The sequence below is a fragment of the Schistocerca piceifrons genome, chromosome 7 (assembly GCF_021461385.2).
Source record: "Schistocerca piceifrons isolate TAMUIC-IGC-003096 chromosome 7, iqSchPice1.1, whole genome shotgun sequence".
In the NCBI taxonomy this organism is placed as follows: domain Eukaryota; kingdom Metazoa; phylum Arthropoda; class Insecta; order Orthoptera; family Acrididae; genus Schistocerca; species Schistocerca piceifrons.
In genome coordinates, this window is record NC_060144.1 from 46,794,305 (window position 1) to 46,866,393 (window position 72,089).

Consider the following 72,089-nt stretch of genomic DNA (forward strand, 5'->3'; position numbering starts at 1 on the left):
TTCAGATGATACAGCTCCATTGCCATTTGCAGAAACCGAAGAGTACCAGAACATAAATAAGCATGTTGAAAATCAGTGAAAATTTAATGAACGCGTCAAAAGGGAATTTGAGGCATTACGAAAGCAAATCAAACAAATTGAAGGCGAAATCGTAGAAAAAGACAGCAGAAGAAATTTAGAATCACAGATAGCAGAGGGGTTTGAAGAAAATAATTTGTTTCATTTACGAGATGCAACAAGAGAGCGCCAGGCGCGCGAACTTGATAATAATCGACATTGGGACTGGGACAGACGCGGTAGGTCTTTGTCGCCACGAGGAGAAAACTTTGACTATAAACACTTTTTAACTGTTCGGAAATTTAAGGTCTTTCGCAATTCTAAGAACGACATACATCCATGTTCATGGTTAGATCAATTTATGTACGCACTTCCACCAAATTGGCCACTAAGTCACAAACTGTAATTTATGTGTGGATATTTAGAAAATGAACCGGCGACGCGCATGCGTGCACTTATTAGAGATTGTAATAATCTAAATGATTTTTATCATGCATTTCTATCGGCATATTGGTCCGAAAACACGCAAGACAGAGTCAAACATAGTCTTATTATGCAACGTAATTTTAAACAGTCTGAGTTCCGCACGCCAGCAGAATACTTTGAAGACATGATTCGAAAGAATCAATTCCTGTCCAACCCCTATAGCCCGACTGAATTAATTCGCATTTGTTTAACTAAGCTGCCACAATCCATAAGACAAATTGCTTTAGCCGGAAGATGTAAAGACGACATTGAGACTTTTAAGACGTTGCTACAAGAACTTGAGTATGACAACGACGACAGGACTTCTTGCAATTTTTTCAGTAACAGTAATTAAATAGATTTTCAGAGAAAAAGGATAATGATCGGAACGGATGTTATATGGGTAATTTTGAGAATGACAGACGAAACAGACAGGACAATAGATACCAGCCTTATGACAATAACAGACGTTCTAACAGAAATTACACAGACAATTATAATAACGGTAATTCCTACCGGAATGATCAATCATACGGAAACAGTAATCGGTATCATCAAGACAGAAATTATTCATACAATAATAGAAATTCTTACTACAGAAATAACCAGGGTAGTAGATCTAACAGTAATTTCAGAAGTGACAGTCGAAATTACACAAGAGGTAGTTATGCAGACAGACAGGAAAATAGAAATTTTAATAACAGACACAACCAAGAATTTGCATCCAACAGACAGGAAGGACCTAATTGGCATCCTCCACGTGACAAAACTTCAGAGAGACAAGTGCAAATCGTAGAAATTGATCCGCAAAATGACGCGAATAATCAAAGACGTGACGCAGGCATTCGACAATGACTTGTAGTTTCGGCTTCTGGCAGCAATATAGACGGTTCAGAAAGTAATGACACTACGACTTTACACTACGTACGCCTGGAAGACATGAGAGACATTTTGCTAGACGAAAAGGAAAATAATGTAGACGCATTTTTACATCCTGTTATTGAAGTATGTGTGGGTAAGAATAAGTTCACTGCAGTTTTAGATTCTGGGAGCCCATTGAATGTCATTAGTGAATCAGTTTTTCGTATATGTGTAAGAACTATTGCTTGTCCTGTGTTACCTGTTTCTAACACTACAATTCGAGGAGCTATTTCTGGAAAAGGTGTGGAAGTCAAACAACAGACCAACTTAAATTTCATTTCTCAAGGATACGAATTTTCTGCTAATTTTATTATTGTTCCATTACTCAGTACACAAATTATATTAGGTATGGAGTTTCTTAACACACATAAGGCAATTCTGAACTTTAAAGAAGGAAGTGTGAATTTGACTGTTGCCGGAATGCCGAAATGTTTGAAATTTTTCGAGTGTTTAACAAGATCTGAATCAGATACAAAATGTTTAAGGTTTATTACTTCTGATGTTTTCGCTGAGTATTATGACGACAATGTGTTCATTCATGACAATGACAATATATACAGAGACGCGATGGATGATATAATTAATAGCGAAGAATTAATTAATGAAAAGGTTAAGAAAGCTGAAGTGCCAGATGACGTTGCAAGAGAAGAACTGCACCAAATTTTGACTTCACATGCTACAGTATTTAGTCATCCCACAGGAACTATACAAGGCTTACAATATTTATTTAAAGTAAAAGAACACACACCATTTCGGGGGAAAACGTACGCTATTCCTTTGGCTTACAGAGACAAGGTTAAGAGTGAACTTCAATACATGTTAGATCAAGGCATTATTGAGCCAGCAGTCAGTCCTTATACCAGCCCGTTACACGTCGTTCTTAAAAAGGATGGATCAATTCGTTTGGTTCTGGATTCCAGACAGATAAATAATATCATCGTTCCTGAAACTGACCGTCCACAAAATTTAGATGAACTTCTTCAACATTTCCATGGAATTAAAGTTTTATCCACGATTGATATGCGCGCAAGTTTTTGGCAAATAGAACTCCACCCTGATTGTAGAAAATACATTGCCTTTTTAGCCTTTGGTAACTGTTACCAGTTTCGGAAATTACCGTTTGGACTTACTGTATCTTCAGCAGCATTCATTCGTAGTTTAAACGAAATTTTACCTGTTTATCTTCGTGACAATATTACTTCATATGTTGACGATATTCTTATTGCTAAACGTTCTTGGAATGAGCACAACAAAATTTTGGATTCATTATTACGTATTTTTGCAAGAGTTGGCATTACAGTGAATTTGGAAAAATCTGAATTTGGTCGTTCTCAGGTGAAATTTCTTGGTCATATTATTTCTACAGAAGGTATTCTTCCTGATCCAGAGAAACTAGATGCTATTCGTAATTATGCTGTTCCTACTACAAAACGTGATGTTCGTAGTTTCCTTGGTGTATATAATTTTCTTAGACGCTTTGTTAGATTGGACGATTTGGCCACACCTCGTTTATGTGAACTATCTGGAAAGACTTCTAATTGGTGTTGGTATGAAGAAGCTCAATCAGAATTTGAACAACTTCGTGATGCTTTATTTGCTGCTCCACTTCTTTCACATCCGGATTTATCTAAAGATTTTTGTTTGGCGACGGACTCATCATACAAAGGCCTAGGTGCACACTTATTTCAAGATAAGAAAACGGCGTTGTAGTACAGAAAACTATTGCATTTGGAAGTCGTGTTCTCACTAAATCAGAAAAGAATTATTCGATTACGGAACTTGAAGCCTTGGCTGTTGTATGGGCTTTCACAAATTTCGCATATTTTTGTTTGGCAGACATACTAAGGTTTACACCGATCATCGAGCTCTGGAATTTCTTATGTCAACAAAATTAACACATGGAAGATTGTCACGATGGGCGCTGTATCTACAGGAATTTGATTTTAGTATTGTTTACATACAGGGTTCTTCAAATATTATTGCTGATGCTTTATCACGTGCACCTATAGGTTTGAAACAAAGTGCTGAAGAGGACTGCAAAGAAAACAATTACTGTTTGATGTATATTCAAGGTGTTGCGTTTGAGAATTTTATTTCGTCTTCGCTCCAGGACATCGCTAAGGAGCAAAATAAGGATCCAATCTGGAAGGACATTAAGGAGAAGTAGAGGAGAAAGGAAAGCGTAGCGATTAGACAGTGTTATTTAGTTCGCAATGATATTCTTTTTAAACGAAAATCGGTCGACAACTCTGTTTGGTTGTTAGTTTGTATTCCTGATGAGTGGGTTAATAAATTGATTTGGTACACACATTTCAGTTACGCACGCTTTGGTCCCAGAAAATGCTTGCATAAATTACGAGAAAATTGCTACTTCAGTAATATGGAAAAACGTATTCGATCTGTTCTTGCCAAATGCAAATTATGTCAAAAGGCTAAGCCGCCAACTATTTCTCACAGAGCACCGTTGTTTCCTATCATTCCACCGAAATTAAAGGAGATGGCTGCAGTCGATTTGTTCGGTCCAGTGGTTCGTTCTACTAATGGTTTTGCATACATTTTGGTAGCAGTGGAATTGACATCAAAATATGTGTGTTTTACACCTTTACGCAAAGCAACAGCTCGTTCAGTATCTAACGCTTTCATCAAACATTTTCTTAAAGAAGTGGGTCATGTTGATAAGGTTATATCAGATAATGGACCACAGTTTTGCTCTAAAATTTGGCTTCGTACTCTACGGCGTCGTAAAATTAAACCAATTTTCATTTCACTTTTTCACCCTCAATCTAACGCTTCAGAGAGATAGATGAAGGAAATCAATAAATTGTGTCGACTTTATTGTTATCAGAATCACAGAACTTGGGGATCAGTATCTTCATATTTTTCAAAACATTCTGAATGAACTCCCTAATGATTCAACTTCTTTACCGCCTATATTGATATTAAAAAATAAAGCACCGACAAATCGCACTTCTGAAATCGTTCCTTTTCCGCCTACACGGAAACTGCGGCATTCTGAAGTTGTGAACCTGGCTCTGCAAAATATTGCGTCTGCGGCTGCTAGAAGAGAGAAATCAGCTAAACGTCCTGGTCGTTTAAAAACCTTGTCAGTTGGTCAAAAGGTGTTAATTAAATCTCACCGTTTGTCTCACAAAGGAAAGGGCTTGTGTCGCAAATTTTTTTTGCTTTAAACGGTCCATATAGAGTTCGCAGAATTATTCATGATAACACTGTCGAAGTAGAATCTCTTAAATCTCGGCGCTCTAAGGGAATACATCATATATCGAACGTTAAAATTTTTGTCCCCCCCCATGAACCATGGACCTTGCCGTTGGTGGGGAGGCTTGCGTGCCTCAGCGATACAAATAGCCGTACCGTAGCTGAAACCACAACGGAGGGGTATCTGTTGAGAGGCCAGACAAACGTGTGGTTCCTGAAGAGGGGCAGCAGCCTTTTCAGTAGTTGCAAGGGCAACAGTCTGGATGATTGACTGATCTGGCCTTGTAACAATAACCAAAACGGCCTTGCTGTGCTGGTACTGCGAACGGCTGAAAGCAAGGGGAAACTACAGCCATAATTTTTCCCGAGGGCATGCAGCTTTACTGTATGATTACATGATGATGGCGTCCTCTTGGGTAAAATATTCCGGAGGTAAAATAGTCCCCCATTCGGACCTCCGGGTGGGGACTACTCAAGAGGATGTCGTTATCAGGAGAAAGAAAACTGGCGTTCTACGGATCGGAGCGTGGAATGTCAGATCCCTTAATCGGGCAGGTAGGCTAGAAAATTTAAAAAGGGAAATTTATAGGTTGAAGTTAGATATAGTGGGAATTAGTGAAGTTCGGTGGCAGGAGGAACAAGACTTCTGGTCAGGTGACTACAGGGTTATAAACACAAAATCAAATAGGGGTAATGCAGGACTAGGTTTAATAATGAATAGGAAAATAGGAATGCGGGTAAGCTACTACAAACAGCATAGTGAACGCATTATTGTGGCCAAGTTAAATACGAAGCCCACACCTACTACAGTAGTACAAGTTTATATGCCAACTAGCTCTGCAGAAGACGAAGAAATTGAAGAAATGTATGATGAAATAAAAGAAATTATTCAGATTGTGAAGGGAGACGAAAATTTAATAGTCATGGGTGACTGGAATTCGAGTGTAGGAAAAGGGAGAGAAGGAAACATAGTAGGTGAATATGGATTGGGGGACAGAAATGAAAGAGGAAGCCGCCTGGTAGAATTTTGCACAGAGCACAACATAATCATAACTAACACTTGGTTTAAGAATCATGAAAGAAGGTTGTATACATGGAAGAACCCTGGAGATACTAAAAGGTATCAGATAGATTATATAATGGTAAGACAGAGATTTAGGAACCAGGTTTTAAATTGTAAGACATTTCCAGGGGCAGATGTGGACTCTGACCACAATCTATTGGTTATGACCTGTAGATTAAAACTGAAGAAACTGCAAAAAGGTGGGAATTTAAGGAGATGGGACCTGGATAAACTAAAAGAACCAGAGGTTGTACAGAGATTCAGGGAGAGCATAAGGGAGCAATTGACAGGAATGGGGGAAATAAATACAGTAGAAGAAGAATGGGTAGCTTTGAGGGATGAAGTAGTGAAGGCAGCAGAGGATCAAGTAGGTAAAAAGACGAGGGCTAGTAGAAATCCTTGGGTAACAGAAGAAATATTGAATTTAATTGATGAAAGGAGAAAATATAAAAATGCAGTAAGTGAAACAGGCAAAAAGGAATACAAACGTCTCAAAAATGAGATCGACAGGAAGAGCAAAATGGCTAAGCAGGGATGGCTAGAGGACAAATGTAAGGATGTAGAGGCTTGTCTCACTAGGGGTAAGATAGATACTGCCTACAGGAAAATTAAAGAGACCTTTGGAGATAAGAGAACGACTTGTATGAATATCAAGAGCTCGGATGGAAACCCAGTTCTAAGCAAAGAAGGGAAAGCAGAAAGGTGGAAGGAGTATATAGAGGGTCTATACAAGGGCGATGTACTTGAGGACAGTATTATGGAAATGGAAGAGGATGTAGATGAAGATGAAATGGGAGATACGATACTGCGTGAAGAGTTTGACAGAGCACTGAAAGACCTGAGTCGAAACAAGGCCCCCGGAGTAGACAATATTCCATTGGAACTACTGACGGCCGTGGGAGAGCCAGTCCTGACAAAACTCTACCATCTGGTGAGCAAGATGTATGAAACAGGCGAAATACCCTCAGACTTCAAGAAGAATATAATAATTCCAATCCCAAAGAAAGCAGGTGTTGACAGATGTGAAAATTACCGAACTATCAGCTTAATAAGTCACAGCTGCAAAATACTAACACGAATTCTTTACAGACGAATGGAAAAACTAGTAGAAGCCAACCTCGGGGAAGATCAGTTTGGATTCCGTAGAAACACTGGAACACGTGAGGCAATACTGACCTTACGACTTATCTTACAAGAAAGATTAAGGAAAGGCAAACCTACGTTTCTAGCATTTGTAGACTTAGAGAAAGCTTTTGACAATGTTGACTGGAATACTCTCTTTCAAATTCTAAAGGTGGCAGGGGTAAAATACAGGGAGCGAAAGGCTATTTACAATTTGTACAGAAACCAGATGGCAGTTATAAGAGTCGAGGGACATGAAAGGGAAGCAGTGGTTGGGAAGGGAGTAAGACAGGGTTGTAGCCTCTCCCCGATGTTGTTCAATCTGTATATTGAGCAAGCAGTAAAGGAAACAAAAGAAAAATTCAGAGTAGGTATTAAAATTCATGGAGAAGAAATAAAATCTTTGAGGTTCGCCGATGACATTGTAATTTGTCAGAGACAGCAAAGGACTTGGAAGAGCAGTTGAATGGAATGGACAGTGTCTTGAAAGGAGGATATAAGATGAACGTCAACAAAAGCAAAACAAGGATAATGGAATGTAGTCTAATTAAGTCGGGTGATGCTGAGGGAATTAGATTAAGAAATGAGGCACTTAAAGTAGTTAAGGAGTTTTGCTATTTGGGGAGCAAAATAACTGATGATGGTCGAAGTAGAGAGGATATAAAATGTAGGCTGGCAATGGCAAGGAAAGCGTTCTTGAAGAAGAGAAATTTGTTAACATCCAGTATTGATTTAAGTGTCAGGAAGTCATTTCCGAAAGTATTCGTATGGAGTGTAGCCATGTATGGAAGTGAAACATGGACGATAAATAGTTTGGACAAGAAGAGAATAGAAGCTTTCGAAATGTGGTGCTATAGAAGAATGCTGAAGATTAGATGGGTAGATCACATAACTAATGAGGAAGTATTGAATAGGATTGGGGAGAAGAGAAGTTTGTGGCACAACTTGACCAGAAGAAGGGATCGGTTGGTAGGACATGTTCTGAGGCATCAAGGGATCACCAATTTAGTATTGGAGGGCAGCGTGGAGGGTAAAAATCGTAGAGGGAGACCAAGAGATGAATACACTAAGCAGATTCAGAAGGATGTAGGTTGCAGTAGGTACTGGGAGATGAAAAAGCTTGCACAGGATAGAGTAGCATGGAGAGCTGCATCAAACCAGTCTCAGGACTGAAGACCACAACAACAACAAAATTTTTGTGGAATGACATACTTTTGAGACATCAACAGATATACGTAAACACACGGAGAGTACAAGGATACCGCGCCGTGTTCTGGCGGCGGCGCATACTCAAAGCAACAGTCAAGTCTGCGCGGCGCACAAGGCAGTCGTTGACCGCAAACAATTACTTCCTACGTCACGCGTACCTACAGCTGATCCAGCGCTCAGTGCGAATGCACTGACAGCCGTAAACAAATACACAGTCTAATTTCTCTGATTAAATTCAGTATAAATCTATAGTGACTTGATAAATTATGTTATTAACGTTCAGTATTTTTCAGGATACGGTTGTATAAAATATTTAAGAACTTCGGGTAAATTCTGTGTGTCTCCGACGTTAGGAGGGCCTGCTATGGAGAAAATTTCAGGAAGAATGTAATTTCGAAGAAAAAAGTAATAAACCAAAAAGGTAACTGTTAATTGAGTTTATTTTTCAGGTAACATATTTCCACTTAGGTACGTACTTTAGACGTAATTTGCTGCTCGCGATTACGTGATTCATACTTTGTGCTAAATTTCATGTTCTATGAATTTACTTGTGAGGCGACGTGCTTGCGTACATTTGCTGATTTTGAGAATGTTTGATTAATGAACAGGATTGTTACTTATGTGTATTATGCATCGCTTGGCTGCTATGCTTTTTCACTGACGTCATATTTTTTTATTATGTGTCTGCTGTGCTTATTTATTTAAATTATAATTGTCACATGATTAATTGTGCTGATATGGTTATGTATGTAAGTCATACTTTGTGATTTATCTGCTTGCGCATTCATGTTTACTTATTAAGATTACATATGAACATTTATTTGCTTATGCTGATATGATGCTAATGATCCGTTTATTGTGTAAGACATATATTTGCTGCTTTGCGTATGGATTGCATATTTACACATTTCTGTTTTGTTGTCATAACTACTCTTTAATTTGGTATATAGAAATGCTGATATACGGTGTACAAACATGGAGTTTGGGTCACACTATAGTATTAATTATAGATTGTTTGCTTGGCAGAGCCTCGTTATAGAGATTGTGCTGCATCCACGTGTTGACATTATGTTCTCTACTGGTATATTGTCTCGTTATTGGATGTTTTGCTTACGCTCAGTGCTTTATATTTTAAGAGAAGAAAATGAACTGCTATAATTCTACGAACGACATTGGTACAAGAAACTTCATTGAAGTCACATGAGCTGGAGGTTTTACGGAAGCTTTATAAAGTTATGCTAATAGGAAGGAAGCTAACGACATGACATACAAACACTAGGTTTAGACCATTGACAGTAATTACACTGCATTCTTCGTGAGCAATGGAAATAGTAAGTGACACTTGACACAAGAAACACTCCACACGTTTGCTTCTGTTTTGCCATGATTCTTGAAGTGGTGTACACACTGTGAAATATTAAGATCATTCACATTCCGTACTCGTACTTACTTACTGAAAGTTATTCAAACTAAAGGCTGTTAAGGGTCATGTATGCATTTCTTTTGTTTAATGATGGACAAGGTAACCAAAATGTATTTTATAATTCATAATGAGTAGAAGATTTGGCTCAGGTGGACTACACAGAGGTTGTGTGTGGACATTGTCTTCGGATTGCATGGGATGATGAATTGAAGTTTGCACTAGGATTTTATCTGTACTTGTTCGAGGAGACTGACTAGAGGAAAGAGTCGTTATGGAAGGGAAATGATATTGGTAATAAGGTTTATTTGTATCGACGTATTGAAGAGGTATTATTGAGGTATTGAGATTATGTGAAGTCAATGATTATTGGAGTTTTGGTGGATAAGAGGTAAGGTAAATGATATTGATGATAAGATTTATATGTATCGACGTGAGAGGTATTATTGAAGTATTAAGATTATGTGATGCTGATGATTATTGGAGTTTTGGTGGATAAGAGGTAAAGTAAGTGAGGAGCATATTTTTTTGTTGGTTTATGTGGAACAAGGAGGATGAAGATGGCAGACTAGAACACTCAACTGGAAGGAAGATTGTCTACACACACACTTTGTTAAATCACTAAGCAGTATATACTTCTTTTTTGGAGAGAGGAAGTATTTGCATATTTTGACACACTGACAGTTGTTCAGCAACAGTACATTTGATTTGGCTTGCCGGCCGCGGTGGTCTAGCGGTTCTGGCGCTGCAGCCCGGAACCGCTGGACTGCTACGGTCGCAGGTTCGAATCCTGCCTCGGGCATGGGTGTGTGTGATGTCCTTAGGTTAGTTAGGTTTAAGTAGTTCTAAGTTCTAGGGGACTTATGACCTAAGATGTTGAGTCCCATAGTGCTCAGAGCCATTTGAACCATTTTTTTGATTTGGCTTGGCAAACACTGGTCTAGAACATGATAACTATGACGTTGACTAACTATTATCGACCGTTATACATTGCTGCCACTACTACTTGATACACATGTCGAACATCAAATCTTTGACAGAATTGCATTTACACAGTTAACACTATTCAATTACACAGTAGCACTTAATGTGGATGATAGATTAGTGAGTGTGTTTTGTGTGTTTTCCTTTCCTAATCCCAAATAATTGGTACCGACCTATCTCCTAAATATTATTTTACTTGTTTGTTGTGGCTTGCATTGACACCCATAAATATTATAGTTTTACTGATATTTGTGTATTTGTTATAGTTAATATGACAATTATCTGATATCACTTGTGTGTTTATTATAATTTGTATGTTTAGTGTAAGAGCATTGATAATAATTTTGTAAAAGCAATTGTGTGTGCATTCAAACTGTTGTTCGTGCTTGCACCTATTCAACATTGCTGGGTGCCACTTGGAAATGTTTAATTTCTGCTAATAAACTCTGATGAACTGTCTGATTAGTGATAGTGAATATTATGGTCTGTTACTTGCACCTGTTCAACAATGCTGGGTGCCACTGATGGAACTGCTTCTACTGAAATGTCACTTGTTGGTCTGTGCACCGGTTCAACATTACTGGGTGCCACTGATGGAACTGCTTCTACTGAAATGTCACTTGTTGGTGTCTGCAGCTGTTCAACATTGCTGGGTGCCACTGATGAACTACTTCTACTGAAATAATGTCACTTGTTGGTGTCTGCACCTGTTCAACAATTCTGGGTGCCACTGATGGACTGCTTCTACTGAAATGTCACTTGTTGGTGTCTGCACCTGCTCAACATTGCTGGGTGCCACTGATGGACTGCTTCTACTGAAATGATGTCACTTGTTGGTGTCTGCACCTGTTCAACATTACTGGGTGCCACTGATGGAACTGCTTATACTGAAATGATGTCACTTGTTGGTGTCTGCACCTGCTCAACATTACTGGGTGCCACTGATGGACTGCTTCTACTGAGATAATGTCACTTGTTGGTGTTTGCACCTGCTTAACATTACTGGGTGCCACTGATGGACTGCTTCTACTGAAGTGATGTCACTTGTTGCTGTCTGCACCTGTTCAACATTACTGGGTGCCACTGATGGACTGCTTCTGTTGAAATGATGTCACTTGTTGGTGTCTGCACCTGTTCAACATTGCTGGGTGCCACTGATGGACTGCTTCTACTGAAATGATGTCACTTGTTGGTGTCTGCACCTGTTCAACAATTCTGGGTGCCACTGATGGACTGCTTCTACTGAAATGTCACTTGTTGGTGTCTGCACCTGCTCAACATTGCTGGGTGCCACTGATGGACTGCTTCTACTGAAATGATGTCACTTGTTGGTGTCTGCACCTGTTCAACATTACTGGGTGCCACTGATGGAACTGCTTATACTGAAATGATGTCATTTGTTGGTGTCTGCACCTGTTGACCATTGCTGGGTGCTACTGCTGGAACTGTCAAATACTTGTTTATTGATATATTGACAGGATTTTATGTGAATATTTGTATAAACTGATTTTTTGTGTATTTACTGTTTATGAAATGTTATGAGACTCTTACCTACACGTATTTGTCATTGCTGGTGCCATTGATTGAATGATACTTGTGTAAACTATTATGTAAAATCAAATGTATGCAAGCATTTGTATTCCTTACTGTATTTTAAATATTAAGTTATTGAAGGGTCAGTGCAAAGCTAAATTTTATCTAGTTATGTGATATTTACTTATTAATATTATCTTTTATTCTTGTCTGTATTTTTTTTTGGACGAATTTGGTGGTATTATCACCACCAATGCTGGCAAAACTGCCATCAAATTCTAGCCCGTGGAGGAGGGGCATATGAAAGGTGGCTACACTGAGCCACAGCGCCAGAGATTGCGCTAAAGAGTTTTATTCCGCCGCCTCCACTGGCAGTGCTTATTGAGAAGTAGCAGTAGGCAGTGCTTATTGAGATGTAGCAGTGGTGAGTCGTTGTTGAGAAGTTGCGGTAGTGAGTGGTTGTTCAGAACCTGTAGTATTGTTTTGATGGGTTAGACACCAGATGTTGTCGGGTTGGGGATGCTGTATTGATCAGAGTGTGCTTTTCGTCAATATATATGAAGGTAAAAAAAATTCCTTTTATTAATTATTTCAATGCCTTAAACAATAATGTCTCTTGGTCACAGGTTCAGTCAACAAAGCATCTGGCTCGTGTTCTTGTATTATACTGTATTTCTGGTTTCTATGTGTGATTATAGTATTTGTTTACTTTTTTTATTACTTCAGTATAAATGATATTTAAAATATCTTGTCTTATTGAGGAAGAACCGTGCCAGATGTGTACGTTGAATCACACTTCTACACACAGAACAGCGACACTTGTGCCTTGTTGTTTCGTAGCTTTCATAGTTGCTGGGGACTTAATTAATTAATTGTGTTAACGGAAATTCCGTTTCATTCTTTGTTGTTGTTCTATGCAGTCAGATTGCGTACAAATACCAGTCTGGGCCAACCGGTTACGAGACTGCGTAACCGGACAGACATCTACAAAAATTAAAATTATTTGCAATCTATATAATTAAGCCCCCATGCAACATATTCCAACTTTTATGCATGTCCTTTGCTTACTGGCAGTGAATTAATTAATAAAGTTCATTGACAGAAAATGTAGCTGATGGCTAATTAGTAAAATGTACAGGAGAAGTCTTTTCTGAAGATATTTGTATGGAGTGTTGCCATGTATGGAGGTGAAACATGGACGACAAACAGTTTGGACGAAAAGAGAATAGAAGCTCTGGAAATCTGCTATAGAGTAGATGCGTTGGTCATGTAACTAATGGGAACGTTCTGAATGGAATTGGGGAGACAAACAAATTGTGGTAGGACTTGACTAAAAGAAGCGATCGGTTGATGGGACACCTTCTGATACATCAAGCGGTCACCAATTTAGTACTGGAGGGAAGCGTGGACGGTAAAAGTCATGGAGGGAGACCAAGAGATGAATCCAGTAAGCAGATTCAGAAGGCTGTAGGTTGCAGTAGTTACTCGGAGGTGGAGAGGCTTGCACAGGATAGAGTGGCATGGAGAGCTGCATCAAACCAGTCCCTGGACTGAAGACCACAACAACAACAACATGGATTTATTAATATAAGTCAGACTACCGAACTTGAAGAACGTAATTCATCGATAACCAGGTGAGTGAAGTAACTGTATTGGTTTTTATTCTGTTATAAATCAAATAGCATAATTAATCAACTGTAAAGGATAATAATTCGTTAAGCGCTGGACAGACTGCGCATGCCATAAATGCAGGCTCGAAAGTTGCGTAATCTTGATTTTCTAATTTTTGTATAGTTCAAATGGTTCAATTTGTGTCCTGTCACTCTCATACTGGATATTGCAAAAAACCGGCTACTCCCTGTTTCCTGCACGCGCTGCCACGAATCCACTTCCCGCTGTCTGACACCATCTCGCTGGATGCGGTCGCCAGTCATCGCATGGGAGTTGGCTCATTGCCAGTCGTCTCAGGCTAGGAGCGCGCCCGCACTGAGTCCAGCGTGTAACCGCCATGCGAGACAGCTCGTCGGGTCGCGATGCGTAGTGCTTGGTGCCGTAACAGTCCCTACATTACACGAATCGAAAAGTTGCGTTTGGTTTGTCATCACGAAATCTAGGAACCTCACGTCACTTGGTCGAGCCATCTGCGGCGGTATCGTATGCGAATTTCTCGTCCTTCGCTGTCGGGTGAAGAGCTGTAGGTTTCCACTTGACAGGTGAGGCGTGAGCTACACGAGGAAGCAGCTACTAGAGTAGCGGAGTACGTGTGGCGTTCACATGGGAGTTCGGAAATAGGAAACGTTAGTATGATATTAGTAAACTGCAGGAGCGTCCGTAGTAAGGTCTCAGAATTAGTATCGCTTATTAAATGTTATAATGCCCAGATATTATTAAGAACAGGGAGTCGGTTGCAACAGGCAGCCAACAGAAACGAAATCATAAATTCACAATGGAACGTTTATCGTAAGGATAGGTTAGTCGCCATTGTTGACGGAGTATTTATTTCAGTAAAAAAATTGTTTAAATGGCTCTCAGCACTATTGGACTTAACTTCGGAGGTCATCAGTCCCCTAGAACTTTGAACTGCTTAAACCTAACTAACCTAAGGACATCACACACAGCCATGCCCGAGACAGGATTCGAACCTGCGACCGTAGCGGACGCGCGGTTCCAGACTGTAGCGCCTAGAACCGCTCGGCCACTCCGGCCGGCTATTTCAGTAAAAAATCTGATAATATCTAATGAGGTTACCACGATTCCGAATGTGAATTTATCTGGATGGAGTCGGGCGTCAAAGATGGGTCGAAAATGGTAATCGGATGCTTTTATGGGCCATTCACTTCAGGAGTTCTAGTGGTAGAGCCCTTCAGAATGAAGTTCTTACCGAGCGAGGTGGTGCAGTGGTTAGCACACTGGACTCACATTCGGGAGGAGGACGGTTCAAACCAGCACCTGGCCATTCTGATTTATGTTTTCCGTGATTTCCCCAAATCGCTTCGGGCACATTCCGGGATGGTTCCTTTGAAAAGGCACGGCCAACTTCCTTCTCCTTGCTTCCCCTATCCGATGGGATGACCTCGCTGTTTCCTCCCCTCTACCCAGACCAACCAACCGAAGAACTTCGAGAATTTTGCGAATAAGCTTTCTGATCATGCTGTATTAATTAAGGCGTGACTTCAATTTGGCGAGTTCAAATGGTTCTGAGCACTATGGGACTTAACATCTGAGGTCATGAGCCCCCTAGACTTAGAATTACTTAAACCTAACTAACCTAAGGACATCACACACATCCATGCCCGAGTCAGCATTCGATCCTGCGACCGTAGCAGCAGCGCGGTTCCGGAATGAAGCGCCTAGAACCACTCGGCCACAACGGCCGGCTTAATTTGGCAGGTATAGATTGTGAGAGTCACGCTATCAAAACAGGTACCAGAAATAGGGAGTGGTGTGAAATTGTTCTGAACGCCTTTTCCGAAAATTACTTCTAGCACGTAGCAAGTGAATCAACTCATGAATGTAATGTCTTAGCTCTCCTAGTAACAAAGAGACCTGAACTTCTCGAATCAGTTAACACAGAGGAGGGTATCATACTGCTTTGATAGCATCTGTGACTACGGCTGCTATAAGGAATGTTAAGAAAGGTGGGGCAATATTTTTGCTTAGAGATACAGGATACAAATTGCAGAGTATCTGATTAGTTAACATCAAATGTTTAGTACTATCTGGAACATAGATGGAAAACATACAAAAGCTTTGTTCAGTATGGTCTTAGACAAGCATGTTCCGAACAAGGTCTTAAGGAATGGGAAAGGTCCACCGTGGTTTCATAGCCGTTTTAGACAACTGCTACGTAAACAAACAGAGTTGCATCACAGATACAACAGAACTCAAAACGTATCTGACAAACAAAAGCTGAACGAAGCAATAATGACCGTAAGGAGAACAATTAGAAAAGCGCTCAGTGTCTTTGAAAGTAAAATTTTGTCAACCGATCTGACTAAAAACCCGAAGAGGTCTCAGTCTTACTTAAAATCAATATCCAGTAAGCAGTTCGAAATCATATATCTGGTCACTCAGTGACCATAATGACACTGAAACGGAAAATGGCAAAGGTCGAAATACTGAATTCGGTCTTCCAAATTTGTTTCACCGCAGAAGAACGTAATACGGACTCTCCTTTCAATCATCGTTCGGACTTCGAAATGGCAGATATTGACGTAACTGATCGCGGAACAAAAAAGCTAGTTCAATCGATTTGTAGTAGAAAGGCATCAACACCAGAAAAGATACTTGTAAGATTCCACAAAGATTATGAGAAAGAACTTGGTCTCCTGCTAGCGGCAGTTTATCGTAAGTATCTGGAGCGACGATGGGTACCTAGCGGCTGGAAAAAAGCGCAGGCCATTGCCGTTTTCAAGAAGGGTCGTAGGAGAGATGAACACAATTGTAGGCCTACATCGTTGACGTCCGTATATTGTAGAATTGTGGGATATGTTTTACGCTTCAACATAGGTTCCGCAAAGAGAGATCTTCCGAAATTCAGCTCGTTCTGATCCTCCAAGCTGATCACAACGCTGCAGGCATCGGCGCTCAGGTTGATGCATAGTGTTCCTTGACTTCGGGGAGGCATTTGACACCGTCCCACTATGCCGCTTAGTGATAAAAATTCGAGCTTAACGAGTATCGCGCGCCCGATTTCAGACTAGATTCAAGAATTGCTTGCAGACAGAACTCAACACGTCACTCTGAATGGACGAAAATAAAGAGATGCAAAGATAATTTCTGGAGTACCCCAAGGAAGTGTGATATCACTATTATTGTTTACAATGTATATAATTGATCTAGCAGAATGCGTCGGAAGCTGTTTAAAGCTGTTCGCAGATGCTGCGGTTGTCTATAAGATGGTAGCAATGCCATCCCATTCCTTAAGACTTTGTTCAGAACATGCTTGTCTAAGACCATACTGAACAAAGCTTTTGTATGTTTTCCATCTATCGAATGTATCTATTTGTAGAAGGAACTACGAAGAACTGGCAGCTACCCTGAAAGTAAACAAATGTAATATATATTGCACACACGTAGGAAAAGAAATCAACTACTGTACAACTACCCAATTAATGATAATCTGCTGGAAACAGCACATACCGAAAAATATCTAGGAGTAGCTAACCGGAGCGACCTTAAGTGGAATGACCACACAGCAAGACCACACAGGAGGAAAAGTAGAGAGCAGGCTGAGATTCATGGGAAGAGTCTTAAGAAAATGTGATTTATACAATAAAGAAGTGTCTTACTAGGCGCTTCTTCGATCGATTCTTGAGTACCGTTCATCAGTCTGGGGCCGTTACCAGGTAGAAGAGATAGAGAAAATCGATAGAGGGTCGGCGCGTTTCGTCGCGAGATCGTCCAGCGGCAGGCAGCAAGAGGCATTGTGCGACACGGAGAGGTATACTATTGAATTTTAGAGGGAGTCGTTTCCGGGAAGAGTCGGACAACACATTACTTCCTCCCACATACATCTGTCGAAATGACCCCAACGAGAAAATTCAACAATTACTGCTAATACAGAGGCTTACCGGCATTCTTCCCACGCGCCATTCACGAGTGGAACAGCGAATGTGGATCAGTTAGTGGTACCTGAACTACCCTCCGCCACGTACCGTCTACATCTACGTCTACATCTACATGGATACTCTCCAAATCACATTTAAGGGCCTGGCAGAGGGTTCATCGAACCACCTCCACAATTCTCTATTATTCCAGTCTCGTACAGCGCGCGGAAAGAACGAATCCCTATATCTTTCCGTACAAGCTCTGATTTACCTTATTTTATCGTGTTGGTCGTTTCTCTCTATGTAGCTCAAAAAAGTATTTTCGCATTCAGAGGAGAAAGTAGGTGATTGGAATTTCGTGAGAAGATTCCTTCGCAACGAAAAAACGCCTTACTTTTAATTATGTCCAGCCAAAATTCTGTATCATTTCTGTGACACTCTCTTCGACATTTCGCGATAATACAAAACGTGCTGCCCTTCTTTGAACTTCTTCGATGTACTCCATTAGTCCTATCTGGCAAGGATCCCACACCATGCAGCAGTATTCTAAAAGAGGACGGATAAGTGTAGTGTAGGCAGTCTCCTTAGTAGATCTGTTACATTTTCTAAGTGTCCAGCCAATAAAACGCAGTCTTCGATTAGCCTTCCCAAAAACATATTCTATGTCTTCTTTCCAATTTAAGTTGTTCGTAATTGTAATACCTAGGTATTAAGTTGAATTTATGGCCTTTGTATTAGACTGATTTATCGTGTAACCGAAGTTTAACGGATTCCTTTTAACACTCATGTGGATGACCTCACACTAACGTTATTTAGGGCCAACTGCCCATTTTCACACCATTCAGACATCTTTTCTAAATCGTTTTACAATTTGTTTTGATCTTCTGATGACTTTATTAGTCGATAAACGACAGTTTCATCTGCAAACAACCTAAGACTACTGCTCAGATTGTCTCCCATATCGTCTGTATAGATAAGGAACAGCAAAGAGCGTATAACACTGCCTTGTGCCTTGGGGAATGCCAGAAATCACTTCTGTTTTACTCGATGACTTTCCATCAATTACTACGAACTGTGACCTCTCTGACAGAAAATCACAAATCCAGTTACATAACTGAGACGATATTCCATAAGTACGCAATTTCACTACAAGCAGCTTGTGTGGTACAGTGTCAAAAGCCTTCCAGAAATCCAGAAATACGGAATCGATCTGAATCCCTTATCAGTGGCACTCAACGCTTCATTTGAGCCGGCCGCGGTGGTCTAGCGGTTCTAGGCGCGCAGTCCGGAACCGCGCGACTGCTACGGTCGCAGGTTCGAATCCTCCCTCGGGCATGGATGTGTGTGATGTCATTAGGTTAGTTAGGTTTAAGTAGTTCTAAGTTCTAGGGGACTGATGACCACAGATGTTAAGTCCCATAGTGCTCAGAGCCATTTGAACCATTTGAACCAAGTTTCACAAGAACGATGTTTTCTAAACCCATGTTGACTGTGTGTCATAAGACAGTTTTCTTCGAGGTAATTCATAATGTTCGAACACGAGAGTTCCTAGATAACAGAACGCAGCATTTCATTCTCAATGGAGAGAAGTCTTCTGAAGTAAGAGTGATTTCAGGTATGCCACAGGGGAGTGTCATAGGACCGTTGCTATTCAAAATATACATAAATGACCTTGTGGATGACATCGGAAGTTCACTGAGGCTTTTTGCGTATGATGCTGTGGTGTATCGAGAGGTTGTAACAATGGAAAATTGTACGGAAATGCAGGAGGATCTGCAGCGAATTGACGCATGGTGCAGGGAATGGCAATTGAGACAAGTGTAATGTGCTGCGAATACATAGAAAGATAGTTCCCTTATCATTTAGCTACAAAATAGCAACTGGAAGCAGTTAATTCCATAAATTATCTGGGAGTACGCATTAGGAGTGATTTAAAATGGAATGATCATATAAAGTTGATCGTCGGTAAAGCAGATGCCAGACTGCGATTCATTGGAAGAATCCTAAGGAAATGCAATCCGAAAACAAAGGAAGTAGGTTACAGTACGCCTGTTCGCCCACTACTTGAATACTGCTCAGCAGTGTGGGATCCATACCAGATAGGGTAGATAGAAGAGATAGAGAAGATCCAACGGAGAGCAGCGCGCTTCGTTACAGGATCATTTAGTAATCGCGAAAGCGTTACGGAGATGGTAGATAAACTCCAGTGGAAGACTCTACAGGAGAGACGCTCAGTAGCTCGGTACGGGCTTTTGTTAAAGTTTCGAGAACATACCTTCACCGAAGAGTCAAGCAGTATATTGCTCCCTCCTACGTATATCTCGCGAAGAGACCATGGGGATAAAATCAGAGAGATTAGAGCCCACACAGAAGCATACCGACAATCCTTCTTTCCACGAACAATACGAGACTGGAATAGAAGGGAGAACCGATAGAGGTACTCAGGGTACCCTCCGCCACACACCGTCAGGTGGCTTGCGGAGTATGGATGTAGATGTAGATGTAGATGAATATATGTTCCAAACTCCTGCTGCATATCAACGTTAACGATATGGGCCTGTAATTAAGTGGATTACTCCTACTACCTTTCTTCAACATTGGTGTGACCCGTGCAACCTCCTGTCTCTGGATACGGATCTTTCGTCGAGCAAACGGTTCTATATGATTGTTAAGTATGGAGCTAATGCATCAGCATACTCTGAAAGGAACCTAATTGGTATACAGTCTGGACCAGAAGACTTGCTGTTATTAAGTGATTTACGTAGCTTCACTACTCCGAGATATATTTACTCTACGTTACTCATGTTGGCAGCTGTTATCGATTCGAATTCTGGAATATTTACTGCGTCTTCTTTTGTGAAGGCATTTCGAAAGGCTGCGTTTAGCAACTTTGCTTCGGCAGCACTGTCATCGATAGCATCTCCATTGCTATCACACAGAGAAGGCATTAATTGTTTCTTGCCATTAACATAATTCACATACGACCAGAATTTCTTTGGATTTTCTGCCAGGTTTCGAGACAAAGTTTCGCTGTGGAAACTCAGAAAATGGCGGAAAGATAGGTCAATTGGGCTGCCTCCACTAACCTAAGTCATCCGACCACCACCTCTTCCTAGGAAAAGGTATGAACAGGACTTGACCTGTGCTGGACATAAGTCTTTATTTTGCGTGCACTATTTAATTAAACAATCAGAGGCAGTACCTCCATCCACAAGGTCCGGAGTCCAACTGACCTAGTACACAGTACTGCCACCAGAGAGCACTGTTGTCTGTTCCATGACATAATCAAAGATGGGGATGTGGTGGTGGAGAGGAAGGGTCTCATAACAGGAAATTCAAGGGTATATTGTTTATTTATAAAAAAAATCTGTTTGTGGGTGTTGGTTTTCTCTTGCTCATCATTCTCATGTAGGTCATGTAAGAAATAATTACATGGAGCAAACATGTTGCGTAACCTAATGTTTGGCACTGTACTCTGGGTGTCGTAACACAATGTTTGGCCCATTGTCGCACTTAACCTATTGTTCTGTTAAGTGGTATTCTATGTCACCCCATTTCCTTAAACTATTCTACCAACTTTGACAAATTAAGTAATTAGTTATGTCCTCCCAACATTTTCTGATACATTTTTCGAATTTCTCATGCTTTTGAACGATATTTCCGGCGCATTCTCCTTTGGCACCACCCCCTTAAATTACTGTACTGCGTTTTACATAAAAATTATGCAAATTAACCTAGTGTTCTGCACATAACCTGCTGTTCTGCTCCATGTCAGCCACTCATGCACACCCTCCCCTTAACTATGCTACCACTAAGACCACATTGATATAAAAAATTTATGCAAATTAATTAAGTTGATATTTTTAACTTGTATGGGGTAGTTTACTTTAATTCGCAGCTTCCTATTGGCTGGTAAAATCGATGGAATACAGTTTAAACAAAAGATTGCTAATAAAATACACACCCTGCCACTCTACACCCAATGCCAGCACCGCCCCCGCCACAACAGCCACTGCTGTCCCCTGGCCCCGACCCTACCCTGGCCACAGCAGCCACAGCATCACTCTGGCGTCCCTGGGCCACCCTCCCTCAGGCTAGCGGGTTAGGGCTGCAGCAACAGGCCTGCTCGCAGCAACCCGATTCTGCAGCATCTCCTCCTCCGCCTTTATTTCCTCACTGATCACGTGAGGTACTGCACACACCCCTGTCCACTTCTCCACAGAGCTCCAAGATGTGCTCACACCAATCTCACATGCGAAACGCCTCTGGGAAGCATGTGTATTTACCGCTGCTGACGCTATAACTGACGATACTGACTTCACAGACATCTATTCCAGAATAGCACAGGCTGCTGTCTCCTTAGCTACCCTAACGGGACATACGAGCTGCATCCAGCCGTGCTTACCTACCCCATTGTGACTGACGACTCGCCGTGTGGCGACTCGCCAGTACATCAAGGGTGTCTTTTCCATCCCGTCCGTCCACTGGTGTGCTGTTGGTTATTACATACTGATTGCCTGAAATCGCTTGTTTAAGTTGGAGAAAGAGTTATGGTGGAGGTACAACACCTTCTAGGGACAGATAGAACCGAAACAGTGATCGCATACATGACTGCAATATGAGGAATCAGTCGAAACAGAAAGCGGAGCCATCAGCTATTCCATCACTGTGGCAGACGAGTTTAAATGTAGAGGTCGTCAGTCACTTTCGGACAGCAGTTTGAAAACTTTCCACAACGCTGCCAAACTCTTCCAGTTTCCTGATGTTGTAACTGTCTTTTATTATTTAAAATAATCCTGTGTGTGCAGTACGTTATGGTAGGCGCAGTAACAACATGATTTACACCATGCGACGTGTAGTATGAGTATGTGTTAATGTCAGTTTAGAACCTGACACAGACCTCGATGTCGTGGTGGAAAAACAAAATGTATGGAAGTGTACAAAGTGTGTTACAGCAGAAAAAAACAATGCTCCAAACAATGACACAGGGTCACAGGGAGCGTCTCTTGCAACTTACAGTATAGTCTGTGGGATACGGTCATCGTCCACAGCATAGGTGATGAAACTTTAAACTGGTCTGTGCACTGGATAAATACCTGTATATTTAATAGGATCATCACATGTGCTCGAACCTGGCATGCATGCAGTATTTGTTTTCGATATATGGGAGGAGAGAGATGCGGTAAAAATCTTATCGAGTTCTCTATTGGATGAAGTTAGTGGAGCTTTTATAGTTCGTAATTTTTCTCTGGTGGATGGTACAGAATAATGATGATAGTATGTTGGAGTGATGGCGTGAATGGGCGCTAAGAATGCGGATCTGTAGTACCTGCTTGTAGTTTGGAGAAGCACCATAACGCAGTAGCAAAATTGACGTCCTTCCCCCAGTTCCTGTTCAGTCTTTTATACTACCTCATGTTGCAGCAGCAGGCTTCGTTTCTGTCGAATGGTCAAAACACAGTTCTGCCACAGTAACTCAGCGTCGCCTGTTTCTACACGGGTTGCAGAAGGTGGTAGATATAGTTTTCTCCAACTTCTACTCATTTCCGACTTACATTGGAACAATCACATGGGCAAAGCTGCAGGGACAGTAGCACAGAGTCTGAGGTGTAGTTGCAAGGTGAATAGGGGCTACCTAAAACCATGTTGGAATTTTACTGTATCAGATAGGTTCGAGAAAGGTGGCGTGTTTCGAGATATGAGTGAGCCAGAAATATGGTTCACTACTGGCTGTAATCATTAATGGACTACTCCATAAGATCCAACGCAGGTATGTGGTTGAATGGAAAGACTTGATTCCAAATCATAGACATCATTTCTACCGAAAGCGTAGCACTAGAAATTTGAAAAGCTAGTGTATATTTCTGATGACCTCAATCATCAAACCATCTACTACTGTTTTGTGATCCTTCTCAATCAATCATCACCTATAACTCAGAGGATATCGCAGAACATCTGACATGGCATCAAGACAGAATGCGTTACAAATACTTGAGAAATATCTAGTGGCGTTGCAAATACCTGTTTCAAACCACACTTCTTATCCGAATCGCTATCAAAATGCGGTATTTTTATTACAAGGTTGCAGCGTTGGCGACGTGTTGGTCTGATACTATACACTGCGGCGACCACTGTCTCGGTATTTGTCTGGAAAAACCACGTGATTCGTAGGTAATACCATACGTCGATTTATAAAGCCGGTATAGCTTTTAACATGGGTACTTGTGTGCACATGTAGAACCAAGACCGCTTGTGACAGTAACATTCCGTAGTTGTTGGAAGCAAGTTTTTTAACATCTTGCGTATTGTAAGACGATTAAACCTCTCTTTGTAAGGCACGGTGGTAGCATTCGCAAGAAAAACTTATGAGACATGTCCACCCATCGTTGATTTTCGGTCAGTATTATTTCGTATCGCCTGTGATCAGTTATTGAAAAAGTATTATACTTAGTAGGGGGTATGTGATAAGTTCGCCTTGAGCATCCGGCTTATAAATTATGTGTTTGTGTTCAGGCATATACAAAGGAAGGTATGAATTTGACATGGAATACTGTGACAGCAAAGGGAAGAGTATGTCAAGCCATAAGAATGGTACTGATATTTCTATTTCCAGAGCCACAGCCTTCAATAGCGTGGATTTCCGATACTTCGCTCATTGTCGAATGTCGTTCAACTGAGACCACGGTCGTAACATTTAGTTGTAAGTCCAGGGATAAAATGTACACTACTGGCCATTAAAATTGCTACACCAAGAAGAAATGCAGATGATAAACGGGTATTCATTGGACAAATATATTATACTAGAACTGACATGCGATTACATTTTCACGCAATTTGGGTGCAGAGATCCTGAGAAATTAGTACCCAGAACAACCACCTCTGGCCGTAATAACGGCCGTGATACGCCTGGGCATTGGTTCAAACAGAGCTTGGATGGCGTGTACAGGTACAGCTGCCCATCGTATTGAAGCATACGATACCAGAGTTCATCAGGAGTAGTGACCGGCATATTGTGACGAGCCAGTCGCTCAGCCACCGTTGATCAGACGTTTTCAATTGGTGAGAGATCTGGAGAATGTGCTGGCCAGGGCAGCAGTCGAACATTTTCTGTATCCAGAAAGGCCCGTACAGGACCTGCAACATGCAGTCGTGCATTATCCTGCTGAAATGTAAGGTTTCGCAGGGATCGAATGAAGGGTAGAGCCACGGGTCGTAACACATCTGAAATGTAACGTCCACTATTCAAAGTGCCGTCAATGTGAACAAGACGTGACCGAGACGTGTAACCAATGGCACCCCATACCATCACCCCGGGTGATACGCCATTATGGCGATGATGAATACACACTTCCAATGTGCGTTCACTGCGATGTCGCCAAACACGGATGCGACCATCATGATGCTGTAAACAGATCTGGATTAATCCGAAAAAATGACGTTTTGCCATTCGTGCACCCCGGTTCGTCGTTGAGTACACCATCACAGGCGCTCCTGTCTGTGAAGCAGCATCATGGGTAACCGCAGCCATGGTCTCCGAGCTGATAGTCCATGCTGCTGTAAAACGTCGTCGAACTGTTCGTGCAGATGGTTGTTGTCTTGCGAACGTCCCCATCTGTTGACTCAGTGATCGAGAGGTGGTTGTACGATCCGTTACAGCCATGCGGATAAGATGCCTGTCATCTCGACTGCTAGTGATACGAGGCCGTTGGTATCCAGCACGGCGTTCCGTATTACTCTCCTGGACCCACCGATTCCATATTCTGCTAACAGTCATTGGATCTCGCGAGCAGCAATGTCGCGATACGATAAACCGCAATCGCGATAGGTTACAATCCGACCTTTATCGAAGTCGGAAACGTGATGGTACGCATTTCTCCTCCTTACACAAGGAATCACAACAACGTTTCACCAGGCAACGCCGGTCAACTGCTGTTTGTGTATGAGAAATCGTTTGGAAACTTTCCTCATGTCAGCAAGTTGTAGGTGTCGCCACCGGCGCCAACCTTGTGTGAATGCTCTGAAAAGCTAATCATTTGCATATCACAGCATCTTCTTCCTGTCGGTTAAATTTCGCGTCTGTAGCACGTCATCTTCGTGGTGTAGCAATTTTAATGGCCAGTAGTGTGTATGCAAGCGATTTCTTAGGATGGTGGTTCTACCAGTGCCTTCTCGGCGTGCAGCGCCGGTGATCTGAGCGGGAATGATTCTCGTTTCCCGTTAACTGTAGGAGCTATCTGAATGGAGAGGCCTGTTCGAGTGTAGGAATGTAGATGACTTAACAGTATTGTCCTCTAGACGACGGAATAGCGAACTAATATATTGTATGTGTTGTATAGCTTTCGTGATCACGAGGAAATTTGAGAAGATGCAATATGGTCATGTGTTTGCAGTGGGCCATTAGTCCCACCCATGTAAATTGTTCGATTGATTGCTTCTTCTCATTTCGCGTCTTTATTTAGTTGAGAGAACTTCGATTGTGGTGTTTGCATCTAGCAGGTGGTAGACACTTTTGCTGGTTCTCTAGACATGAGAAACACGTTATTTGACTTTGTAAATTATAGGGATGATTCGGAATCTGTTACATCACCGACATCAGTATTAGCAAGTGGAAATATCAGTTACTCTATTTTTGTTTTGTCGAGTTTTTTTCACATAAAGGTCTTCACAGATTAGATAAGTTTCTAGTTACTCTATGGTTTACAGCATGCTCCACCTAGTTAATGTTTCGGATTTCTAGAGAAATAATTTGAACTCTATATCTTCGGAATTGTATCATGCGAGCGGTACTGCTATGCAAGCGATATTGATATCTGTTTGATATCGAGAAGTACCACGAAAATGATATGATATTCTAGTAAACCATGCGAAATTAGATATGTTCTTGTAATCACAAAGTCTGGAGATCTGCGTAGAAAAGCAAACAACCAAGCAGGTCCATGCCAGAAACAGTAACGCTTTTTTGTCGAGGAGGGAAAAATGAGTCACTCTTTGCACAACAGTTCTGAGAGTGACTTCGATCCACTGTTTGTGTATGCTGAAAGCAGGAAGGGTAAGACATGATGGACAGGGTGCCATTTTAGGACCATCAGAAGGAAGCATTCGGCATTATTACGCGCTATTTTCGTAAACAGGTTCTGATAGAAGAAGAATTTCCATGGAGACAAGCTGAGACATCATAAAACCTCCTACAAATGCCACTGTTAACTATTTCTGGGACACTATACTGTTTGCAAGAGGTCGACTTGGCTCTTATTTGACATAGCCATGTGACGTCAGTATAACATTGAGAACCTTTTAGATGGTGAGCCACCATGCAGACGTTTCCTGGTGAGGTGTCAGTCACGTGGGGTTAGGTAAGCATGACTGGATGAATCTCATATGTCCCATCAGGGTAGGTACGGAGAAAGCAGCCTGTGCTATTCTGGAACAGCTTTCTATAGCGCGATCTGTGACATCAGTATCCACAGGTATAGCATCAGCAATGGTAAACACACAAGATGCCCAGAGGCATTTCACATACGGGATCAGTGTGAGCGTGTCTTGGAGTTCTATGGCAAGGTGCTGTATGTGCTGTACCTCACATAATCAGTGACGATGTGATGGCAGAGGAGGAGACACTGCACAGTCAGGCTATTGTGAGCAGGCTGGTTGCCGCAGCCCTAACCCGCTGCCCTGAGGGGGAGGGTGGCCCGTGGATGCCACAACAATGCTGTGGCTGCCTTGGCTGGGGTAGGGTAGCGGCCGGGGGCAGCGGTGGCGGCTGGGCAGGGGCGGCACCAGCATAGGTTGTCGAGTGTCAGGATGTGTTTTTTATTAGCGATCTTTTGTTTAAACTGTATTCCATCAATTTCACTGGCCAATAGGATGCTCTGAATTAAAGTAAACTACCCCACACATGGGAAAAATGTCAATTTAATTAATTTGCATAAATTTTTTATATTAACATGGTCTTAGTGGTACAATAGTTAAGGGGAGGGTGTGCGTGAGTGGATGAGATGGAGCAGAACAGCAGGTTAAGTGCATAACACTAGGTTAATTTGCGTAATTTGTATGTAAAACGCAGTACAATAGTTTAAGGGGGTGGTGCCAAAGGAGAATGCGCCAGAAATGGCGTTCAAAAGCATGTGAAATTCGAAAAGTGTATCAGAAAATGTTGGGAGGACATAACTAAGTACTTAATTTGGTATCAAATGTGGTAGAATAGTTTAAGGAAATGTAGGTGACATGGAACACCACTCAATAGAGAAATAGGTTAAGTGCCGACAAAGGGCCAAAATTTAGATTAAGACACCCAAGGTACAGTGGCAAACATTAGGTTATGCAACATGTTTGCTCCATGTAATTACATCTTACAAGACATACATGAGAATGATTAGCAAGTGAAATCCAACCCCCACATACCGATTTTCTTATAAATAAACAATATATATGACACCCTTCCTCTCTATGACCACAACGCTATCTTTGATTACGCCATGGAACAGATGTCAGTGCCCTCTGATGGCAGTACTGTATACTAGGTCAGTTGGACTCCGGAGCCCATGGCAACCACACTGTTTCCCTCCATTTTCCCTGCTATCTTGGATTATGTCATGGAATGGACAATAGTGCCCTCTGGTGGCAGTACTGTGTGCTAGGTCAGTTGGACTCCAGACCTCGTGGTTAATGCACTGAGTGGAGGTACTGCCTCTGATTGTTTAAATAAATTGTGCATGCAAAATAAAGATTTATGTCCAGCACAGGTCGAATCATCTTCCTACCATTTCCTAGGAAGAGATGGCGGTCGGATGGCTTAGGTTAGTGGAGGTAGCTCAACTGACCTACCTTCCCTCAATTTTCTTAGGTTACTAGAGGTTGTGTTGTCCTGATGGAATTTGAACTTCTCGCCAGGGGGCCGTGGCAGGGGTGTGTGGCACTTTCCCACCAGAGAAGTTAATTAACTGATCAATTTAATTAAGTAGTTGATCAAATTGATAGTAGTGAGAGGGGGGCATATTCCAGTAACTCAGACCTGAAAGTGTACCTGTAGGTTAAGTACCCGTCAATCAAAGGGGAAGAATAGGTTTACCTCTGAGTGAACACCTCCCACTGGTGTAGGCAACCTGCACTAAGAAAATGCACGAGCGTCGCCCTTGCCCACCTACTCACATCGAGATACATCCAGGTTATTCGGAAGACAGTGTTGGGACACGATAGCTCTTATGCACTGTCTATCAGTGTGTCTCACGGCGACGTTCCTGCCAGTCAGACATGATATACGTTATCAGATTCGGAAGACCGTTGGTAGATGTAAAGAGCCATTATGGCTTGAAACTGAAAAAGTGGAATTTTATTTTTAACTACGGAATTTATGCCAGTACTTCATGAAAAACGTAGAGGGGCCTTCTCTGGCTGTAAACGGATGGGGATACTTCGTTGTGTGGGCGATCATGGAATCCAGACTGGTATGACCGATGATTTTGTAGTTGATTGGACAACAGTATGTAAAACAGTAAACGATGTCATGGACCAGATAGTTTTAAAAGCTGATGGCTTGATTCGATCCGTGCCTAAAATGCAGGAAATTAGTACGACTGAGATACGACGGGAAAAAATATTTCGACTGCCAGCTGCTATAAGGGCTTTGAATTGCACCCCAGTATAAATTAGAAAACCTGCATTGCATGCTGATGAATATATCAATCGCAAATGATTGACGAGCAGGCCACCATACATGCTGATGATAAATTTACTAGCATAAGTGCAGAAAGGCCTGGCATCGTGTATGATGTTACAATATGGATGCGTAGGCCAATCATAAAAAATTTCAGGGCACAACTGGATGCAACTGCTTCTTTACTTGGTGATGCAGGGTATGGAACACGCACATGATGAGTCACTCTATTTAAGCCAACAAGAAATGCTGATCAACTACAATGCAGTTTGCTCTAAGCCAGAGAAAGAGAGAGGTAGTGGAGAGAGCCTTTGGTCCATTGAAGTAACATTTCCGTTTATCGGTAACTGTGAAACACTTTCTTTAGAGAGAATCCCCAAACTAATAGTAACGTGTGCTATTCTGCACAACATATCTAAGCAACTAAAAGATCACTTTCAGTGTCATTCGGAGGACAGGAAAGGTGCAAAAGATGAAGAAAAAAATAAGAAGAAGACGAAAATGAGAGTCCCGATGAAGACGAGACAGCTGGAAAAAAGTGAAAGCAAGGTTCGTAGTGAACGAAAACGCCAACAAATGCTCCCATGACACGACACAGAATGGCTGCGATTTGTCGCGAACAGGCGAACGCTGACTCATAGTGAAAAACAAGATGCATCTTACCATCGTGTTGTATCGATCCCTGTAGAGTCTACTTGCATTTTCAGACTTAACAGGATACATTTACCTAGACGTAGCTTCTAAATACTCAGTTCACAAATATTTGGACTTAAATCTAAGCCCTAGAGACTGCTAAGTAGACTCTCTGTTTTATTGACATAACTCTTTATTCCTGTTTTTGTAGTTTTGTTTCGTTTCGCTATTACGCTTGGAGTAAGAACCTTAGAATGTATTCAGGGAACACAAACCACTGTGAAAAGGGAAGATGAAGCCGAAGTTGGCCCTAATATAACTGAGGAATACATTTTTGAAAAACATCTATCTCTCAGAATTTGTAGTATATTGAAGTTAGTGCTGTAGAAATAAATATTCATGGTAAATTCGTAGTAATAGTAAACTGGGCCTCTGCTGCAGACTGAGTTATTTCTGCAACATTATTTGTTTCTAGCTTCTAATCAGAAAGACGTAATAATAAGTGGGCATTTTAATCTAAATATTTATGGGATACCGCTATACTTAAGTTCCCCGATGCTCGACTGCAGACGAACGTGAGGGAAGGCATACGATAAATATACCAAGGAGTGCGCAGTCCCACATAGAACGCAACATGTGTTGCTGCTAGCTGACTAAACTTCTTGCCACTGACGTAGTTGCATTCAGAGTGGTATCAGAACGTCTCGTAGAAACTGTGTCATGAAATCTTGTGTTCTGGAGATGAAACAGGTAAGAATCACTTTCCAGCTTTGTTGATGTAGAGTACTACGTTGTACAAGTTATACACAGAAGACACGAGCAATAGCCTTTAATTCCTTATTGAATTTTGAAATGGTGGCTTGCAATCTACCATACAGCGCCCACGTGGTTTGCAAATGTGACGAGTGCTGCCATCTGTTGACTGCGCTTGTTCTTGTTCTTGTTCGAAAGAGCGCGCATACAACGTCTCCCAAGAAGGAGTGCGTTGTCTTCAGTGTTGGGTTGGTTGGTTAGTTGGTTGATTTGGGAGAGGATACCAAACAGCGAGTCCATCGGTCCGATTGCATTAGGGAAGGAAGGGGAGGAAGTTGGCCGTGCCCTCACAAAGAACCATCCCGGCATTTGCCTTAAGCGATTTGGGGAAATCACGGAAAACATAAATCCGTCCTCCCGAATGCGAGTGCAGTGTGCCAACCACTGCGCCACCTCGCTCAGTCTGTCTTTAGGGCAGATTTGTAGCTGCTGAGTGCGTTATGGAATCCAAAGAATAAATTATGTTTCTGAGTTACTTCAAATTAAGTAGAAAAATGGGACAGGAAGCTTATCTAAACTAAAGAGCTGCTCAGCGAGGTCAGACAACGAATTGAAAATGGAGAAAGCAAACAAAGTTTACCACTGTTCTTCTTTAACAGAAAGACTGAAAGGTGTGAGTAGAGAAGATAGATTTTGGCGGTTCCAGAAGGAGTGGACCCAGTGCGTTAAGTGTGGAAAATGGAGGCACGAACGGTGCTCTTCATTTGAGGGTGATATTGAGTTCATTTGTGATATTTGCTAAGTGCGTACTCTCAAGCGCAGGTGAACGATAGAGAACGCATTTCCTTTTCTTGTCTATTTTTGAAACTTTCGATAAAAGAATTCCCTGTCTGCTGCTGTAGTTTTCAGGACATGTAGGTTTTGTGTTAATAAATATAAACCTAAAGTGATCTCGTTTTTTAAAAAAAAATGGCTCTGAGCACTATGGGACTTAACTACTGTGGTCATCAGTCCCCTAGAACTTAGAACTACTTAAACCGAACTAACCTAAGGACATCACACACATCCATGCCCGAGGCAGGATTCGAACCTGCGACCGTAGCGGTCACGCGGTTCCAGACTGTAGCGCCTATAACCGCACGGCCACTCCGACCGGCGATCTCGTTTTTCTGTTGATAGTAACACAGATACTTACGGTTATTCCTTGACTGCGCACTCTTAGGTGTGGTTCCCCTACCCACTGTCAAGGTTCCGATCGACCACAATGGATGACTGCGGTAGTTGTGCACAGATCACACCGTAACCCCTTCACGTCCTGCGCCTGCCACTCAAAAACAAGCAACGGAATGGTTGCCTGCAACATTCTCTGTCATCCCGTACCACAGGTCGGAGATTTGCAGCAGCCCCTCTAGACGATTACCGTCCCATGCGTACGCTCCGGTAAACACCACAACACAAAAGGCTGTCTAAGGGGAGGTGTCCTGACTAGAGATGGGTAGTTCGCGAACGAACGGGTGCAAAGGAACGGTTCACCAAGATGAACGAAAGGACAGGGGAACGAATTTCAAGGAACGATCGGTTCATAGTTCACTTCAGTCACGGCGTTCTACTTATAGTTCCCGGGAACGAGGAACAATCCGTTCATAGTTCACTAGTTCACTTCGGTCGCGGCGGTCACTTCGGCAGTTCTCGTTCCACCCTCGGTCACGTGCTCGTCTCAGTCTCGGTCTCCCTCGGCCGCACTCGTCGTTCTTCGCACGACCACCTGTCTCAGTTCCACTGCCGACTGCTCCTTGTTAGTTCAGTATCCAATTGTTCGTTTCGTTCACTGCGGTCGCCCATTTTACATGTGTTCCAAACTGTTCTTGCACTTGGTTCTTGCTATTCAGCGTCCACGTCCGGTAATCAAAAAGTATTTTATAGTTACGTAAATTACATAAAAATTACGTTGTATCTAATAGGTACGTCTTTTCAGGTAACAAAAGGGCATATCAGCTCACTTCATTATATCGATGAACAGCAGAAAACATACTTATATCAAGGCAAGTTTTTTTTGTTATTCATATATTTTTTGGTTTCATCGATTTGATTTAGCAACTAACTTTCAATAATTTGCTTAATTTTTAGTGTAAGACAATTCATACAATACGATTTTCGTGTATCTTTCACATACAAAACATTACATTTAGGAAGGCTCTAATTATTCTTAAGTTTGGTTGTTTCCAATTTGCATTACTTGCTAGTTTGGCATCTTTGAAAGAAAAAAGAAAAAAAAGTGGGTTGTGGATCATTTTGGCTCAGTATGAAAAGCGGTGCCTCTCCATTTGAAAAGACACAGATTGCCATAAAATCGTATTTACTTATTATCTCAAAAACATTTGTTCAGAAGGAGCTATCAAACCAAAAACTTTATTACTGCGAACTTAATTATTATTATTATTATTATTGCTGCATTAACTTTAATAATGCAACATAAAAACAATTTTTACGCAGCGTGTGACGCAAGTATGATGAGAAAACCACATTTTATTTTATGCTTCCATAAAGTCTCTACTTCGCCTACGAACTCAGAGACAACGTGAAGTATATAAAGGGTGTAAACGATTATTGTTTACAACGTAGCATAGCTATGTAGTGGAAGTCGAAGAATTTTACACAAGACACTTGTGGTCTATAAAGCTGGGAAACAGCCATCAACAGGTTTACAAGACTACATGAGCTGTAGCCTATGCGCGCCGCGTGAGATTTTCATGTTTTCTTCTCCAACTCTCTACAAATCGTCATCGATTGTTTCGCAATTGTTGCTTTCATTAGCTTGTTATTTCTTCACTGCCTAATTATTACATGTTTGTTTGTTTGCCGTATCTGCTCGTAACCGGCAACACATCGTCCGTAATTGGCGATCAGTCTGTACTTGGGGCCGGTTTTCCGTGCGCCACCCTATATTATTCCTCTGCGATCAGCCACACAACGCTACAGTTGGCTAAACGAGAGGTTCTGCAGAATCACAGAAATTACTTTTAAAAGTGTGTAAGAATTCTGTAATGAATAAAACCTCTCTACTCCAGGGGGGAGGCAAGCGCCCCCTCTTGGTGCCCTCCATCCTTCAGTCACCTGCACTACTAGTTTTCAGTTTTTCATAAGAACCATATACCAAGCACAAATGAACGGTGAACAAGTAAAAATGAACGGTTCCCAAAAAAGAACGATCAGCAGTAAACTAGTTCCCAAGGATGAACGAGTTTGCCCGTCTCTAGTCCTGACCGAGAACCGTGGATTGTTGATGAATGTCGTTGCATCGACGTTCTGGACCACCCCACTACGAATACCGCCATCGGCCAGTACGGCGGCGACCTGGAATAGGTTACATTCTTCCATTGTTTTGAAGGGGGAGCACGGCGTTGTCTCTGCTGGCTTCACGCTGTGGGGAGCCGTCGGGTGCGACTCCAGGTCACGTTTGGTAGCAACTGCGGTGAGCACTGTGACAGCACAGTGGTAAGCCGCAGACACCCTGCTTCCTAGCGTGTTGCAAGAGTTTATTGGCAATGTTTTTCAACGAGCAGATGCTCATACATAAGTGGCACGTGTCTCTGTGAACTGTCTGTGTGATGTTAAGGTACTTACGTGTCCAGCAAGATCCGCAGGTCGGTCACCGATACAACGTGTCTGGCGCCAGCATGGACTTCAGCACGGCCTCAGTACCAGTCTCCAGAATCTCAAGGAAGTGTTACAACAGTTGTGGGCCCGCTTACGGCTTCTTGTCACCCTTCCCAATCGAGTCAGTCCACGCATCCAGCCGCCGGAGGTGGACTCGTAATGGCAAGTCCGTCGTAAATTTGACTTGATATTGTATCCATTGAAATTAGATCAGACGCTCTCTCAACCCGTCACGTTTCCGTCCCCCCTTGTGCGCTCTTAGCTTTTTTTGTCAGGCAGTATATCTCCGAAACGCAGTCTGGAAAGATGTCTTAGCGTCAAGGAAAAATGTATTTTGTTTGATTTGTCAAGTACCGATTGACGTACGGAAACAAAATGAAACTACTGCTAAACATGGTAGTTCATTTTCCGTAGCAGAACTTCACGACACAAATGAAATACTGGTTGAAGTGGCTCGGTGGAACGTTCTAGTGTGGCGGGCTCAAAGCGAGCGACCGCCTGCAGACGACGTCGCCAGCGATCCGTCGCTCCCGTGTGTGGGTCTCAAGGTCGGGTAGGACGTCAAATGAGCCGACTTGGAGAGGCACAACAGGACATTTTAATTTCCATCGTCTATACTTTTACAAATAAATTCCGCATGGCCATGAAGGATTAAGGATTCACATTCATAGCAGTGGATGTTAAAAAACATAAAAAAATAATTTATTTTACATGTGAAATTTCATCATTTTTCACTTACTATTGCCTGCATGTGTTGCTATAGGTGCACTGTTCTTCATAAGTAACAGAGATTCTTCGATGAATTTTGCATAGCATACAAAGCATACTTACAGGTGTATGAATTTGTAAAATTTATTTAATTTATGAAAAAATGAATGAGCTCTTACATTTTAAACTTCGTGTTTAGAGAAAACTCAAATTTTATAGTAAATTATCTCAGTTTTTAATAGATTTGGAAAGTTTTATAATTTCATACACCTATAGCTATGATTTGTATGCTGTGCAAAACTCATAGGAAAATCTCTCTTATTTATGAAGGAAAGTGTACCTATAGCAACCAATGATAAAATTTCACATGTAAAAAAATTTATTTGGTTATGTTTTTGAACTTCCACTGCTGTAAGTGTGAATCCTGGTTCCTTCCTGGTCATGCTGACAAACCTTTACGAATTTATTTGCAAAAGTATAGACAGTGGAAATTAAAATGTCCTGTGGTGCCTCTGCTGCTCCAAGTCGGCTCATTTGACGTCCCACCTCCCTTAAGTGATGTCCACGAAGCGGTTCTCTAAGCAGCTGCACGGACTGAGAAAACATACACCAATACTTGTCCCTGGCCCCTTCTATAATAACGCGAGTCCCCCGAATATAGCCAGTACTGGAGTAAATCAGTCTCATTGCAAATCCCCTAGCTATGTCTTACGTAGGTACCAATCTAACAGAAGTCGTGAGGGTACAACAGCGCAAAAGAAATTCCGAAATCTGTTACTGCTAGTACGACTTCTCCTTTTTTCCGTTAAATGTGTGTCACAACTTTCGTCATTCCCACATCTGCTACTGTCCACCGGCTACGTTTGCCTGCCTGAAAATTATTCTACACTTCACAAAAAATTGCCGGCCGGAGTGGCCGAGCGGTTCTAGGCGCTACAGTCTGGAACCGCACGACCGCTACGGTCGCAGGTTCGAATCCTGCCTCGGGCATGGATGTGTGTGACGTCCTTAGGTTAGTTAGGTTTAAGTAGTTCTAAGTTCTAGGGGACTGATTACCTCAGAAGTTTAGTCCCATAGTGCTCAGAGCCATTTTTCAGAAAAAATTATGAAGTACAGATTTTCCGTATTACACCTACTTCTGTTTTTACTATGTCTGTCGATACTGTTTCTCGATATGCTTCTGCACCTAGTACATCTACAGGCGCTACATCAAGTTTGGATATAATAAAAACGTAAGAACACATATTATTACTCCAGCTGTAGGTGTCATACCTCTCCTGGGCTGGACCATCAGAGGACCGCGTTCTGCCGGACGCTTCGACATCTCTCGGAAAGCCTGGCCGATGCCCTCCATCAAGTACACAAACTGGGATAGCATCACTATGGTGGACAAGTTCATCAGCAGTCTCACGGCATTCGCAGCCCCTCTACAAGACAGCTTTTTCACTTTCCAATCCCCGTAAAAATTCGAAATTGTTATCATTGTTTGCAAAGTAAACAACACATCGAGAGCGAGATGCCACATTCCGGTGTGTTTCTCGGGGGCACTGCGATTCTTCTTGATTCGCATCACACACTTATAGACGCCTTCTATCTTCCGGAACCGGGTGCAGATGCATCTGCAGAAAACTGTTACAGACGAAGAGTGAGACAAGAAATTGTGGAATTCGTATATGCATTTTAGTGCAGGAGAGGTTTCCGTCGAGCAAGTGAATACTGTGTAGGAAAACGAAGTATCTGCGATCAGAAAGACTGCTAGCCACAGTGAAGGAACTAGCGTGGCATTAAATCCGGGGGAGCGGCGGCTGTTCCGCAGAGGGATGAGGCCCAAGGCCCTCCACAGGCACTGCAGCTTCCTCTCTCCAAGGATCATCTCCCGCGCTCTTACCCTCCGCTCCTTTCTACAACTCCACCGCACGTAACATCAAACTTTGGGGGACGTTCCACGTTTTATCGATTGTGCAGACGTACAAGATTAGTCCAACACCACCGCATCGTGTCGTTAACAATACATATGAAATTTTGCTGACAGATGACAAACGTTTCCATCGATTTTCTGTTCGCTCTCATACAGAAAAATTTTCCAGTGTACGCGTCTTCGTCAGAAATTCACAAAGTCCACGATAATATTCATAACGAGGAAGCTATGAATTGCAGCCGTCTTGGCAGCTATTGTGATAGTATTTATGAGAAATGTGTATGTGCAATGGACAAATTTGACATCATTTCTCGCTGTCGAACCCTAACTGATGCTAAATACAGAAATACTGTCAACGAATTACCAATAAGTATATAAACACAGTAGCAATCGTAAGCACTCAGCTCGTAACGGGAAAAGAAACCGTACTCTCTCAGAAGGCCGGCTCTAGCAGTGTAGAGCGAGATCCAGATTATGCAGGTACTCCAGACTGTACTCATAACTCGAGAACACAGATAATTCAAACACACACCTTTTCTTTCTTTTTTACGGGAAGCTGCTATTTACCGCATTTACAAAACATGCTATATGTCGCACTTGAGAGCCCACTGCATTACTTACGCCTTACTCGTCTGAAGCAAGTGGTCGGAAAATATCTCCCTTTTATCTACTAGAAAGGCGTAAACGTACAGACAGGAAACCGGCCGCGGCCATACTCCGTGACTAGAGTCCCCGCATTCACCTGGAGACGAAATGGGAACCAAAACAAAAACAGTTCAGTCCAAGCATGCTTGGACAAACAATAGTTTGTGCTTCGACCACGTCGAGCTTAAGCGAAGGCGATTTGCGGGTTCCGTTAGCTTTGCCTTTGTGATGCGAGGGAAAAAGAAAAAAAATGTAACTCGATTTACTGGATAAAGACTACTTAATGATACGACAACCGTATTCTAACATTAAGTTATTCTGAGATTAAAGTGTATCTACACGATTGCTGTTTATATTTCAGGATAAATAGGAAAGCAGTTTGAACTTCCTAATACTCGCAACACCTTCGGTCAGTCATGAGAGAACCTGTAATACCACACGAAAGACTGACAGCAGACTGCGATTTCACGTGCTCTGAAGGGACTATCAAGACTTGAAATACGCATCTGCGACACACGAGTATGGTCTTGCGTACTTTATCTCTTCCTTCAGTTTTTTACCCCCTGTAAATGAGTCTGTAAGAATTTACCGTTTAAAAATGACGTGTTTGTTGGTCACAGGGTCATTTTCTTGTATTTTGCTAAGAATGTGACGTACACAATATCCCTTTCTTCCTTACCGTGACAGGCTTTTGATTTAAGCTGTAAGTGTATTCGAATAAGACTGTCCAGCTACTTGCTGTTCATTTGATTCATATGGTTCGACGTAAGATCGCTACGAAGACTGCCCCGCTGACCTTTCCTTCTACATTGCATGACTGAAAATCGATGAACTATCAAGTAGTTCAAACGGTCCTAATGCTTGCCCAAAACTACGCCACAGAGGGTCAAGTACGCTTGTACAAAGCCGTTCATCATACATACTTGTCAAATTTGAAGTTCCGTGTGTCGTCACTTTCACAGGAACTAGTATGTCCAACTGTAGTTCCAAAAGGAATATGTATCGCACTACATTATGATGTGGACTGTATTTTAAGCTTTATTTTAAGATTAACACAATTTTGTAAATGTGTTTCGGTTTTAGATAAAACAATCAGTTAATGACCAAGTGACAGGCAGCATTTCTGATCTTTAAAATCATGTCATTACTCATTGGATACTTAGTTGCTGATAATAACACCTTGAAAAAGAAAATGACATCCAACAGCAGAATGAGGAAACCGAATAGGAACCCGAAGACACCACTTCTTACTTCTTCTTGAACTACATATCCACTAATGGATGTTTGCGGTCACATATGCTCAGTCTTCTCTGTCTCTTCCAGCATGGTTCAAGTCGCCGGCGTTTCTTATTCCTGTCCACTGACTGATGTTATGGAGCCATGACACTTTTCTCCTGCCATTTCCTCTTTTGCCCTCAATCTTCTCATCGATTATCAGTTTAAGAAGGTGATACCTTTCATTTCGTATTACATGGCCTAATTAAGCAGTTTCCTTACGCTTCATTGTGGTTAGCAGTTTGTGGTATCTTTTTACAATTCTCAAGATCTCTTCATGTTGTGTACATAGTTCCGCGTAGTCAGCGCGTACACAACTTTCCCAATAGAGCGCGTCCCGCTAAGCACAACAATGCAGGCGCAGCGCTCGTCCGTCTCCGCACTATGAGGTGGCGCTGTCTTAGAGACGGACCAAATTCTGCTTCCGCCGATCCGTGTATTAATATGTAATGCAGCCAATGCTAACGTAGAACCTTTTCTCCTCGCGGATCACACTCGCACAGTGATACCTGAACACTCGAGGTATTATAACGAGTGTACAGACCTCCGATTAGTCAGTCTGCATTATTCTGCACCAGTCTGCATTAATTGGCAGTCAAGTTTCAGTCTGCGCCTAATAAGATTATCGTATTCCTGTACATAGCCATGAAGATAAATGTATAGACACTTTGTCAAGTATCACAGATATGTGAGAATAAGATTAACATACCAAGACCAAAGGAACTTCAGAATGTCAATTGTAAACAGCATCCAGAATCAAGTTACGTAATATCTGTGATTTTTATTATTTTAATAAATGTGTGTGAAAATTAATCAAGTTCTATTTAAAGTTGGTCACCATCAATCTGCTACTCTAAGCGTGCAAGTGGCATTTCTATCATCTGACCTAATGGCAGAAGATAAACACGCCACGATAAGACCACGAGACATATTGCTGACACTCGCCTACTTCACTAGAGCGACAAGTCAAATAATCTGATGGTGTGTGTACCGAAGGTCTTACAGTTCGCACACCACACTTCATTTGTTTTCCTTGCTGTCCATGGAGAAAAGTATTCTTCGGTATAACCACACCTCGAATATTTCCAACTTGTTCACAGTGTTCACTTTCAACGTCCAACTTTCCACGCCATACAAAAGCACTGACCACACGTAGCTCTTCATAAATCTAACTCTGATGTTAAGGTCAAAGTCAGTGCTAGTGAACAATTTGTTAAATTTCATGACTTCACTGCTGGCGTTCTCTGTTCTGCATCTGATTTCCATGACCGATGACCAGTTTTCACACAAGCACGTCCCCAAGTAGTTAAATCTATTCACCCTATCCATGGATTATCATTCATTAATTCTGCATTTTGATGCTCATCTGAACTGCGAGTCGCTATCATAAATTTGGTCTTTTTGGTGTTGATATTGAGGCCCATATTCCTGCTGTGTTCTCCCACTGTAGTCAGATCTTGCAGATTGTTCATGTTAGCTGCAATTAAGACTGTGTCATCTGTGTATCTGACGTTGTCAATACATACCCCATTTTCTTTTATACCTATCTCACAAGCTTCAAGCGCCTCCTGGAATATAAATTGTGTTCTCAGTACAGGTTAAAGGGGAGTACTGAGAGTACACGGCCTTGTGTAACTCCTCTACAGATCTTTAGCGCTTCTGTCAATTGACCGCCAGTTCTAACCTCAGCAGTTTGATTCCAATACAGATTTTCTATACAATATTTCCGTCTATGTCCAGTCTTCTCAAAATTTGTACAAGGTTATGGTGTTGCACTCTGCCAAACACTTTTTCATAGTCTAGGAGCACAGCATTACAGTCTTCCTCTGATCGTAGCAGTTCTGAACAAATTCCTGAAATGCTTCCCTCGTATCTAGACCCAGCCTAAATCCAAACCGTGAATATCACACATCCCTTTCACCCTTGGCTGTGATTCTATACTGAGTGATGTTACGAAATATCTTTAGGGTATGCCTTATCAGGCTAATTAGCCTGTAGTCTTCGCATTTTCTTGCATTGCTCTTCTTGGGCAAAGGGATGAAGTGTGACGTCAGCCATTTACCCTTATTATAAATTTGATTAAATATTTTTTGGAGAACTGAAATGCCGTTATCATCTAATAATTTCAGAAATTCAGCTGGTATTTGATCTGCACCTACTGCTTTCCTGTCTTTTGCCTTCCTATTGCTCTTCTGATTTCATCTTTTGTGATGGCAGGACCCGATAGACCTTGGTCATCTTTATTTTCTATTTCAGGTCTTCCTTTTGCAAAAAGATTGTTTTTATTACCCTCCTAGATAATTTTCTTCTGCTGATCGTCCTGTGCTATTTCTCCTTGGTCATTTTCTATATTTGGCAAGGTTTTCTTACGATATATACCAACCGTTTCCCTTATCTTCTTGTGTAAGCAAGTCGTCTTGTACAGGGTGACACAGAATAACGGAAATGTTGGAAATGAGTAGTGGCAGCCATGGGCAGGTGGCGGCATTGCGGGTTCGTGACAGTTAAGCGAGTAAACAGTCCGCCATTTCAGTAGTCATCGATCAGTGGAACAGACGACAGCGTACATTAGCCATGAAAATGTTTTATAAAAGCAATGATAGTTTGGTGACGGCGCAGAGGGAGTTTCGACGTTTTATTAATTTAGGACGTCATGATGCCGTTCCGTCGAAACACGCGATAAAATGTTGCATTAATAAGGTTGAAGAGACTGGATCTGCCCTTAAGAGCAAACCAACAGGACGACCAAGAAGTGTGCGTTCTCAGGCGAACATTGATGTACGCGAGTCTGTCTTACGGAGCCCACGGCGTGCAATTCGTAAGCAAGCAGCAGTGGTTGAAATGTCCCAGGAGAATGTTCGCAGAATTCTTCATCTTGATTTAAAATTGCATCCGTACAAACTATAGATGGTGCAACAATTGAAGGACAACGATTACCGGTTTCGATTAGTATTCTGTCAACAAATGATAACAAAAATAAAGACGACGAATTTCTGAACAAGGTGTGGATGTCAGATGAGGCACATTTTCACCTCACAGGTTATGTGAATAAACAGAACTACCGTTACTGAGCAAACACAGATCTCAATGACGTTCATGAGCGCCCTTTGCACTCTAGTAAAGTGACAGTATGGTCTGGTGTTTCATCACATGGGATTATCGGACCGTATTCTTTCACAAATGAACAGGGAAACACAATAACTGTCTATGTCGATTGTTACGTGCAGATGTTATGAACTTTCGTTACGCCTTCATTAAACAACATTCCAAACGTTCAAGAAGCCTGGTTTCAACAGGACGGAGCGACATCACACAACTGCAGGGCAATCAATGGCATATGTGCGGCAATTGTTTGGCAACTATAGACCTATATCTCTAACGTCGATCAGATGTAGAATTTTGGAACACGTATTATGTTCGAGTATAATGACTTTTCTGGAGACTAAAAATCTACTCTGTAGGAATCAGCATGGGTATCGAAAAAGACGATCCCGTGAAACCCAGCTCGCGCTATTCGTTCACGAGACTCAGAGGGCCATAGACACGGGTTTCCAGGTAGATGCCGTGTTTCTTGAATTCCGCAAGGCGTTTGATACAGTTCCCCACAGTCGTTCAATGAACAAAGTAAGAGCGTATGGACTATCAGACCAATTGTGTGATTGGATTGAAGAGTACCTAAATAACAGAAAGCAGCATGTCATTCTCAATGGAGAGAAGTCTTCCTAAGTAAGAGTGATTTCAGGTGTGCCGCAGGGAGAGTCGTAGGACCGTTGCTATTCACAATATACATAAATGACCTTGTGGATGACATCGGAAGTTCACTGAGGCTTTTTGCGGATGATGTGGTATATCGAGAGGTTGTAACAATGGAAAATTGTACTGAAATGCAGGAGGACCTGCAGCGAATTGACGCATGGTGCAGGGAATGGCAATTGAATCCCAATGTAGACAAGTGTAATGTGCTGCGAATACATAGAAAGAAAGATCCCTTATCATTTAGCTACAATATAGCAGGTCAGCAAATGGAAGCAGTTAATTCCATAAATTATCTGGGAGTGATTTAAAATGGAATGATCATATGAAGTTGATCGTCGGTAAAGCAGATGCCAGACTGAAATTCGTTGGTAGAATCCCAAGGAAATGCAATCCGAAAACAAAGGAAGTAGGTTACAGTACGCTTGTTTGCCCACTGCTTGAATACTGCTCAGCAGTGTGGGATCCGTGCCAGATAGGGTTGATAGAAGAGATAGAGAAGATCCAACGAAGAGCAGCGCGCTTCATTACAGGATCGTTTAGTAATCGCGAAAGCGTTACGAAGATGGTAGATAAACTCCAGTGGAAGACTACAGGAGAGACGCTGAGTAGCTCGGTACGGGCTTTTGTTAAAGTTTCGAGAACATACCTTCACCGAAGAGTCAAGCAGTATATTGCTCCCTCCTACGTATATCTCGCTTACAGGAGAGACGCTCAGTAGCTCGGTACGGGCTTTTGTTAAAGTTTCGAGAACATACCTTCACCGAAGAGTCAAGCAGTATATTGCTCCCTCCTACGTATATCTCGCGAAGAGACCATGAGGATAAAATCAGAGAGATTAGAGTCCACACAGAGGCATATCGACAATCCGTCTTTCCACGAACAGTATGAGACTGGAATAGAAGGGAGAACCGATAGCAGTACTCAAGTTACCCTCCGCCACACACCGTCAGGTGGCTGCGGAGTATGGATGTAGATGTAGAAATGTGTGATCTCACGATTCGGTGACATTCGCTGGCCACCTAGATCGCCAGATTTATCCATTTGTGATTTTTTCTTGTGGGGCTACCTCTCGAGCAAAGTCTACACGGATCGACCAAGAACCCTGGATGAGTTAAAACAGAGAATTCGGGACGCATTTCACAGTATCCCAGCTGAGATGCTGCAGCGGTCAATGAGGAATCTCAGCAGCAGATTTCACGAATGTGTTCGTACAGGAGGACGCCATCTAAAGAACTTAGTTAAAAAAAAATTATAGATGCCATCAATTTTTCGTAAATGGAAAAGTTGTAAGGTTTCAATTATTGTGAATGCAATTTCTTTCCTTCATCACTTCTAGTTTTATTGGATTGTGGAAATGTTCCCGTTCTTCTGTGTCACCATTATTTATTCATTGCAACCGTTCCAACTCCTTACATTGTTGTTTCAGCCAGTTAATTTTTGCTGTTCTTATCTCCTTTCTCATGACTTTCTGCATGTCCCTATATTTGTCGTGGTTTCTTTCGTTTTTATATTTTCTTCTTTTTTTCAAATAATGCCAAAATTTCATCTATCATTCCAATTATTCTTTCGTGTTTTTTGTTTGTAACCTGTTTCATTTTGCACAACATCTGTCACTATTTTCTGCACTTCCTCCCGTACGTTATTTATATCTGCTCCTTTTTCTGGTTGTGGTTTGACTGTATCTGCAATTCTTTCCCTGATTTTTGTGGTTACCCTGTTTTTGATATCTTCGTCCTTAAGGCGATCGTATTCTATTTTCCGCTGTTTTGTATGTTTTTTGACATTTGTAATTTTTATTTCTGCTACTAGCAGGATCCAAAGCGCTAGTTAATCAGAATGTAATCTGTTTGATGCTGTACTATATTGTCGGGGTGATCAGCTGAAGCTCTCTGCATGTGTACAAGCGTCTAGGTCAGTGGTCGTCAAACTGCGGCCCGCGAGCCGCGTACGGCCCAGATCATGTTTTCGCGCCGCCCTCGATCTCCTCGGTTTCGCACGGGTAGCATGAGTTATCTACTTGTCTTGCGTAGCGGTGTTTTGTTTACGGAAACTACGTAAATTGTGATTTAAGTCGGGGATGTAATTAGGTAACCGAAAACAATCCACCACTTTCATTTAAGGCGCCACTTGCTGGTGTTCCGAAGCGCTAAAGGCGTGAGCGGCCTGCTAGCCAACAATGTGAGCCGTGCATCAGACGCGCCGCTCGTTTGTCGGCGGCTGGCTTGTCCCGCAGCCGCCTCATTGTTAGCTTCGTCGTGTCAGTGTGTCAGTCATGAACGAAGTTCCGGTGCCCCTGAGCGTTCGTCGCGTATTGAGTGTATTTGTGCTCATATTTGGTGATATAATTTTTAGTGGAATAAATAATGTCTGATGTACCCTCAAGAACAGTGACTAAGAGGAAAATATGTGAAAAGAAGTTTCCAAGAATATGGGAAGAGTTTTGCTTTATAAGTGGACACAAAGAAGGTACTGCTACTTGCTTAATATGCCGGGATACGATTGTGGGACTGAAGAGATTCTGATGTAAGGAAATATTATTATTATTATGCATCAGATTGAGAAGGGGGAAGCAACATATACTTGCGTGGCTCCCTTTCCCGTTTAGGAAGTGCCGCGGACCACTGTGGAACAAAGAGGCTCTGTGCGAGCGATGTGCGATTAGAGAAGTAAAGTTTGCTAAGAAATTCCTGGACGTCACTCGCACTGAAATTGTATCCAAGGGCCAGTTTAAAACTGAGTTTGAAGAATATTACAAGGGGGGGAATATAAGTAGTATGTTAACGTCGGCATCGACTGTTCTGCCCGCACAATGACACGTCGGACACGGTTGGCTCTGTGAAAAACTTGGCACATAGAAAGTAAATGATTACGCAAACAAAATTTAGAGTAATTGACACTATAATTAACGACTTGGACTTAATGTGCATATAACATGTTAATAATGACAGAGCTTGAGTGGTTTGAAAATTTTAGAAATCACTTAGAAATGTCCATTCATTTACCACTCTGTGTTTTTCACACATATTAGTCTCACATGCAACAAAGTAACCGTACTTCTCAATAGATTTAAACAAATTACAAATCTTATAATGACGCCTATGTAATGTTGCGGCCGTATTATACAGGAGATAAAAAGAGAGATATCGTCCGGCAGTGGACGATAGGTTGAGCACATGTTTTTTTATAGTACTCAAATGTCTTCAGCGTCTGTCTTTAATATCGATGTTTTTACATGCACATTGAATTAGTCTATAGTTTCTTTGGCGCATCAGTGGCGCTGGATTCATTTCTCCTTGTAAATCGTTAAAAAACATCATTAAAATGCGTAGTTATTCATTATTGGCAAATAAATGGCTCTTGGCCTCTTTCGTTACTCAGATCAGTGTTTTATGTGACGAGATGTGGCGGTGTGAAAATGCAACATCTCATCGCCTCCCGTGTGGAGAACGAGAACTACTGGATTCTCGTGATCCACACGTAATTCCAGTGATGTATTTGCACACAATACATGCATTCATGTAAATTGCAAAACTCGCACTCTTAAAATAATTAACATAACATATACATCATAATATCCATAATATTTACCAAATCAGTGCATAGAAATGTTTATGCCTTAAAGTCCATTGTTTTCGCACTATTAAACTTCAGTTCATTGTGGTCGGTGCCACGGTCATTTGTGTTCATCTGTCAGTGGACCGGCAGTGACCCTCAGTCCTTGAAATATAATTGTACAACAGATTGATCTAGTTTCCTTATTCTTAAATTTAATAAATTCAGTCCTGCTGAAAAGAGAGAAACTTATAATCTAACATTAAAATCAAAGGTAGATGGCTTATACACTAATCATTGTATAGTTGTACGAAGTTTTAGTTAGTTCAGGGGTTTTGTCTCTTCTGTAGAGTTTATTTATGTGCGAATTGCACGGCATATGCTTATCGCTTAAATGTACACTAATAAACTTTAATGTTGCACACGAACATAAAACACCACGACGTTCTTCGCTGTGGATGGTCGATGGTTGTTTGTAGTCTTGTCTCACCTCATATCGACATGGTTTGGTGGGCAAGACAAGGACGTTGCGGAGCTGGAGTCTCATTATGTTAAATGTTCGTCCATGTAAATAAATGCCCGTGACATGTGTTCGTTTTGTTATTCGTAGCACTGGTTATACTTCTCACTGCCTAACGTGTCTTGTGATGTTTTGTGTTAATCGGTGATTACACGCTTTAACTTAGTCACTTCCGATTCACATGAGTAGAACACAAGTTTATAATTTTGTCACTCGTTGATTCACTTGAGCAGTGCACATGTCCATATTTTGTTCGTTTCAATTTACGAAGGAAAATTGCTACTAGTCACAATGTTTGCTTAATCACTAGTATGTACAGCTTATTTACTAGTCTGTTCTTTTGGTGTCGGTATAGCCATTCGATTTCGCTTTCAGAGTAATTTTAATTTTGAATTCTGCCTCAGAGATATTCTTTAAAATTAATAGCTTTTTTTTACAGATTTCCATTACTTTCTTGTTTATGATTTTTAAACCATTTACTTTCATTGATTGTGCATTAGAGAGAATTGTCTGCAAACAGATAAAGAAGACAAATGACCGATAACTGACTATTCGCGGTAAAACACTATCACAAAACACGCGATCGCGAAACGAAAGTTATCGAAAGGATTAAAAGAAATTTGGAAGATGCGCGGAGTCACGAAGTGTTAGAATCCTTTGCATCCAGTGTGTGTCCGCATTCCGTTTACATGTCCTCCATTCAACTACCGCTGCTCACTTAGGATGGGAATAGGATAGGTAGGAATTCATGGATGTATACATATATACACAGTGAGATCAAAATGTTAAAGTTCCTTAAAATCTTGAAGCACAAAAAAAAAAAAAAAATCTGTGGCACTTCCGCCACATCAAAAGAATCAATGAAATCAAATTACTTCTAAATTTACCTCTAATACTATTTTCTATTCTATTTACATTTTATTTACAGTGTCTATAACAGGTTGCCTCGTCGTGGTGGTGGTGGTATTTACATTTGGCGTCTAATAGTAGAACAGTACAGATTTAAATTCGTAGATTCATGTATCACTCTTTTGTATTGGTTGCACACTTCTTGATAAATAGCAAAAGACTTAGGTCTTCGTTCTTGTAACACTTCAATATTATAGTAGCTTGATCATATCCTTAAATGTGGAAACTTTCATTTTGAATATGGGTGGTCGCATTATCCCGTCTTCTTGCGACGTGTAGTATTCGCTTCGCGCGGCGATCGGTAAATATTTAACCTGGGCGTGTCAAGGGACAAATGACTAATAAATTCCGGCATGTTTGCCGTCAGGGTCACATCGTACGTTGCTTTCTTTTTCTACTTACCGCTCAGTCCACGTGGTCCATTATCTCACTTGCCGTTGGAGTTACTTTCCTCATCCGCGCGTCTGTATCTGTCATTACATGCGGTGGTTACAAATAATTGTTCTCTCTCCATCGTGTCGCTCCGTTTGTTCCTCGGATAAAATTATCTTCGTCTTACATCTAACAAAATTCATCATGTAGAATGTCGGAAGTCAGAAGTCCTTCCTTTGTATTCAAATAAAACCTCAACATAAGTCGGTATTGCCGGCCAGAATGGCCGAGCGGTTGTAGGCGCTACAGTTTGGAACCGCGTGACCGCTACGGTCGCAGGTTAGAATCCTGCCTAGGGCATGGATGTGTGTGATGTTCTTAGCTTAGTTAGGTTTAAGTAGTTCTAAGTTCTAGGGGACTGATGACCACAGCAGTTAAGTCCCATAGTGCTCAGAGCCATTTTAAATCGGTATCCATGGCCATCAGTCGCGTAGGAATTCATCTTCTTAATAACTAAATTAAAACTAATCGGATGATTTCTCCTGTAAATCTGGTCGGCGACTTTCTTTAGTAATTTTCTTTTCTTCTTTCCTCTGTTCTGTGCGGCAGTGTCTTGACTAGTGGATTCATTCTTCGTATTGTCTTTCAGCGGTCTTCTTGTATATGTGATCGGCGAAATTTTCCTCAATGGTCATTATTTCCTCGGCTCGAAGCATACCTCTTAATGTCCTGATGGTGGTATAGATCCTTTATTCTTCCAGACATGGGATCGGCTATTAGATAGCAACCAATGTGTGGTTTGCGCGAAATTATATACGGACCCTCGTATAAGTATCTCCACTTTTTATTTAGACGGTACAGTAATTAAGGTTTGTAATGCGTCCTCACTAATACTAAAAGTTTGTAGTCTACCACTTTCCCGATCTTCTTATCGTGTGCTCTCTTTCTGATACTCGCATGAACAGTAAGTGATATCATCGAGTTCTTCTTCATCACTCTGAATTTTAGATATAGGATCGATCCACTCATTGCGTTCCCTTTGATTCGACATGAGTTCTGCTGGTGTGTAACTGGTTGACATGTGGGGTAGGTTGTTGACTATGTGCCCGAACGGGGATACAAATTTTGTTTGGCGTCTCAGAATATATGTGCGGATGAATCGGTTTAATTCCTTAAATACGCGTTCTATTAAGTTTGACTGTGGACTGAATTTCGAAATAAAAAATTGCTTGTTGTTTATTACGAGAAAACCTGTTTGCCGATAAAGTTCGAGGCATTGTCCGAAAGTATGGCCTCCGGTTTGCCGAAACGTGGGAGGTAATCCTGCTCTATTCTTCTTATAATCGGCGGCGCGTTTGACGACTTCGTCGCGTACAAACGTATATGTTTTGTAAACAGATCTAGAAGTTCCACAAGGAATTTCGCACCTCCTCTTCCTGTCGGGAGCGGTCCAGCGATGTCTGTACTTACTATCTGCCCTGGTTTCTGGGTTAATATGGGGTTTAATGTCAAAGCATTTGAAAGATTAAATGGCTTGGCTTTCTGGCATACTAGACAGTTTCATAGGAGTTTGTGTATCTTTTCATGCAAATTAGGAACGTAGCAATACATCGATAATTTCTTTTTGCATTTTTCAGGAGCGAAGTGTCCCCAAGATAGGTGGGTATACCACAACAATGTTCCACATGGGCATGGGGTATGCACACGCACCATCTTCTGGTTTCTGTCGTCCGATTAAATAATACTCCTTCATGTAATTTGTAAAATTTCGCTAACTGGTGTTGAGAATTTAAAGTAAATATTCCCTTTACTTTATTCCATTTTCTATCAGCGTCTTGCAAGGTCTTCATTTGTCTGCATAGCTGTTGGTAGTAGTTTCAGTGAATCGAGTCTTTCATTAACAATATCTGTCCACTGCTTGACTGTTCCTCAAATTCACAATTTTCCGGCATTCCCTCCGGCATGCGTGATAGGTAATTGGCAATGACGTTGTCCTTTCCTTTAATGCAGACAATTTCAAATTGATAGTCCTGTAGGAAAAGGCACCACCTTGTTAACCTCAGGTGTAATTATTTTTCAAGAATGTAGAAAGCTGAGGGCTTGGTAATCGGAATAGACTTTTATTTTTCGAATTGTCATTATAAATGGGGTTGTGTCTGTAATTATTGTTACGTCTGTTCTGATGGCGTCCGCAGCTCGTGGTCGTGCGGTAGCGTTCTCGCTTTCCGCGTCCGGGTTCCCGGGTTCGATTCCCGGCGGGGTCAGCGATTTTCTCTGCCTCGTGATGACTGCGTGTTGTGTGATGTCCTTGGGTTAGTTAGGTTTAAGTAGTTCTAAGTTCTAGGGGACTGATGACCATAGATGTTAAGTCCCATAGTGCTCAGAGCCTTTGTTCCGATGGTTCCCATTCTTATAGTTGCCATTATTCTTTCCGTCGCTTGGCTGCCAGTTCGCGTTTCCCTGTTGGCAACCCTGACTGTTCCCGCTCGCGCTGCCGTGGATGTCAGCGGTCAGTGCGCTTGTCGTCTGATATCCGTAATTGTGGTTGTTCTGAATACGCGCGTCTTCATGTATCTTCATGTATGAGGTCTAAACTGTCCAACATGGATAAGAACATCCCCTGGGCGTCATCGGGAACGTTTACCAATTTTTCCCTTATCGATATAGGCAATTTCGACTTGAGAATCATTATTACATCTTTAGTGGTGATTGTGTATTCCAATAGCGAATCTTCCTCAAGTACTTACTCGAAATACCTCCTTGGACTCCCAAATTTTTATTACATATTCGTGTAGTACGTAAAGAAATATGAATGTTTTAGTTGGACCACCTTTTTCGCTTTGTGACAGATGGTGCTGTAGTAGTCACAAACGTATAAGTACGTGGTGTCACGTAACATTCCGCCAGTGCGCACACGGTATTTGCTTCGTGATACATTATCCGTGTTAAAATGGACCGTTTACCAATTGCGGAAAAGGTCGATATCGTGTTGATGTGTGCCTATTGTGATCAAAATGCCCAACGAGCGTGTGCTATGTATGCTGCTTGGTAAACTGGACTACATCATCCAAGTATCCGGACCGTTCGCCGGATAGTTACGTTATTTAAGGAAATAGGAAGTGTTCAGCCACGTGTGAAATGTCAACCACGACCTGTAACAAATGATGATGCCCAAGTAGGTGTTTTAGCTGCTGCCGCGGCTAATCCGCACATCTGTAGCAGACAAATTGCGCGAGAATCGGGAATCTCAAAAACGTCGGTGTTGAGAATGCTACATCAACATCGATTGCACCTGTACCATATTTCTATGCACCAGGAATTGCATGTCGACGACTTTGAACGTCGTGTACAGTTCTTCCATTGGGCACAAGAGAAATTACGGGACGATGACAGATTTTTTGCACGCGTTCTATTTAGCGACGAAGCGTCATTGAACAGCAGCGGCAACGTAAACCGGCATAATATGCAGCATTGGGCAACGGAAAATCCACGATGGCTGCGACAAGTGGAACATCAGCGACATTGGCGGGTTAATGTATGGTGCGGCATTATGGGAGGAAGGATAATTGGCCCCCATTTTATCTATGGCAATCTAAGTGGTGCAAAGTATACTGATTTCCTACGTAATGTTCTACTGATGTTACTAGAAGATGTTTAACTGCATGACAGAATGGCGATGTACTCCCAACATGATGTATGTCCGGTACATAGCTCGCGTGCGGTTGAAGCTGTATTGAATAGCATATTTCATGACAGGTCGTCGAAGCACCATACCATGGCCAGCACGTTCACCGGATCTGACGTCCCCGGATTTCTTTCTGTGGGGAAAGTTGAAGGATATTTGCTATCGTGATCCACCGACAACGCCTGACAACATGCGTCAGCGCATTGTCAATGCATGTGCGAACATTACGGAAGGCGAACTACTCGCCGTTGAGAGGAATGTCGTCACACGTATTGCCAAATGCATTGAGGCTGATGGACATGATTTTGAGCATTTATTGTATTAATATGGTATTTACAGGTAATCACGCTGTAACAGCATGAAATGTAAAACGTACCTACGTTCTGTATTTTAATTTAAAAAACCTATCTGTTACCAACTGTTCGTCTAAATTTGTGAGCCATATGTTTGTGACTATTACAGCGCAATTTATCACAAAGCGAAAAAAGTGGTCCAACTAAAACATTCATATTTCATTACGTACTACACGAATATGTAATAAAAAATGGGGGTTCCTATTTTTAAAAACGCAGTTGATATCAGTTTGACCTATGCAGCGCCATCTGGCGGGCCAACCATAGCGCCATCTGGTTTCCCCCTTCAAGCCAGACAGGTTTCGTTCTTAGTAGTTTTTTCGTTTGAAGCTTATTTTGTGATATATCTGGCCCGGTCACGATCAATGGACCACCCTGTATATTTCTAGACTGACAAAACAAAAACTATATCTGTTTATCAGAGTGGCACGTATTTCTAACTTTGTCTTCACAAAATAATAATGGTTACAGTTACCGGCAGAAATCGACTCAGTAAAGGGTAATATGAAAACCTAATTTGGTGCAGTGGAAAGTAAGATAGATTCGGTAAAGGGCGAACTAAAATAAGGTCTCAAACATGAAGTAGATGCGGTTAAAATAAGGTGTCCATTCGTCCCGTTTTTCCCGGGAGAGTCCCATTTTTTACCAAAATGTCCCGCTGTCCCGAAAGTTTTTTTGGGGACGCTCAGATGTCCCGTTTTTCCGCTTGGCTAGAGTATTTTACGCTACTGGTTGTTTGACTTGCTATTAACTGCTCAGTTGTTTACGCTAGGAAGCGTGTGATGACTTTCAGCATACCCCAAACATGTACCGAACTGTCAACAATCGCAAGTAATTTTAAACGCACTATAGGTTACGAATAACAACGAAGATTCTTCTCTTCTAAATCGATCCACTGAATCCGTCCTTTCGGTCCAGAGATACTCAACACCACTGATACTTGCTCTCTGGCTTTCATCACCACACTGTTACTGTTTTGCGCTGTGCAATCACTGTATCATTATGCCAAAACGAAAGTGTATTTTTAACAACAATATAAAAAGCAAGTTTCCTTTTATCACTGGTATTGGAGAAACTGTAGAATGTACGTTGTGCAGATCAAAATTTGCTATTGGTCATGGTGGAAGGTCTGACATTGTGAATCACATTAAGACTAAGAAACATCGCATGAGTGATCAAACGAAAAGAGCAAATGAATGCGTGAGTGACTACTATGTAAACTTAAAATCAGTAGCAGAAATGGATAGGCAGTTGGCAGCACAAGAAGCTACGTTTGCATACCACAGTGCAATGCATAACCATAGCTTTAAGTCAATGGACTGTACTACAGCAATTGTTAAAAAACTTTTCAATCCTAAATTCACATGTGGACGCACAAAATGTAATGCAATCATTTCAAATGTTATTGCACCGTATGCAGCTCAGCAGGTTTTAAATGAACTGAAAAGTGCTCGATTCATTTCTGTAAAGATTGATACATTGAATCATCTGGATTTGAAGTTGGTTCCTCTCCTTATCAGGTATTTTCACCCTGAAAATGGCATCACGGTGAAAGTGCTCGAATTGGTTAATTTAGCTGGAGAAACTTCAGATTTACTTCAGAATTATGTGCTGGAGGTTTTAAAGAAATATGATCTTGAGGGAAAGGTGATTGTAGTTTCTGCAGACAACACTAACACCAATTTTGGTGGTAAGCAGAGGAAAGGAAAAAAAAACAATTTGTTCTATAAACTGCAACAGAAAAAAGTGAATATTATATAGTACGTGTTGGCTGTCCAGCACATGTGGTGCACAATTCCTTACAAACTGGCTCAGATTGCCTACCCATCGACTGCCAATTAATTGTAAACAAAATCTACCAGCATTTCCACATATATATAGTAAGGGTTGTTGAATCTCTGTAGTCATTCTGTAAGTTTACTGAAACTGAATAAAAAACTGTACTTGGGCACAGCAAGACAAGGTGGCTATCTCTGCTACCAGCATTGGAAAGAATAGTAGAGATATTTCCTGCTTTGAAATCATATTTCATTTCCCTTGATAAGTGTCCTGTTATCCTTAAACAATTCTTTGATAACCTTGTGTCTATTGTTCTTCTACATTTTCTTGTTAGCCAGCTAAAACCTCTCTCCACAACAATTAAATGTATTGAGGAACAAGAAATCACAATAGTGGAAGTTTATCAAGAAATAAACAAATAATTGGGCAAATTACAATGTAGAAAATCTGAAAGATTTCTCACATCCTTTGTAAATGAGACTCTAAGAAAGCTGGAAGAAGAGGGTGAAATTACTGTAGAAGAATTTCATATTTATGCTGACATCCTCTATGACTCTTGCATTGAGTATATTAAAGAATGGTGTTTACCATTTCTCACGCCTTTTAAAGCATTTGACTGGGTTAATACTGAAAAGCAGCAGCTACAGTGGAAGGATATTCAGGACTGTTGTGTTTTTGTTAAAAGTATTGTACCAAATTTTCCTGTTGATGAAGACGAACTGTTTGATAAATTTTCATGTACACAGAACTTCATAAAAAGTGAAGAAGGAGACAAAGAAAGTGTTAGTGCAACGTGGTGTAAAATATTTGCTTATTTCAAAAGTAAAAACATTAACATGAAAAACATGAATCATTTGGTGGAGTTTTGTCGGGCAATTCCTGGGTCAAATGCTGCTTGGAACGTGTTTTTCGTTAGTGAACTCTAATGGTGTATCGTGTACTGACTTTTATGATCAATTTCGAACGAAAATGCATTTCTTGATAAAGTACATAAAAGTGAAAAGTACGGTGATAATGTGGCAGAATAATTGTAAAAAGTGATTTGGGGTCATCTGAGTGCACGTTGTAAAGGTAAATTTGTATGTGTATTAAATTAGTCTGTACAATATTTATGTCCCGTTTTTTTCTTCACTGACCCAGGTTTTTCTCTAATTTATTTTAAATGTCCCCTTATTCAATGAAAATGAAATGGACAACCTAGGTTAAAACCGACTTAGGTGCAGAAATAGATAGCAACATTTCCACGGTAGCAGACCAAATTGTGAACTTGAAAAATGGCATGAAATGAATGGCCGACCAACTTCAGCTTCAAGTAACCGCTGGCCAGTCTGAGGCGGCGAAGACGATGAAAAAGTACGAAGTGTCTTGTAAGGTCAACAAACTTAACTCGCTACAGACTCTCTCTTGAAGTTCCGTAAGCAAATAAGACTTCTAATGTGTCTGATTTTACTTAAAGTCAATATCAAGAAAATAGGCGATAAAATGACAGAATCAAGTTTAGTTCCCATGTCCGATTTTAAATTGGAGAATAACAAGCCATGTTTCTCGTCCCGCGCCCTTTCCTTCTCATCACGCTCGCGTTTATTTCTCTGCCACATTTCAACAAACTATCAAGTTTATCCAGTTGACTCATCTGCGATGTTTGTCCGAATCTTAGCACACACTCCTCGTCCTCAACATTTAACGCTCCTTGCCGGGACTCCGGGCGGTCAGAAATTACACGCGAGCGGCGCTGGTATGTGGCCGCGTTTGTTTCGGAAACTTCATCTGCGGAATTATCCACGCGCTTGTCTTCTGCCATGTTTGCAACCAAAGATTTCGCGATAGAACCACTGGTAATATTTTTTAGATACACTACTGTACTGCTCACACGGGGTGTCTATCCCTGAGTTACTAAAAGAGTCAATTGTCACTGGCGGCAATGGAAATTGAATAGCACCGCAAGAAAAGCACAATATGGAATCCATTAAATGTAAACGATTGAAGACAACGCTGCTGTCCGTCGCCAACTCTGTGTTTCCACCATCTTGGATTTGAATGACAACAAGAGAACATATACAGACAATTACAGTAAAACAATAAAAATTTTGCACTTCAACAAAATTGACTTTAAAAATTGCAAAGAAACATTTTCGAGATAACTAATCTGAATAAATTTAAGAAATGAAACGGGGTTTGGCGGGAAAGCTGCATTTTAAATGAGAACGTACTTGAAACTTAGAAAATGCACTACGGAAGCGGGGTTTTCGCAAACACAAAGGATTCTACTCACTTTGCGTTGTCTTGAAACAGCGACTCGGAACTGCAATTATGGCCTCAAATTGTATTTTACCGTTCTGTTGGTAGTCACCAGAATTTTCTTCGTCCATCTTTTCCAAAAAATTTCCGTCTCCGGCCCCACATTAAGTTAAAAACAAGAGGATTAGCTATGATGTTCACTCAAGTCCCTGTTCGGGCGCCACATCTGAATCTGCAAGGAAATATTGCTATTGTTATTATTATTATTATCATTATTATTATGCATCAGATTGAGAAGGGGAAGCAATATATACTTCCGTGGCTCCATTTCCCGTTTAGATAGTGCCGCGTACCACTGTGGAACAGCGAGGCTTTGTGTGAGCGATGTGCTATTAGAGAAATAACGTTTGCTAAGAAATTCCAATATTACAAGGGGGGAATATAATTAGTATGTTAACGTCAGCCTCGACTGTTCTGTCCGTACAATGACACGTTGGAAACGGGTGGCTCTGTAAAAAAACTTGGCACATAGAAAGTAAATGATCAAGCAAACACAAATTTAGAGTAATTGACACTATAATTAACAACTTGGACTTAACGTGCATATAACATGTTAACACTTACGTCAATATCAATGACAGAGTTTGGTTTGAAAAGTTTAGAAATCACGAAGAAATGTCAATTCACTAACCACTCTGTGTTTTTCACACATATTAGTCTAACATGCAACAAAGTAACCGTATTTCTCAATAGATTGAAACAAATTACAAATCTTATAATGACGCCTATGCAATGTTGCGTCCGTATTATACACGAGATAAAAAGAGACTGATATCGTCCGGCAGTGGACGATGCGTTGCGCACTTGTTTTTTTATAGTACTCAAATGTCTTCAGCGTCTGTCTTTAATATCGATGTTTTTACATGCGCGTTGAATTAGTCTGTAGTTTCTTAGGCGCGTCAGTGGCGCTGGATTCATTTTCTCCTTGTAAATCGTCAAAATACATCATTACAATGCGTAGTTATTTATTATACATTGGCAAATAAATGGCTCTTGGCCTCTTTCGTTACTCAAATCAGTGTTTTATGTGACGAGATGTGGAGGTGTGAAAATACAAAATCTCATGATACAATTTATTTCGCCACTACACAAGTAAGCACAATTCATTTATAGTAACTTTTCCTTTGAATTCAAATGAAAGAAAGGAAAAAATTGCTCATATAAAATCTACCATTAGTCGTCCACAAAACGCTATGTTAGCAGCAGTTGGGAAAAGTGAGGCTGTCACAAGAGCGTCATACCAAGTATGTAATATTCTGGCCAAAAATATGGAGGCTTTCATTGAAGCTTAATTACTGAAGCAGTGTATGATGACCGTTTCTGAAACTTTGTTTCAATATTTCTCCAACAGTAAACAAATATCATCTGAAATAAATAAGCTCACTCTTTCAGAATCTACCTGTCGACGTCGTATAGAAGCTATTTCAAAATATATGTTTGAGGCAGTAATTAATAAAGTCAAACTATGCAAATACTTCAGTCTTGCATGTGATTCCAGTGCAGATTTAGCTTCGATGGCTCAGTTTTCATTGTTTGTGCGGTACTGTACAAAGGATGGTGTAATAGAGGAAGATTTTTTGTCAATTATAACCATGAAAGGTTACGCAAAAGGATGTGATTTTGTGGATGCAATTAAAGAATTTGTAAAAAAAGATGACTTATGTATGAGCAAATTAATATCAGCGTGTACAGATGGTTGTCCATCAATGACGGGCATCAACAATGGTTTGATGGCACTGATTAAGAAGGAATGGAATTTGCCAAATTTACTCTCCATTCACTGCTTACTGCATTAAGAAAGTTTGGCATGTCAAATTTCAAAAGCCAAATTGAAGAATGTTATGCGAACAGTTATAAGCGTTATAACTTTCATTCGTGCCTGTGAACTTAATCACCGAAAATTTAAAGAACTTCTGCAGGAATTGCAAGCTTGTTACAGTGATGTTCTCCTACATACTGCTGTCAGATGGCTAAGCAAAGGAAAAGTGCTGGAACAGTTCGTCAATTTGAAATCTGAAATTATTTTATTCTTACAACAAAGTGGCAAAAATTATCCCGAACTTGATGATGATGAATAGTAGATATTTACAGCTCTTTTGACAGATGTTACACAAAAATTCAACATACTTAACTTGGAATTACAAGGACCAAACAAGGTAATTGGGCTAATGACTAACAGAATATTTGCATTTGAAGCGAAACTGCAATTATATATAAATGAACTCGAAGTAAAAGATCCGTCTAATTTTCCAACTGTTGCTGTGCTCAGATCAGGCTTAACTATCGCCAAAACTATTTACCAAAACATGAATGATTATTTGGAAGCCTATTTGGAAGAAATAAAAACAGATTTGCAGATGTTAGAAATATTCGAAGCTGTTTCATTCTCGTAGAGAACCTTTGGCATGTTGGACATGATGATCTCAAATTATTCTGCTAATTTGAATTCCCTAAAACTAATTTGCTAAATGAAATAATCGAACTTCAGCATGTCACACAGCTTAAAGCTCTGATTATAGAACATCGGAAACACAATAGTACACTGAATTTTGGAAATGTGTGCCTAACAATTATAAAAATTTACGAGACTGTGCACAGCTCATTTTAACACTACATCCTTCACCTTACCTTTGTGAAGCTTCATTTTCAAAAGTGAAGTACCTGAGAAGTAAATATCGTAATCGGTTGTCCAGTCATTTGGAAGACGCAAGAAGGATTGCATGCAGCCCGAACGACGCAGATATAGACGACAGAGCCAAAAAAGTTCAACATCACAAGTCACATGAATGAAAAATTATATATTTGTATTTACGTTTGTTTTGCAATTATAATGAATAAAAACCAGATTCAATAAGAAACTGAAGCTTTCTTATATAGCCTGTTGCATGTGCAGTGCATCTGTCCTTTGCTTACTTTTTAAATTTCTTATGTACTGATACATTTTTTGAAAGTTTGAGATTAATACAATTATAATGAAATTTTTGTGGCCATTTGAATAATCTCATCTTGGATGAAAGTGCTTTTAAAATAAATTTCAGGAACAAGATACACTGCTCCCAGATTTGTTTTTGGTAGTAGCTCAAAATTACTAGTGATTCCCTTCCTTCCCTTCACCCTTCACGTGCTCCTGCCTAGCTACATGAATATTGTAAGATTATGCAAGTCATGTGAATTTTATTTCACAGAGATAATTAAACTGGATGAATTAGTCAGATGCACTGTATGCTTTTTTCCAGTTTATTGAAAGTTTTCAACACTCGTAAACTTGGTGACAGTCATTCTGTGAAAATCTGTGCATGGCACATGTCATCATTGACTCATACTACCACAATGATTATTCCAGTCGATCTCAAAACTCGACTCCTGTGAAGACTGACTAAAAATGTACTTGTTGACAACGTGACACAACTACACGTATGTCTCCTACGAATATATCCCTCATAATCTAATAGTTTTCAAACCGGTGGACGGGTATTTAAAAATCTTTTTCCCTGTATTGCAGAATTTCAGTGTCATAAACATGGCTTATTGTTGTCTGCAACTGCACAACAATGTTACTTGACGAAGGAGTCACGTACATGATGCATCCAACAGTTGCGAGTTGTATGTTTCCGAAAATACTATTACCTTTTAACAGGTGCTAATGTTTACAGTTGCTGAAGAACGATAAATGATGTATATCAAAATCCGGCAAAGAATAAATGGTTTGCAGCCGTCGGCTGTACCTGTCTCCTTCGTCAAATGAAAAATATACCGGAAGAATTGTAAGTAGGAGCGCGTAAAGTTGTTGAGTCACCTTTACAGGTGCCACTTGCCACAAGGGCAGATAGATTTGTCGTTGCGGTGGGAGGGGACGTAATAATGGAAATGTTTACTTGTTTGTTTCTCAGTGCTGACAACAAATAGTTGCGTGTGCCTCGTACCAATTATCAGCTGTTGTATCAGTCTTAAATAAAAGTGCCTTGGATTCATGAATACGCATTATAGAGACCGTCATATGCGGTACTTATTTGTTAGAAGAAATAATTAGTCATTAGCTCTTAAAAATGTGTGTGTGTGTGTGTGTGTGTGTGTGTGCGCGCGTTTATCCTCCACCTCTCCTAAACCCTCTGATCGATTTCAACCACACTGATACACATATTATTTTCAATCTGTAAAGAAATATTGTGGGGTAAGCAAAGGCAACGTTTTATTGGGGCATGGGATGGTAATGTGGAGAAGGGGGAGCAGGACACGGACACATACAGGGGGAGTGCGAAATGGGCAGATAAAGGGGTGAAGAGATGGGGAGTGAGGGGAAAGTCGAGATGGACGCCAGAGAGTGAGGGAAGGAAGAGACTAAATAACACAAGATTGGAATAAATACATATCTAGCCAATGCCAGGTACCTCATCTAGTATGAAATAAAATTAAGGCTGTTGTAGTTCAGTCAAGTGAGTTGAAGAAAAAGACTTTCAAAACATGTAGAAAACAGCTGCGATCGTGTCTCATGTTACATAATACATTATGTCCATTGGCTGTTATTAACCATCTGTTCACAAAGACAACGCAGCAACATTTCGTCGGCAATTTCAGTGTTACAATTTACGGGTCACTGATGGTGGCAACAATCTGAAACAGAGAACGATAAGTGCTAGAAAGTCAGTGGTAAACCTCTCGCTTCTTTACTATAGCTAGTCTATTGGAGGTTCGCAACACACCATTTACGTGGTCTGCCAGTTAATAAAAAGACTTGGAAATCTGCAGCCCGAGGTGCCACATCATATTGTTAATTTTGGTCCTTGAGCAGAAACGTTTGACGACCACTGTCTAGGTGGTAGCCCAAACCAAGTGTTTGTTCTCTTCATCTGTTCCTGTTGACAAAGCCGTTCGCCTCGATCATTTCGTATTCCTACTGCATATGGACCGACTAGTTCTTCAAATCTTTCCTGTTCTATTTCAGAGTTACAATCACCCATTATTAAGTTTATCTCATGGTCTTTTACCAGCATAAGAAGTTATTTCAACTCCTAGTAGAATACCTCAATTTCATCTTCAGTTGTGTCTGATGTGGGCGCGTATACTTGGGTGACGTTGATATTAATTGGAATGGCATTCGTTTAATTAAGCCTTTCGGTCTGAATGTGGAAAGAAATGTATTACAGATTTCCAAACTTTTTCTGAGACAGCTATTACCCCACCTTTTCTGTGTCTATTGTCTTGGTTCTTGGTTGCACTGTGAACCTCCCACATCCCAGCATGTCTCTGGCACTTGTCACTGCGTGCTTATAATCAAAGTGCAGTTACTCACTCCTTATTATGCGACAGCGAAACTTGGAAGGTATGCTAACGCGAAACAGATTTACGCTGGGAGAAAACATTAGTTGCAGTTGTGGCTACCTGGTGCAAATCTGGAGCTGTGCTTTGTTTGACGGTATGACATCCACGCTGTCATTTTACTAGCCATAACGTGAGCGAACAGTACGGCTGTCGAGCAGAGAGACCGTGCGGTGTTAGTGAAACAGTTTTATGTGAACGGCGGCAATTACGGTGTTGCATTGGGAGAGTATCGCCGACTGAAAGGTCTGAAGAGAGGCCTCAAGCCATTAAATGGTTTAATTAAAGCGGTAACTAAATTCGAAGACATGGGCGAGCTCGGTTCGGCACCTGGAGAGGAAGGCATGCTATCCCGGTGGCAGTGACTGACTAGGTTGCTGTTCCTGTAACTGACCACGCAGCACATGCCCAGGGTAGTGATAACTGCTCGTGCAGTATCTCGAGGATTGCCCATCACATAGTCAACAGCACGGAAAGTTTTGCGGACTATTATACACTGGCACAAGATCCAGACGGTGCAGCAACTGAAGCCTCATGATCTGCAACAACTTGTTTAGATGCAGTTTACATTTAACGATTGTCTGTCCCCAAACCTTTCTATAATTGCTGAATTCGGCCGTGAGCTAAGTTTGCCGCTTACGTCAGGACCTGAGTTGTATTTTTACGGCCACTGCGGGGTTGATAATGTGAGAGGGGGAATATTTCATTCTTCGTCTTCCAATGCTGACAGCTCAGGCGCGTGCGCAATTGGCACCGCTCAACTGCTATGGCATATTAGTCAAAAGGAAGTAATGTGGATTCGTGAATGCGCATTATAGGCACGGTCATCTGCGAAAGTGGTACGTTTTGTAGCAGTTGTTGTTGTGGTCTTCAGTCCTGAGACTGGTTTGATGCAGCTCTCCATGCTACTCTATCCTGTGCAAGCTTCTTCATCTCCCAGTAACCTACATCCTTCTGAAACTGCTTTGTGTATTCATCTCTTGGCCTCCCTCTACGATTTTTACCCCCCGCACTGTCCTCCAATACCAAATTGGTGATCCCTTGATGCCTCAGGACATGTCCTACCAACCGATCCCTTCTTCTACTCAAGGTGCCACAAACTCCTCTTCTCCCCAATTCTGTTCAATACCTCCTTATTAGCTATGTGACCTACCCATCTCATCTTCAGCAGTCTTCTGTAGGACCACATTACGAAAGCTTCTATTCTCTTCTTGTCCAGACTGTTTATTGTCCATGTTTCACTTACATACATGGCTACACTCCATACAAATACTTTCAGAAACGACTTCCTGACACTTAAATCTGTACTCGATGTTAACAAATTTCTCTTCTTCAAAAACGCTTTCCTTGCCATTGCCAGTCTACATTTTATATCCTCTCTACTTCGGCCATCATCAGTTATTTTGCTCCCCAAATAGCAAAACTCCTTTACTACTTTAAGTGTCTCATTTCCTTATCTAATTCCCTCAGCATCACCAGACTTAATTCGACTACATTCCATTGTTCTCATTTTGCTTTTGTTGATGTTCATCTTCTATCCTGCTTTCAAGACACTGTCCATTCCGTTCAACTGCTCTTCCAAGTCCTTTGCTGTCTCTGACAGAATTACAATGTCATCGGCGTCCCTCAAAGTTTTTATTTCTTCTCCATGGATTTTAATATCTACTCCGAATTTTTCTTTTGTTTCCTTTACTGCTTGCTCAATATACAGATTGAATAACATCAGGGAGAGGCTACAACCCTGTCTCACTCCCTTCCCAACCACTGTTTCCCTTTCATGCCCATCGACTCTTATAACTGCCATCTGATTTCTGTACAATTGTAAATAAATAGCCTTTCGCTCCCTGTATTTTATCCCTGTCACCTTTAGAATATGAAAGAGAGTATTCCAGTCAACGTTGTCGAATACGTTCCCTAAGTCGACAAATGCTATAAACGCAGTTTTGCCTTTCCTTAATCTTTCTTCTAAGATAAGTCGTAGAGTATTGCCTCACGTGTTCCATTATTTCTACAGAATCGAAACTGATCTTCCCCGAGGTCGGCCTCAACAAGTTTTTCCATTCGTCTGTAAAGAATTCGCGTTGGTATTTTGCAGCTGTGACTTATTAAACTGATAGTTCGGTAATTTTCACATCTGTCAACACCCGCTTTGTTTAGGATTGGAATTATTATATTCTTATTATATTCTTCTCATACATCTTGCTCACCAGATGGTAGAGTTTTGTCACGACTGGCTCTCCCAAGGCCGTCAGTAGTTCTAATGGAATGTTGTCTACTCCCGGGGCCTTGTTTCTACTCAGGTCTTCCAGTGCTCTGTCAAACTCTTCACACAGTATCGCATCTCCCACTTCATCTTATCTACATCCTCTTCCATTTCCATAATATTGACCTCAAGAACGTCGCCCTTGTATAGACCCTCTATATATTCCTTCCACCTTTCTGCTTCTCCTTCTTTGCTTAGGACTGGGTTTCCATCTCAGCTCTTGATATTCATAAAAGTGGTAGGCAGTATCTAGCCATTTTGCATTCCTGTCGATCTCATTTTTAAGACGTTTGTAATCTTTTTTGCCTGCTTCATTAACTGCATTTTTATATTTTCTCCTTTCATCAATTAAATTCAATATTTCTTCTGATACCCAAGGATTTCTACTAGCCCTCGTCTTTTTACCTACTTGATCCTCTGCTGCCTTCACTACTTCATCCCTCAGAGCTAGCCATTCTTCTTCTACTGTATTTCTTTCCCCCATTCGTGACAATTGTTCCCTTATGCTCTCCCTGAAACTCTGTACAACCTCTGGTTTAGTCAGTTTATCCTGGTCCTTAAATTCCCACCTTTTTGCAGTTTCTTCAGTTTTAATCTACAGTTCATAACCAATAGATTGTGGTCAGAGTCCATATCTGCCCCTTCTTGAACCAAGTGTTAGCTATGATTAAGTTATACTCTGTGCAAAATTGTACCAGGCGGCTTCCTCTTTCATTTCTTAGCCCCAATCCATATTCACCTACTATGTTTCCTTCTCTCCCTTTTCCTACTCTCGATTTCCAGTCACCCATGACTATTAAATTTTCGTCTCCCTTCACTACCTGAATAATTTCTTTTATCTCATCATACATATCATCAATTTCTTCATCATCTGCAGAGCCAATTGGCATATAAACTTGTACTACTGTAGTAGGCGTGGGCTTCGTATCTATCTTGGCCACAATAGTGCGTTCACCATTTTGTTTGTAGTAGCTTACCCGCATTCCTGTTTTTTATTCATTATTAAACCTATTCCTGCATCACCCCTATTTGATTTTGTATTTATAACCCTGTATTCACCTGGCCAAAAGTCTTGTTCCTTCTGCCACCGAACTTCACTAATTCCCACTATATCTAGCTTTAACCTATCCATTTCATTTTTTAAATTTTCTAACCTACCTGCCCGATTAAGGGATCTGACATTCCACGCTACGATCCGTAGAACGCCAGTTTGCTTTCTCCTGATAACGACGTTCTCATGAGTAGTCGCCGCCCGGAGATACGAATGGGGGACTATTTTACCTCCGTAATATTTTACTCAAGAGGACGCCATCATCATTTAACCAAACAGTAAAGCTGCATGCCCTCGGGAAAAATTACGGCTGTAGCTTCCCCTTGCTTTCAGCCGATCGCCGTACCAGCACAGCAAGGCTGTTTTGGTTAGTGTTACAGGGCCAGATCAGTCAATCATACAGACTGTTTTGTAGCAAGCGATGTGAAATAAAATGAAGGTTGTTGTAATACAATGCAATAACCAAAAGAAAAAATTACGTTCAAAAAATTTTGTAAATATTTATCGGACATTCCGTCGGTTCTCGGAGGAGCGCAGACATACACTCCTGGAAATGGAAAAAAGAACACATTGACACCGGTGTGTCAGACCCACCATACTTGCTCCGGACACTGCGAGAGGGCTGTACAAGCAATGATCACACGCACGGCACAGCGGACACACCAGGAACCGCGGTGTTGGCCGTCGAATGGCGCTAGCTGCGCAGCATTTGTGCACCGCCGCCGTCAGTGTCAGCCAGTTTGCCGTGGCATACGGAGCTCCATCGCAGTCTTTAACACTGGTAGCATGCCGCGACAGCGTGGACGTGAACCGTATGTGCAGTTGACGGACTTTGAGCGAGGGCGTATAGTGGGCATGCGGGAGGCCGGGTGGACGTACCGCCGAATTGCTCAACACGTGGGGCGTGAGGTCTCCACAGTACATCGATGTTGTCGCCAGTGGTCGGCGGAAGGTGCACGTGCCCGTCGACCTGGGACCGGACCGCAGCGACGCACGGATGCACGCCAAGACCGTAGGATCCTACGCAGTGCCGTAGGGGACCGCACCGCCACTTCCCAGCAAATTAGGGACACTGTTGCTCCTGGGGTATCGGCGAGGACCATTCGCAACCGTCTCCATGAAGCTAGGCTACGGTCCCGCACACCGTTAGGCCGTCTTCCGCTCACGCCCCAACATCGTGCAGCCCGCCTCCAGTGGTGTCGCGACAGGCGTGAATGGAGGGACGAATGGAGACGTATCGTCTTCAGCGATGAGAGTCGCTTCTGCCTTGGTGCCAATGATGGTCGTATGCGTGTTTGGCGCCGTGCAGGTGAGCGCCACAATCAGGACTGCATACGACCGAGCCACACAGGGCCAACACCCGGCATCATGGTGTGGGGAGCGATCTCCTACACTGGCCGTACACCACTGGTGATCGTCGAGGGGACACTGAATAGTGCACGGTACATCCAAACCGTCATCGAACCCATCGTTCTACCATTCCTAGACCGGCAAGGGAACTTGCTGTTCCAACAGGACAATGCACGTCCGCATGTATCCCGTGCCACCCAACGTGCTCTAGAAGGTGTAAGTCAACTACCCTGGCCAGCAAGATCTCCGGATCTGTCCCCCATTGAGCATGTTTGGGACTGGATGAAGCGTCGTCTCATGTGGTCTGCACGTCCAGCACGAACGCTGGTCCAACTGAGGCGCCAGGTGGAAATGGCATGGCAAGCCGTTCCACAGGACTACATCCAGCATCTCTACGATCGTCTCCATGGGAGAATAGCAGCCTGCATTGCTGCGAAAGGTGGATATACACTGTACTAGTGCCGACATTGTGCATGCTCTGTTGCCTGTGTCTATGTGCCTGTGGTTCTGTCAGTGTGATCATGTGATGTATCTGACCCCAGGAATGTGTCAATAAAGTTTCCCCTTCCTGGGACAATGAATTCACGGTGTTCTTATTTCAATTTCCAGGAGTGTATTAAAAGATTGAAAACAAGTGTTTAATTTAGTAAACTTTGTGATCGTGTCTCATGTTAAACAATCACTGTTATTAATTAATATAACATACTTACTTGTCCGCAGCTTGTGGTCGTGCGGTAGCGTTCTCGCTTCCCGCGCCCGGGTTCTCGGGTTCGATTCTGTGCGGGGTCAGGGATTTTCTCTGTCTCGTGATGAGTGGGTGTTGTGTGCTGTCCTTAGGTTAGTTAGGTTTAAGTAGTTCTAAGTTCTAGGGGACTGATGACCATAGCTGTTAAGTCCCATAGTGCTCAGAGCCATTTGAACTAAACTGACACACAATATTTTCAGCGCAACGCAATCTGAGTTTCAATAATCCCTACAAAGTATGTTACCAGTTAATTGTAATATCGATAGGGGAAGGAGCGTTATGGTGGCCAAGAAGGAAAACAGACCATAGCATATTTTTTGCCCCAAACAGCACAGCCACCTGCCACTACGTGACCAGACTAGTTCTAATACTCACAATGTACATCGTCACTTATACGGAGAATAATAATTTTTAAAAATAATACTATTTAAACAACGTCTTTCGGCCTACATATGCAGTTTCTTCCTCCAGTTTAAAAAAAAAAAACCGCGTAATGCAACAGATAAAACTGACTTCTAAACCCTTTTACATACAAAGCTGTTACCCGCCATTATATACGTTTGTGATAATTTTCAACTAATTTAATTATATTATTTAAAACCGTCTCTGTTCTGTATTACCTGGCCTAATAGAAATAATAGAAAAGCCCGACTGAAAACGGTTTGCTGCAGTCGCTTGGTACTATTTCAGATACTAGGTCAGAAAGATGCCTAGAAAATACACAATGTGATCAAAAGTATCCGGACACCCCCAAAAACATACGTTTGTCATATCAGGTGCATTGTACTGCCACCTGCTGCCAGGTGCTCCATACCAGCGATCTCAGTAGTCATTAGACATCGTGAGAGAGCAGAATGTGGCGCTCCGCGGAACTCACGAACTTCGAATGTGGTCAGGTGATTGGGTATCACTTGTGTCATACGTCTGTACGCGAGAATTCTACACTCCTAAACATCCCTAGGTCCACTGTTTCCGAAGTGATTGTGAAGTGGAAACGTGACGGGACACGTACAGCACAAAAGCGTACAGGCAGACCTCTTCTGTTCGCTGACAGAGACCGCCGACTGTTGAAGAGGGTCGTAAAGTGTAACAGGCAGACATCTATCCAGACCATCACACGGGAATTACAAACTGCATCAGGATCCACTGCAAGTATTATGACACTTAGGTGGTGGGTGAGAAAACTTGGATTTCATGGTCGAGCGGCTGCTCATAAGCCACGCATCACGCCGGTAATGCCAAACGACGCCTCACTTGGTATAAGGAGCGTAAACACTGGACGACTGAACAGTGGAAAAACGTTGTGTGGAGTGACGCACCCCGATACACAATGTGACGATCCGATGGCAGGGTGTGGGTATGGCTAACGCCCGGTGAACGTCATCTGCCATCGTGTGTAGTGCCAACAGTAAAATTCGGAGGCGGTGTTATGGTGTGGTCGTGTTTCTCATGGAGGGGACTTGCACCCCTTGTTGTTTTGCGTGACACCATCACAGCACAGGCCTACGTTGATGTTTTGAGCACCTTCTTGCTTCCCACTGTTGAAGAGCAATTCGGGCATGGCGATTGCGTCTTTCAACACGATCGGGCAGCTGTTCAAGGCCTGTGGCGAAGTGGTTACACGACATTAACATCTCTGTAATGGACTGGCCTGCACAGAATCCTGACCTGAATCCCACAGAACACCTTTGGAATTTTTTTTAACGCCAACTTCGTGCCAGGCTTCACCGCCCGACATAGATACCTCTCCTCAATGCAGCACTCCGTGAGGAATGGGCTGCCGTTCCCCAAGAAACCTTCCAGCACCTGATTGAACATATGCCTGCGAGAGTGGAAGCTGCCATTAAGGCTAAGGGTGGGCCAACACCGTACAGCATTCAAGTATTACCGATAGAGGGCGCCACGAACTTTTAATACATTTTCAGCCAGGTGTTCAGATACTTTTGATCACATAGTGTATGTCCGGAAATCAGAACAACAAACATGGGATACTGCTGCGATGGCACTGGCCACAGTATCCGCTTGGATGCGGAAAACTGGTCGCTATACGTGTAGTTCCAATGCATAATTTTCTTTTCGACTCCTAAATATTTGGTGCGATCTCTCTTAGAATGTGGATTCAGGGTGTGTAAGTAGTAAGCTTCTATCAGTAACTACCCCACCCATTTCCTATGCGGGCCGGCCGTTGTGGCCGAGCGATTCTAGGCGCCTAAGTCCGGAACCGCGCTGCTGCTACGGTTGCAGGTTCGAATCCTGCCTCGGGTATGGGTGTGTGTGGTGTCCTTAGGTTGGTTAGGCTTCAGTAGTTCTAAGTCTAGGGGACTGATGACCTCAGATATTAAGTCCCATAGTACTCGGAGCCATTTGAACCATTTGAATCCTATGCGGTCGAAGGTGTCGCCCTACAGTGTTAACACTGGCTGTTAGACTGCGACCACAGTGGCTCCGATATCGGTGGAATGCCCTGACTGCCGATCTTGTCAAAGCAGTACGCCACTACGTACGCAGTCGATCTTATCGCCCGAACGTTCTGACTTCGGACGACAGTGGGTGAAATTCAAATCAGTTTATTTTCGTCGGTCAAGTTAAGTCCAAGGAAGATTGAATTTGTGGCATACTGAGGATGAAAATAACATAATCGGAGTATAGTTCGGTATCTATGGACTGAAATCGATGATTTATTCGAAACCTCATATACGCAGTATTTATTGGAAATTTTAGGCCTCAAAAAATATTTTTTTGAAATGAAAAGGGTGGCGTATCCTGTATGGTTATAGCTACTGTGATGTATCTTTTTTGTGTTAGGTTGCCTACAAATTGTTATTACAGCTTACTGCCGTTTTATGCCAGTAGTGTAGTAATGTTGTTAATATGAAGTGTTTTGCAAATATTGCGGACAGTATGTATTTCCACTTTTAAGTATTTCAGGTTTCCAGAGAATCTTATGCTACACTTTATGCTTGTCTTTCGTTCGAGTGCTAGGTGACAGTCTCTGAATTTAACTGACGTACGTCTGCACAACTTTAAATAAATACAGAGAAACAGGGTTTTTATAACATGTTTGTCAAGATCACCACGAATTATCTCGAGTATGTAACAGAACGTGTGCACTTCATCTCATATCATTATTCTTAAAACTTGTCTAGTTATTCCTATAACCGAGGACAAAGTGTGTAGTACACGCCACGTTCTATAATCTATACGATACAAGAAAGCTCCTTCACATGCATTCGGCATCTCTTTAATTAGCAAAAGCCTCTATGTAGCACTCGTATCCAAGCTCAGATGCGTCGCGGTATCCATTCCACCCTAAAAGGTTAAAATCTAACCCACTTCCTTTCGTGGGATATGTTCTAACATAACCTGACGTGACCTCGTTGACCCTACCAAAAAGTGACGAAGGGGTCGGACGCACGCACTATGACCACTCTATCGGCCGATGTTATCGGGCGACCTCTGGCGACGGTATCTGACGGCCGTTGTCTGCTCCACTGTGAACGCAGCCTTCAGTAAAAAAAAGTTTGAGGAGTACGGCTCTAAGGTTTCTTGAAACCCACTTGTTTCCAGTCGCCTTCTGTCGCTTCGGTAATTGTGTGACGTTGCATCGTCGATAACGGTTACTATCAACAAACAAGCCTCTGCTAGTTTTGATGTTCCATTTTCCCTGGAAAACTCACAAGGTGCGGTGATTAATGTTCTACTCACTAAGAGTATCACAAATAAGTATTTATAATTTCACGGGTTTTTTCTTCCGCTGGCGCTCTACTTTGTACCACAGCGGATCTAATGGATAAAAATGGAGAAGATAAATTCGCTCGTGTCTGACTCGCGGACTAATTTTATTATAAGCCGCTTAGCACAATTCTGAATCACGTTATCTTGTTCCAAGATTTAAATGTAGTAAACTACATTTCTCAGCGACGGCACTGATTTACCTGGCATCCGTCGAGTCGATCGCCAGCTTCCCGTCTTCTCTTCTTCTTCCTGCGAGATTATTACGCAGTTTATTGTTGCCGAAAGCTGAATAATTTAATACATTCTTGTTAGTTGCAGTTGTTGTAATTTCAACAACTTACAATTATCTCTCCCAGACCTTTCGACAATAATGTCGACGTTCACTCCCAAAGACCTGCTGTCAGCAGTTTCGAATGTAATAGACCATTTAGAGATATTCAATTTATTACATAATATCTGATTTATGGCATTGCAGGTTTCGGTGGTGGACCATGGTGCAACGTCTAACATGGCGTGAGTGGGTTCAACTGGCATCCTGGTACAATGTATGATAGTCCGCAGTAAAAGTACAGTGTGAAAGAACCTCGTGTCTCAATGGATGCAAAGACCATAAGGAATTGCCCCTCTAGCTAATCAACACAGGCTCTTTATCATATTTCCTCAGACATGATTGACCTTCATCATCCAGGATGGAGGAAAATGAGCAAGTGTGCAGGAAATGTTCATGTAAAGCCCTCAGAAAACAGTAAGATAAGCACCTTGCAAAGATGATCTAATCCAACATAGTTTAAACTGTTCAGTACAGTAAGTTAAATTTTCATCCATGGAAACTACTGAGCTAGAAAAAATTATTGCTAGAAGACTGAAGGTGTGGTGTAGACAATAGTCCTATACTTTCAATACTATCGTGTGGTCAGATGAAGTTGTCTTTCACATTGAGGGATTGCTGACTAGTACAGTTGTTACTGGGCAGCAGAAGATCAGATGGCAGTTGATGAAAAAAAGTCAACATCGCCATAAAGGTACAGTGTAGTGTGACGTGGCACAAAAGAAGTTGTCACACCACAGTTGTGGATCCATATCTCATTCAGGATACAATGAATATTGAACAGTATCATAAATGCTTGAAGAATATGTTTATGGAATTACATCCACATAGGACAATTACAGTGACCTAATCTTTATATAATATGGGGTCCCAAGTGACTTTGTAAGATCTGTCCATGTGTTGCTCAACACCTATTTTCCAGGACACTGGTTGGTATGTTGTGATTCCCTTGAATGGAGACCTGACTTAACACGATGGAACTTCTTCTGGGGTTGGGTGAAAGAGGAAGTTTGTCACTTTAACCAAAAACATGTGATGAGTAGCAGGAATCAACTTGCAAAGTTCTTGGAAGCAAACTGCTGGGTTATCTCCAGAAGTCTGCCACAAACATTTGTTTATGAAAACAACTGGATAATGGTATTGCTTATGTGGAATTTTTGTAATTCATAACAATTCTAGCATTGTAAGAAACATAATGCCTTTATTTCATGAAACTGATGTAAGGCAAATGATAAATACTGTATAACTGTCTGAAGAAAAGTAAATGAACAAAAAGAACTACAGGGTACAAAGGAA